We start from the raw sequence: 72,089 nt of genomic DNA on the forward strand, positions 1-72,089 counted from the left end.
TAGCCGATGCACCAACCCAAATGTCACAACAATACGCCATACAAATGGTAGCTTTGAAGAGGAATAGGATATTTTCAAGTGTAAGTAACTTTCTAGCAGGGTAGAAAGAGCCCAAATTCTTCGCAGCAGTCTTGGCAATGATCTCAATGTATCTATTCCAACTCATGTTCCCTGCCTTGACAGAGTTAACAGTAGACTTCCTAGCCTAGTGGGTGATGCCATTTTCTCTTCCCTGCAATGTCTTTCGCACAACCTGTCTCTGCTTTATCATTATTTTCATGGCAAGTGCTCGTCTGAGCTCTAATCCATAGTCCCCCCTCACCAAACTTTCACGAGAAACTCGTCTAGCTGAAAAAAAACTATCAATACTTTCCCCCACTATTTATCTAAACCTAAACATAAGCATAGTTTCCATGAACAAAGTTTTTTTCTTAGAATGCACACCTGTGGAACTCTTCCATTTGCCTGCTTTCCAGCTAATTATAATATCGTCATTTTCAACATAAACATCTTCTTAATGAGCCATTTCCCTTAAGTAATTCGATTTATCAAATTTCCACTAACAATTACGACGACAGTGTTCCATTGACACTGTATGCTTATTAACGCTCATCCTCGAGTGGTCTCTGGTCCTTGATAAACGGTGACTCTAATACTAATTAAAGAACTTCATAACTCTTACGTCTGCACTTTATAAACCACACACAAAATGGATAGTGCCAGCTCAGAAATGTTAGGTAAGCCTATCTATATAGCATTCCAATTCTTAACTTTGCTTACAAGATTCGAGTCTCGGTTTATCGTTATCTCATTTTCACTTATCTGATATAGCATGGTTCAATAAGTGAATAAGTACAAACTTAAAAGTATTCATATTGTATTATAAAATTATCATATTTTGTTAGCAATATGTTTTTATTATTAGCAGTAACAATGCTTATTGTTCCTACAAATTATTACTATATCATTGTTTATTTTTATTGTATTATTAGTATATTATTGTTTATTTTACTTTATTAATTGCATAATTACTTTATCTATTACAAAATACTATGAATAGTATTAAACATTTAAACAATATGAACGTGAATTAAGTGTTTATGTCTGTGATTTTAAATGTTTTATAAAGTTATGTTTCTTGTTTTGTTGGCATGATTAAAATAAACAATGATATTAAAATATTAAGACTAATTTATTTTTATTTGCAGATGTTCCTGCTTGAATGTTTTAATGAATATTAAGAGACAATCATTTTCCTTAAACAGTCTTCTGCACACAATTATTTCCTTACGTGGCAGACAACAAAAAACGTCTGTACACAACATTATCAGACATATACGCGTGAAGAGTTATTTTATTTCGATTGTTTAGCAAATAGTGATAAGAACATCATATTTAAACTTGTGAAATTTGTGATTAATCTTTTTATAAATCATAAGATATAGAATTTAAAATTAAAAAAAACTCTGCTTATTTACAAAAGAGAATATTTTAACTTTTACACAACGAAATATCTATTATCAAATAAAGTAAGTGATACAAATTGAAATTTCTTTAGCATAAATCCTACTTACATCCAGAACTCCCGATTAAAACTGAAACAGTCAGGATAAAATCTCATATTGTTTATAACTTGGTAGTGATAATCTTGCTGCAGGAGTAATTTAATTTAAATATGAATATACATATTGGGGAAAAGCAACATTCTTGTGAAGTGTGTGGATATTCTTGTTCTCAAAAATCAAAATTACTGATACATATGAGAACTCACATTGAGGAAAAGCCACATTCTTGTGAAGTATGTGGACATACTTTTAGTAAAAAATCAAATTTAGTGAGACATATAAGAACTCACACTGGGGAAAAGCCACATTCTTGTGAAGTGTGTGGAAATTCTTTTACGGAAAAATGCAAGTTGGTGAGACATATGAGAACTCACACTGGGGAAAAACCACATACTTGTGAAGTGTGCGGATACTCTTTTAGTGAAAAATCAACATTAGTGATACATATGAGAACTCATACTGGGGAAAAACCACATTCTTGTGAAGTGTGCGGATATTCTTTTACTGAAAAATCAAAATTAGTGAACCATATAAGAACTCACACTGGGGAAAAGCCACATTCTTGTGAAGTGTGCGGAAATTCTTTTACGGAAAAATGCAAGTTGGTGAGACATATGAGAACTCACACTGGGGAAAAGCCACATACTTGTGAAGTGTGTGGATATTCTTTTAGTGAAAAATTAACATTAGCGATACATATGAGAACTCACACTGGGGAAAAACCACATTCTTGTGAAGTTTGCGGATATTCTTTTACTGAAAAATCAAAATTAGTGAAACATATTAGAACTCACACTGGGGAAAAGCCATATTCTTGTGAAGTATGTGGATATTCTTGTACTGAAAAATCAACATTAGTGATACATATGAGAACTCACACTGGGGAAAAGCCGCATTCTTGTGAGGTATGTGGATATTCTTTTACTAAAAAATCAAAATTAGTGATACATATGAGAACTCACACTGGGGAAAAGCCATATTCTTGTGGAGTGTGTGGATATTCTTTTTCTCAACAATCAAATTTAATGGGACATATGAAAACTCACACTAGGACCTAAAAAAATAATTTTAAAACGACATGGTCTCTGAAAGAAACATTATACCGGTTATGGTATGAGCAACTGGCTTAATAAAAAAGAATCTTCGGAAATACTGAGAAGCAATCCCTGAAAGACCAAGCTGTACCGAAATACAAATAACAGCCATAAAGAGAACATTATGTATTCTTAAAAGATCCCTCGAATATAAATTTAAATCATAACAGAATCAAGTGTTAGTTCCGGGAGGGAGCCCCTTGATCTCTTAAAACTTACTGAAGTAAAATAAAAAAAAAGGAAAAGCCATATTCTTTTTAAGTATGTAGATATTCTTTTTACTGAAAATCAACGTTAGTGACACATACAAGAACTCACACTTGAGAGAACTTGAATGCCTACTAGGCATTGTCCTCGAGTGTCTAAGGTCTCTCTGTACAGGGGTTTGCCAGAACAACCTTGCATGAGAATTCTTTTTTATTGAAGTAAACCCTGACCAAATATTCAAAATAACATAGTATTCGCTGCCTAAATAAGAGCTCCTCACTATGGTTAACGCACATTAGCTTTTACGAGGAATGGTGGACCTTCTTCACGTAATGTTAACTCAAGTAATAGCATGAAGCTGGATACTCCACCAGACTAGATAAATTCTTGTCCTGGAATTCAGTAAGACCAAGAGACTAAAATAAAAGATATACTACAACGTATGAAAAGGATTAATTGGGGAGAGGAAAATTATGTTCTCAACTTTGTTACTAACTCAGTGTCTGAGATATAAAGAACTTAAATGGAACATTCGCATATCTATGTATCTCATATAGATTTCAAGTGTTAGCCCCAGGTTGTGGATCCCTTGATTTCTGAGAACTTACACTGAAGTGAAATAAAGCAAAAAGGGAAAAACCACATTCTTGTGAAGTTTGTGGATATTCTTGTTTTCAATATCAGCATTAGAGTTTGAATTGAATGCCTACTAGACACCCACCCAGGGTGTCTTCATTCTCTCTCTACAGACGTTTACCAGGTGCTCTGCTATGAGGATACTTTCAATATTCAATTTAAAGTAAACCCTGACCAAATATTCGAATTTTAATTAAAATGAAAAATAAAACAAAATCAACTGGCAGGATCCCGCCCAGGATAAGAAGATCCCTTCAGCATGGCTACGCACTGGATCATATGAAGAAAATAAGACTATTAGGAAAATACACTATAACCAGTCAAATTGTAGTCCTGTAATCCGGTAAGACCAAACAAGAACCACTAAGAAATAAAATGTTCACCCTTACCAAAAGAAAAAAAAACATCACTAACTACAACTAAGAACTTATTTCAACTGTATCTCAAGTACTCAAATATCTCCGGAAAGATGACAGAAAGTCAATTAAGAAGAAAGCTTTTAGTGAAGCAGTGATTGATTTCATCAAATCTAACACTGCTGAATTTGCCCAAACCCGGTGGAGTAGGGAGGAAAAATGGACATTGATTTGGTCAATGGAATACGCAAAAATAAATTATCAAAACTCACAGAAAGTTGTAAGCAATGACAAAAGATTTTAAAACATTACTGCCCAAACAAGGACATTAAGAAGGAAAAGTTAACATGTCCGAAATCTAATTTTCTGAATAACAATGTATTTTCAGTGGAGCAAATATCCCAGCTAAAAAAGATGTCCATGAAATGGTTAAAAACAAGATTTGCCCAATCAGCAATCCCCTCCCTATACCCATGGTTTGCCAAACGAAACAAGAAGACACTACAACACATTCTCACCTGACACAGCTCCCTGAGACAATGTCAACGAGTCCAAATCTTACATGCAAACTTTTAGCATCAGTTAGAGTGATCTAATCATTCTATGACGAAGTGCGCGTATTAGCTAAGTTAATTAACTTTATTACAACTATTAGCTAAGTTGACTAATTTTATTACAACTATTAGCAAAGTTAACTAACTTTATTATAACTGAAAGTGCTCAACGATAAGAAACAAGTTTCTTAAAAGGGCTGACATCATTATTTACTATAATGATTATTAAATACCTAAAGACACTAGTGTGTCATCTTTTCGGAAATCATCAGTGCAGGGTGGCACGATTACCACCAGTCACGAGACTCAAACCTCGGCAATAGCAATATAATACTAAGTACAGATAGAATCACCATGAAATACTAAGTACAGATAGAATCACCATGAAATACTAAGTACAGATAGAAGTCATGTCGATATGTTCAAATATCAACCAATAGAAGTCATGTCGATATGTTCGAATATCAACCAATAGAAGTCATGTCGATATGTTCGAATATCAACCAATAGAAGTCATGTCGATATGTTCGAATATCAACCAATAGAAGTCATGTCGTTAGTTCCCGAAATACGTTAAATTTTGAGGTGTGCCCCTTCGAGGGGTTTGTACCTTATTTAGTAAATTCTATGGTTTTACATTGTGAGGTTTATTTGTTTGGATCGCTATGCTAAGTATCTCTACAACTAATCTTAGTATTTCATGGTGATTCTATCTGTACTTAGTATTTCATGGTGATTCTATCTGTACTTAGTATTTCATGGTGATTCTATCTGTACTTAATATTTCATGGTGATTCTATCTGTACTTAGTATTTCATGGTGATTCTATCTGTACTTAGTATTTCATGGTGATTCTATCTGTACTTAGTATTTCATGGTGATTCTATCTGTACTTAGTATTTCATGGTGATTCTATCTGTACTTAGTATTTCATGGTGATTCTATCTGTACTGATCATCTGCCATACAAGCCTCTATTGATTCATCATATTTAAGACTTTTTTCTCGTGGAATTCTTGCCATGGGATCGTTAATACACATGAAATTATTTTTTTAATTGTCCGAGTAACACACTATATCTGGGCGTAATTGTGACTGGGCCATACTTTCCGGAAATGTTAATCTGCTGCCTAAATCAGCCTTTAGTACTCCACCTGTAGTTCCCGAAATACGTTAAATTTTGAGTTGTGTCCTTTCGGGGGGGGGTTGTACCTTATTTAGTAAATTCTATGGTTTACATTGTGAGATTGGTTTATTTGTTTGGATCGCTATGCTAAGTATCTCTACAACTTATATTAGTATTTCATGATGATTCTATCTGTACTTGGTATTTCATGATGATTCTATCTGTACTTAGTATTTCATGGTGATTCTATCTGTACTTAGTATTTCATGGTGATTCTATCTGTACTGAGTATTTCATGGTGATTCTATCTGTACTTAGTATTTCATGGTGATTCTATCTGTACTTAGTATTTCATGGTGATTCTATCTGCACTTAGTATTTCATGGTGATTCTATCTGTACTTAGTATTTCATGGTGATTCTATCTGTACTTAGTATTTCATGGTGATTCTATCTGTACTTAGTATTTCATGGTGATTCTATCTGTACTTAATATTTCATGGTGATTCTATCTGTACTTAGTATTTCATGGTGATTCTATCTGTACTTAGTATTTCATGGTGATTCTATCTGTACTTAGTATTTCATGGTGATTCTATCTGTACTTAGTATTTCATGGTGATTCTATCTGTACTTAATATTTCATGGTGATTCTATCTGTACTTAGTATTTCATGGTGATTCTATCTGTACTTAATATTTCATGGTGATTCTATCTGTACTTAGTATTTCATGGTGATTCTATCTGTACTTAGTATTTCATGGTGATTCTATCTGTACTTAGTATTTCATGGTGATTCTATCTGTACTTAGTATTTCATGGTGATTCTATCTGTACTTAGTATTTCATGGTGATTCTATCTGTACTTAGTATTTCATGGTGATTCTATCTGTACTTAGTATTTCATGATGATTCTATTGTAAATGTGAGAAATTACTGTAAGAAAAAAAATGTAGGGAAAAATTCAAGATGGCGCCCGACTCTCTCTTTAACACGGTATGATATCCTCAACACGGCACAAGAAGCAACAGCCACACGATTCCCCAGCCAACTCAATCGTCACTCCCCACGTCTTTCCCCTCACCCGCTTTTATCGTCGTTCTAGGTCGGCTAAATTTGCATATTCCGAGAATTCGTGTGACTTTGCGAGACATCATACTTTACAAAAGACGGCGGTCGCCATCTTGGTCCCTCTTTTCTATTTTTGGTCGGTAACGCTGAGCTGGTCTCGAGGTAAGTCTTTTTCCCCTCATCCGTCTCTCCCACGTACCCACACAACACGCAAACACGCGGGCGCTTATCTCCTGGATGCACGTTACACTCCCCCCTGATCTGATGATCACATAGAGAGCACTGGGGGGGTGGCCTTTTAGTGCGTGTGCTTCTGCGAAGAGGTACATTCACTGTTTCAGATTCGGGCTCTGGATCTGGTTCCGCCTCATCAGATGAAGTATCGCTATCAGTCTCTGGAAGGGGCTCACTGAATCCGTGCATCGGCAGCTCATCGCTAGACGCTTCACTGCTTTCTTCTGTAGTTGTATGACGCACCTCGGTAGCTGGGCGAAGATCTCGCACATGTCGTGGGGTTCCATCGACCAAAACAGACTGCTGGCTAATCACTCCAGATATGTGTCCTCGCTTAAACTTGTCGGTGCACCGATTTCCTGGAGGCCGCACCCACACTGGATCTCCCACTTCATATCTGTTATATGTTCCCTTGTCGGTTGGCTGCGTAGTGTTGATTCCCTTCACTCCGACTTGGTACGTGTAAATAGCATTCGCAGGTGCGGTTGAAGGGGACGTCCCGTCCTTTGGCGTAATGTTGTACCAATATGTTGCTTCCGCAATAGTACATCGCTTCCTGGCAGCAATTCTCTTGATGCTGCGATGGCTTCTTTCAGCAATGCCATTTCCTGATGGCACATGCGCACATCGCAACCGTAGACGGACGCCCCACTCATCTAACAACTGCCGGACTTGCTGGCTACAAAACGCTGCATCATTGTCAGTCAGGAGCTCTTCCGGCGCACCTCGCTCAAAAAAAATGGATGATAGGTGGCGAACAACATTTGCTGAATCCTGTCTGGTCATCTGCCGCCACACCGCAAATCTCGTAGGCCCGCAATCAATGAGAGTTAGAAAGGGCTTGCCACTGTAATGGGTAATATCCATGGCCAGCCGCTGCCACACACTCTCAACTTCCAAGCGACCCTTCTGCCATCGCTCTGGTGCAGGATCAATAGACTGGCAAGCCTCACAATTTCTGACGATCTGTCTGACATCCATCTTGGTCACTGCTGGGTATGCACGCCTCACAAAATAAAGGGTCCTCTTGATACCCGGATGTCCGCTCTGTGCATGAATTTTTTGTATTTGACATGGGTCGATTGCAACTGCACAAGATCGAGCAGTAATCTCCATTCCCATCTTCGCGGCTTCATACCATTTGTGAGGTACACGGGTCAGTTGGTCAGCACGATTACAATGTGATGGCACCAGAGTGACGCTCAGTGATAGCCCATACTCAGATACCAGGTTTTTTAGCGTGTCTAGCCTTCTCCGTATTAACATTTCGCTTGCTGCCTTGGTACGGATTCGTGTCCGTCCTGAAAGTGTGTCAGACACCCAGTGGTAGACACAGAGAGAATCTGTGTACAAGGTCAACTTCTTAGACTGCCATTGCAGGGCCAGATTTACCCCCTTTACAACAGCGTCCAGCTCTGCCAGGTTGATATGCTGAGAATCTGTTACGGGCCGCAGCCAACATGCATCCTCGAACACGTTTCCTCCTTGCTCCAACGATACTCCCAACGCCAAAGAACTGGCATCAACCCACACACCTACGTTGTCTCCGTTAACACACCACCGCCCACAGGCAGGGTCCTTCTTGTTCACTCTCTCCAGTGTCTCCTTAATCATCAGAGTTAGTAGGACATCATCGGATATGTCATCCCAACCCGTGGTTGTTAAATTTGCTCTGCGTTTAATCACACCAACAGCTGCGCGGAGCCAGCCACAGACTGGTAAGTGACCAACAAGTTTTCCACACCAAGAAAAAACGGTCCGCCTTGTAACGAGGTTGGGGATGCTTGGAATTTCACTGCCACGCCTCCATTGTAGGGTGCCATCCTCTTCATAAACATCCAATCCCAATACACGTGCTCCTTCCCTTAAACGTTCGGGATTCTTGCATTCCAGACCAAACTGAGCCAACTTTTCTTTGACACACGACGCAGACTGTACATCTTCATTGACGTATACGTCATCAATGTAAGCTGACGTTGAGTCCCTCATGGGCTTTTCTTGGGACAATACTGTGTTGACAATAGTCTTCATGATCTGTGGTGCCACATTTAGGCCGAAGCCAAGGCGTGTAAGGCAGTACCTCTGCCCCTGGAACCAAACTGTCTGGAACGGCCACAACGTCTCATCAACTCGCACCTGTAAATAGGCTTTTCGTAAATCCAATATTGAGACATTAGTGCCTTTCTGACGCCATTCCCTCAACTTACTGGCGCATACGTCAGCATCGGCAGTGTAGGCTTCAATATGCTTGTTAAGCTCCCTATAGTCCAGCACGGGCCGTACTTTCGACTTGTTATGCTGGACTACTGCCATCAAGGGTATTAGACCCTTCGGAGGCCCAAGCTTGTCCTCAGGGTAGGGGATTAACCAGCCATCTTGGATCCACGCCTTTAGTTCCCTTTCATATTCTGCTCGGGCCTCACTGGGTATAGGGTACTAAAGGCGTGGATCCAAGATGGCTGGTTAATCCCCTACCCTGAGGACAAGCTTGGGCCTCCGAAGGGTCTAATACCCTTGATGGCAGTAGTCCAGCATAACAAGTCGAAAGTACGGCCCGTGCTGGACTATAGGGAGCTTAACAAGCATATTGAAGCCTACACTGCCGATGCTGACGTATGCGCCAGTAAGTTGAGGGAATGGCGTCAGAAAGGCACTAATGTCTCAATATTGGATTTACGAAAAGCCTATTTACAGGTGCGAGTTGATGAGACGTTGTGGCCGTTCCAGACAGTTTGGTTCCAGGGGCAGAGGTACTGCCTTACACGCCTTTTTACACATTTACAAGCTATTCCGGCCATTTGGCCTCTAGGACTATGACCGAGTCGAAATTTGACTTAAAGCTCATACCCGAGTTTGACGGGTCCACGTCCATCGTCGACTGGGTTGAAAGGGTCGAGCTGACGTGCGACCTTTGTGAGGTGAAAAGGGTACACACTGTAATTCCCCTGAGATTGGCTGGCGGTGCCTTGAGTGTATATCAGCAACTCAGTGCTGCCGAAATAGCTTGTAAATGTGAGAAATTACTGTAAGAAAAAAAATGTAGGGAAAAATTCAAGATGGCGCCCGACTCTCTCTTTAACACGGTATGATATCCTCAACACGGCACAAGAAGCAACAGCCACACGATTCCCCAGCCAACTCAATCGTCACTCCCCACGTCTTTCCCCTCACCCGCTTTTATCGTCGTTCTAGGTCGGCTAAATTTGCATATTCCGAGAATTCGTGTGACTTTGCGAGACATCATACTTTACAAAAGACGGCGGTCGCCATCTTGGTCCCTCTTTTCTATTTTTGGTCGGTAACGCTGAGCTGGTCTCGAGGTAAGTCTTTTTCCCCTCATCCGTCTCTCCCACGTACCCACACAACACGCAAACACGCGGGCGCTTATCTCCTGGATGCACGTTACATCTATCTGTACTGATCATCTGCTAAAACTGATGGGCAACAACTAAGGATGCGTTTAACAACCTGGTTTTCCCACATAATTTGCATAAAGGCGAATCTGCTTTATTCCATTGCTTGGGATTAGCTGGGCTCGGGGGGGAGGGTGATACACTGCATTAAATTATGAAGCCAAATTAATATTTCTGTGAATGATGGACTTCCATTTTATCCGTGTTGACATATTCCTACCATCCTTGCAATTCTTATCTCTTCTTTGCAACTTCAGACGTCTTGCTTTGTCTAAACTAATTTCTGGGAAAACCCCCAACTCTGCGCGACTTTTCGCTATCGTGCTTAAGATAGCTTTTGTTTTACATCTTTCTTCTGCTATTGTTAATTAATTCTTGACGTTTCACTTTTTTTCGATTTAAGCTTCGATGGTGGCTCTTACCACCTTAGAGTCTTTCGAGAAGATATATTGTATGGATGATCTCAATTTAGTTACTTTATAATCTCCGACAAGTCTTGTAAATGTTAATTTTAGTGCATTGGAGTTTCCATAAAGAGCTATACAAGGTGCTAATCTCTGTAAACTCAACTACCTGCGTAACCTTGCTGTTATATTTCTCCCCATTTGTTCAACTCTCGAAACTGTAAAATAATATATATAGTCCATTTATTCAACTCTAGAAACTGTAAAATTATATATAGTCGATTTGTTCAACTCTAGAAATTGTAAAATTATATATAGTCCATTTTTAAACTCTAGAAATTGTAAAATTATATATACACCCCGTTATTATCCCCCGTTCTAGATCGCGTCATGCGAAAACTGAGGATTCTGCTATAGTTCTTATTTTAAATTTATTATGAAAATCTGAAATGAGTTCAGTAGTTTTAGTAGGGATATGGTTGCGTGTAAGTTCCGCGTTGACTAATTTATGTGCGATCGAACCATACGCGTTTTTAAGATTTAACCATATGGCAGCTATGTTGCCTTTTCTTTGTCTTTTAATAGCTGTAGTATCGACGCCCCTTGTGTTCAATGCAACCTGGTATTCCTTGCACCTCGCCTTTCTGTACTTTCTATACTTTCTGTTTTTGAAGCGTTAAAGCTCATTCTCATCAATTCTTTGTAGAAACGAACGTACACCAACAATCGACGTAGTAGGCCTTAAAACGTTTTTAAGGTTTAACGATATGCTGCTATGTTGCCTTTTCTTTGTCTTTTAAGTAGTATCGACCCCCCTTGTGTTCAATGCAACCTGGTATTCCTTGCACCTCGCCTTTCTGTACTTTCTATACTTTCTGCTTTTGAAGCGTTAAAGCTCATTCTCATCAATTCGTTGTAGAAACGAACGTACACCAACAATCGACGTAGTGTTATGATGTCCAGTAACGGATCCACTGCATTCAGTCTCTGCCGCTTTTATCAATGTTTATTGCTCAAGCAAAAATCATTAGTTTCCTCCCTTCCTGATAGTGCAATGCTGAAACTGGGGATTCTGGTATAGTTCTCATTTGAAATTTATTATAATAATCTGAAATGAGTTGGTAATTTTAGTAGCATTTTATGGTGTTACAAGATGAGATCTTGTCCTGATGCGAGAAACGGAAGTTGTCATTTCGAGTGCGGAGAAAAATATATTTTTGATCATCTGCGATGAGACTTCCGGAAAAAAGGAAAAAAAAGAAGAAAAGGTGCAGCACCATGACCGAAAATCGCAGCCGCTACGAGATAATCTATTCACAAGTGAACGGTATTTATTTGTGTGCTTTTGTGGTTATTCCATATTATATCACGCGTCATCTCAACAACATTACGATCAGACAAGCCACGCCTATACCCCGCATCATCACAACAGCCACGTCTAAACCCTGCTTTCGCCTCTAGACGACCCATAAAACCGGACAAGACTTTATTGTGACTATTACGGATGCTGGGAAATGATTCAAACAATAACTCATCTGATTTGTGATAAATAAATATATGTTAAACTTACTCAGTTATCGTATTCTTGTTTTTGCAACCATACGCGTTTTCTCGCCCACAATATATAGAATATAACAATGGTAGCGTTTAAGTGCATCTTTGAATAATTTAGTGGATCGAAGCAAACGCGTTTTTAAAATTAAACTGCATGACTATGTTGCCTTTGTATTTTGAGTCTTTTAATAGATGTGATATATCGCACCTGTGTGTTCAATTCAACCTGGTATTACTTGAATATATCCTTTCTGTACAGACGTATCGATATAGTTATTGCTTGTTAGTAATTTTGATAAACGTTCAACAGGTAGAAGTATGTGTAAATGTTTACAATGCTCAATTTAGTGCCTTAGTAAAAGTCAATCTATGCACGTTTGAAAACTTGTTTCTGAAATACACGTAACATTACAACGATTTCCAACTATATTCCAGAGATTGGAAATACACAAAACCTTGATGAGTAACCCAGGAATTGAACGACAACCGAAAGAAACGCTATCATGAAGTAGCTTCCTTAACCAAAAGGAAAGCTACGTTGGCCCCACTCATATTTTCAGAGTAAATATGACTGGCTTGTTGTGGATTCGTGAAATAGCTAAGAAAGGCCTGTTAGTCCTCGCCATTTAAACTCCATAATCAAGCGTAGTTATTCCCATTTTCTTTATATAATTTTACATCATAAACACCTCCATAAAAACAAATAGAAAACTAAATGTTTCGAAATTGTAAGCATGTTATTTTTTTTTTAAATTAAATTTCGGCATTTCACAGTTAAAATAATTAAAATTTTGACTTGATGTAGATTTTAAAAACATTTCTAATAGAAACATTTTTATCTTGTCGGGAGAGTGTTGGACTTTTATTTTTATCAATAAGTCGCCTTTAACAGTGCAAAGTGGGTGGTAGGTCAGCATTCTTTACTTTTTTTGTGATCCCTTCTTTCTCGTTCTTGGTCAGTAGTTGTAGTTGATGCCTTGACTTTCATGCGACCCTTCTCATTTCTCCTCTACCCCCGTTCGCCTAGAAGACGTGAGAACGGAATGGCCTTTCTCTGGGCGACTGTGTGTGTGTGTGTGTGTGTGTGTGTGTGTGTGTGTGTGTGTGTGTGTGTGTGTGTGTGTGTGTGTGTGTGTGTGTGTGTGCGCGTGTGTGTGTGTGTGTGCGTGCGTGTGTGTGAATGACACTCTTTCGCTCTCTCTCTCTCCCTCCTTTTTTGTCATTTAAGTTCTCACGGACATTTCTCTCACGCCCTCTCTCTCTCCCCTCCCTCCCTTTTACTCGCGAAATAGTTGCTATGTGCTGATCTCCGAAAATTGGAAGAAGCTTGTTAGTGATTAGCTGTTTGGGAAGCAGTCCAAGCAATTCCCTTTTTTGCGCGTCCTTCGAATCAGTTCCAGATAGGATTTCTTGAGAGCAAGACTTTTTTTTCCGGGACTCCGTCGTATCTGTGACCATACGGCGTAAACTTATTCAACCACTTTATTAAGGGTAGAGAGGCCTTATTGAAACGGTTTGAAATTGAGATGTTCTGAAATACACCATTCATTGAAAAGGATAAACGTTAACATTGCCTGTCAGCATTTTAATTCTTTCTCTTCCAAGCCTTGACAGAGAGACTCGTCAACATTAATTTAATTCTTCATCGCCTTTTAGAAGTTTATTAAAGAAGAAGAAGAAGAAGAAGAAGTTTGCAACCTTTTCAGAGAAAATTAATTTTAATTCGGACTCTAATCTTCGGGCGAGAGAGAGCCCAACTCTTGAATCTTTTGAAGGTTTCGTTTGGTTTGAAGAAAGGTCGATAAAAGGACAGAGAAAAGAAAAAAAATTAAAAAAAAACATTGAGAATTCTTCTTTGCATTTTTTTTTTGTTCCTTTTCAGAATCCCCCTTTTTAAGTAAGCCTTTCTTATTTATTTTAAAGGAGATGAGAATGTCCTTCTTTGGAAGTCTAATTTCGCCAACTTGAAAGGTTTTTGTGGTATGCTGAAAACGAATATCGCATCTAACTTTTATTCAAATAAGTCGTTTTTAGGATATTATGCAATAAAACAATTTATGTTTAAAAGCGGTGACCTAAATTAATTGTTTTAAACAGTTAATTATCTATTTAAATAATTTCATTTTTAATCGTGTTTTAAATTTGTTTGTTTTTTATATATTGATTTTTTCGTATTAATAATGAACAAAGTTAATGTAAACTTTATAGGAAAACAATTTGGCACGCTTCAAAAATGAACGGACATTTTTACACGAGGAACGAAATAATGATTACACCGTGTTAAGATGACCTTAATTCATTGTTCTTTAGCAGTTCATTTTCTCTTTAAAAAATTTCATGTTTAAATCGTGTTTTTAATGGTGTAATATTGATTCTTTTATATTTTCATATTTTCTATTTCTTAATGAATGGGGCAGTGGATGAAAGCACAAATAAAGGGTCAGAAAGTGGTAAAAGGCAATCGGATGACGGAGATGATGATTGATTCATATGAAGTGCAGAGCGAGGTATACAGGAATAATGGTCACAGATTAACTTCAATATGAAGGTGAAATAAAAGAAAGACGAAACCCGACACAACGCCCAATAATAATAAGCACAAGACAAACCAAGCCTGAAAAGAGTGCGGACAACACGGTCGGGAAGAATAGTAAGAGATACTGTGAGATTTTATGATTTCACAAAAAAAAGTGAAAAGGGCAGAATAATCCTTGTTATGCAGGAGGGTAGTCAGACCAATGAATACGTAGGTCACTTTTCTTTTTATATATATATTTTAGTTTAATTCTTATCAATTTTTTTTCTTGTCTTTGAGAAGAGGGAGAATGTTGCCTGAGGAACTATTCAGGATGTTCACCGTTTGGAGTTAAGCCCCTTGGGACGACTTATGTTTACAGAGGAGAATAAAGACGCACACATATCGGTCGGTGTGTTGTGTTTAATCCGTTGGCATCCTAAGAAATGACACACAAGCCTTCATGTATTTTGTATATTTTAATGAAATACAAAGAATAGGTTTACTAAAGAAATTAAATAGAAAAGAGAAATTTAATAAAGCATGGAGTATTGACAAGTTTTAATCTAAACTTGTTAGTAAAACATTTTGAACATTTAACTAATTAACAGATATTTTTTACACGAGGAACGAAATAATGATGACACCGTGTTACGATGACCTTTAAATTCAGTTGATTTTCTCTTTAAATAATTTCACGTTTAAATCCTGTTTTTCATCTTTTGTTTTTGATTCTTTTATATTTTCATATATTTCATTTCCTAATGAATTGGACACACGAAACAAAAGTTGTATGAATTTACTAAAGAAATCCTAACAAGGAAAAAAAATTCTGTTTTGAACACAAAGAACAAAACAAAAAACAAATTCATCCCGCCCTTTTTTTTCGTATTGAATTCATGGAATAAAAGGTGAGTATTTAGTATTTAGTACATTTTTAAATTAATCTGAAACATTAAAATAAGTTTACTTTTTTATTGTAATCCTATGAAAATATTGATTCTGTCTTGCTTTATAACAAACGTGAGTAAACTATATGAATTTCCGATTTGAAAAATCTCCTAAAAATATATTCTTGAATCTGTTGTCAAAAATGTGTTTATTTTAGTAAAACGTATGTGATTTTCTGTTTAAATAATAATGTTTACCATCAACACAATATTTTTTTTTTAATTGTCGTTAAAGAATTCCGTTTGAGTTTTTATGCTTTATCCAGTATTTTACATTTAAAAATAGAAATCACGATACGTGTGAATCTATGTTCCGTATTGAAACCATCATGCTCTTAACATCGGGAGGGGATGGTTTTATCTTCAACACACTATTTAAAATATCGCGCGGTAACAGATGCACAGGCAACAAAACATCACTTTCTTTTATAAAGTTGACATGAAATGAATACTCATTTATTGGCCATCACAAATTAACAGAAATTTAATGTAGAAAAACATTGTTGTAAAATATTTGCAACCGTAGTTTACTCCCACTAAGAATTTAAAATCTTTTTTTATTACGTTTCAAATGTCTCAAATATTTTCTGCAAAAGGGAAATAAAACCGTAATAAATATTTAAGATTTTAGAGTAGGGTATCACTTTCCATTATAAATTTAATGTAAACTGAACACCGATTTAATTGCTAGACAATTACCAACAAAACGTAATCATTCCCAGTTTCTAAATTTGTCATACGATGAGGAGGGGGCCTCCGATTGATTTTTGCTTTCTGGCGTCTTTCTTTTTTTGGGGGAGAAAATAGTTTACATTTTTAAAACTATTCTTTACTTTCACAATTAAATATACAAAGGAGTGTCACTGTTGCATTTTATTGGGTGGAATTATACTAGTATTGTGGTTAATTTTCAATTTTTTGAGAGATTAATGGGATTCCCGAGGTAACTGTTGCATGTCAGCTATTTTCTTCTTGTTCGAATGAAGACTCGGCACTAGTTTTTATTATTTATTTAAAAAAAAAACGCTTCAAAACATAAACAACATCTTATCCTGGTTGCCGGAAGAATCAATCACTTTAACAACATTTTAATGTATTTGTTCTTTGATCACGTTTATTTTTATTATTTAATTGTTAGGTAAAAATGCTAATTAACAAAGACACTTGGTCCATACTAAGAATGGCTTTCTAAATAATAACCTTATTAGTAATTAAAAGAGGTTGTGTTCATTTGAAACAGAACAAAAAAATAAAATGGGTGAGTAAAAACTGCCCCCATCCAAATCTATAATTAAAATTTAAGAATAATTGAACAACCCCCTCCATCTTGGATCATTTTGGTAAATTCAATTGTAATTTTCAGTTTATATATATATATATATATATATATATATATATTTTGTTATTGTTTTGTTATTTTTCAAGCGATACATACGGTTAATATTGGCTCCGCCTCGGAGCTCATTTTTTTATTTACTTAGAAAGTCGCCCTTTTTAATTTGGACGTATATAACATTTTTATTTATTTATTATTTTTTAAAACCGTAATAAATATATATATATATTCGAAATATGAGATAAAAAGGACAACCGCATGCGAATCTGTATTTTTTAAATAAACAAAATATTTGTTTAAAGTTTCACATTTTCGGCTTATAAAGCCTTCATCAGTAACATATATCTAAAGTAATGGCAGAAACACTAGAGGATGACCTCCAATCAGTAGTGGAATGGGGACAAAAATGGATGGTCACGTTCAATGCCGCTAAGACTAAACTTGTTTCATTCAATAATTACAAGAAACCTTCTCTATCACCTATAGCAATGGTCAACGACTCTTTATCTGAGAGTACGTCTTTCAAGCTCCTTGGCCTAACGTTCACAGGAAACATGAGTTGGAACAATTACATCGAGGGCATTACCAGGGCCGCTGCAAGGAAGGTCGGCTCTCTCTACCGTGCTAGAAAACTACTAACACCCGAAAGTATCCTGTACCTCTATAAGGCAACCATTCGCCCATGTATGGAGTATTGCTGTCATATTTGGGCTGGTGCATTGGCTACTAGTCTCTCGCCCCTTGACAGGGTTCAAAAAAGAGTCGCAAATCTGATAGACCCTAAACTGGCATCTAAGCTTCAGCCTCTGTCCCATGGACGAAACGTTGCATCTCTCTGCCCGTTCTACAAGTATTTTAATGGTGAATGCTCTGATGAACTGCAAGCACTTGTGCCCCCACGACGTGAACACCCTCGACAGACCCGACAAGCTGCAAAATCCTACCCCCACACTGTAGAAATCCCTGGATGTAAAAGATCTTTCTACTCCGGTAGTTTCTTCCCCAGAACCGCTAGACTCTGGAATTCCATTCCAGGTTACTGCTTCTCCAACTGTACTGACATGCAGAAGTTCAAGTGTAACGTGAACCAACATCTTGCTGCCCAAATCCCTACATAGTACCCCAGTAGTTGTTTCCCCTGATAGTAGCCCCCTAGACCAAAGTGGCAATGCGCCTTGTTTGGGGTGAAAATGTAATTTTAAAAAAAAATTTTCTTTTTAAACAATACAAGATATATATATATATATATATATATATATATATATATATATATATATATATATATATATATTGCTCTTACGTGCCATGGTGTCGTTTGGCAGAGTTTGTTGGTCGAAGTAGAGTGTGTATTGTCAGTCCAGTGGGTAGCGCCATCTAAGCGCAAATGGGTAATTTAGTAGTAATCCACTTTTTAGAAGCACGGGTAAACGGAATTCGAAATATCAGATTAAAAATACAACCGCGTGCGTATCAGTATTTTTTTAAATAAACAAAATATTTACTTAATGTTTCAAATTTTCGGCTGATAAAACCTTTATCAGGAATTTTCTTTTTAAACAATGCAATATATTTTTTTCCTCACGTGCCATGGTGTCGTTTGGCAGAGTTTGTTGGTTGAAGTAGAGAGTGTGTATTGTCAGATATGCACGCTGTTGTCTTTCTAATCTCATATTTCGAATTCCGTTTCCCCGTGCTTCTAAAAAGTGGATTACTACTGAACTACCCATTCGCGGTTAGACGGCGCTACCCACTGGACTGACAATACACACTCTCTACTCACAGCCCGTGACACCCCTAGTCTCCCAGACCTCTTCCAGCCACCAAGCACCTACTCCCCTTGAGGGCAGCTCTCCTACGCCCGAAGGGAAAGATGATGAAGACGGAGTTGCCCGTAGAACCCAAGCGCTTTTCAGGGACACTTTGGAATCGCTAAAGGCTCTCGGGGGGGAATATAAGGCACCACCGCCCAAAGCTCCCCAAAGCACTCCGACACTACCGAAAACCCCGAAAACCAACGCAACGACAATAAAGCCCAATGGGCGAAATCCTATGACTCAATCTCCGGGCAAAAGGAAGGAAACGGACCAGAGTTAGCCCCAAACAACAGGGCCAAGCAGCAGCAACAACAGAGCCAGCAGCAGAAGGAAAAGGCAGTGGCAGCCGATCCCCTCCCCAGTTCCGTCAAACACCAAACAGGACGAGACTACGGCATGGGGCCTTCCGGAGCTGGAGCAGATGACACCCGATGATTACAAGGATGTCACGAAGGGAACAACCATCATACCCCTTCCGGGACAGATTGAAAAATTGGAGAAGAGAGTTCTCTCCCTGATCACCTCTGACCTCAAGACCAGGAGTTTAATGGGTGTCAACAAAGACACCATGGTGGAAATCCTCATTGACTTGAACATTCCGGCAAGTTATATATGCAGGAGGAGTTTCACCATGTGGGACATTCTGCTCCCCAGACAGGAGGAGTCAAAAAGACTGGCCAGGACTGAACACAGAAGCAGGAACATTTGGCTCCAGTCAGTATACCTCGGCGGGAGGAACAGCAGTGTCTCAGTGCTGAAGGTCCCGTGCTACATGACTGGAAAACAAGTCGGGGCCATACTGAGTCAGTACGGTGAGGTGGAGGCAGTCGCCCCAGCCCGCGGTCGATGCAACGTTTTGACTGAGGACTACAAAGTTCGGATGGTCCTGGGCAAGGACAGTTTTGACAACATTCCAGCCATGCTCAAGTTTGGAGAGCAGACCATGACACTGATCGTGGAGAGGAGAAAACCTCACTGCTGGCACTGCCAGTTGAGGGGACACATGGCCAAGGACTGTCCTAAAAGGCAAACAGCGAACCCCCTGGGAAAAGTCCCCACCAAATTACCCGCTAAAAACCCAGCAGAGATACAAGCCACAACCCCAGCCGCAGCCGCAGGCAATTCCAACCCGGCAGCAGAAGCAGGTTGGGCAACGGTCACAAGGAAGGGCAGACCCAACAAAAATCTGCCCAAACCAATAACGACCAAAACCCAACCTGAAATCACCCCAATGGACACTCAAGCGCCCTCTTCCTCAAACAAGAGGAAGCTCCAAGACTGTGAGGAAGAGATCGCGTTGGAGGGTCTAGAGAGCCACAGACACAGAGGAGACAACATCAGAGGCAGCAGTCAGCAAGAGAACGACGAAGAGGAGGAAAAGCAGGAGATCCAAGGGAGACACCCTCACCCCCAAAGACAATATCCAACCAGCCGAGGCTGAGCCCCCCAAATCCCACCCCTCAAAACAGCCAGAAAAATGTCCCCCTCCCTCCCCGAACCCCCAAGAACACTACCTCGCAATCCATCCCCAGAAAGTCTGAGTAACGACCCCAAAAAACAACCTCCCCTGCCAACATACAGCCCAACACCCGATATCCCCTCCCCTACTCCCCCTGTACCCACTCCCCCTCCAGTCAAGGAAAAACACACCCCACCAATCTGCATGGAACGGACAAAGAGACTCCCCTTCCTTCCAGAAGGAAGGATATGTGAGACGGGCCCTCTGCAGCCAACAACAGAACTGAAAGGCCAGCAGAAGGTCTGTTATACACAGCTAAAAAACTTTCTTTATGTCAGTGGCGATACTGTCACCGACCCAACCAAGTTCAAGGACGCTCCCTTGTTGACCAAATTTATTAGGGTCAACAAGGATTCCAGGACTGAGGCCCTCTGGGCATGGATAGATGCCGCGAAGGATGCAATCCCAAGCCAGCAGCTGGTGGACACGGAGCATCCTTCGCTAAACAATTTAGTTTTTAAATGCGAGGGCAGAGTTCCTGTATATATTCACCCCTCCTTCTACAGGGCTTTAAAACTAATTTTTCACCTGGACGTGGGAGGTGTGGCCAAGAATGAAGTACCCTCTGCAGACTTACTGACCGGAAGCCTTGGACAGGCCTGCCACGTTCATACCCCCGATGATTTCAGGCCCGTGTGTGACACTGAATTAAGTAGGTGACCAAGACTTTAAACTTGGCTACTTATAATGTGAGGGGCCTCAGATGTCGAAGCAAGGCCGCGCGCGTGCTTAGAGATCTGGTGCCCCTAAAGGTAGATATTGCCGCTATACAGGAGACCCACATTCCACAAGAGTGTGTCAAGGTGCTCCTGTAAACTGAATCGTCGTTTTACAGGGAGAGGGAGTACAGACAGACGGTAAAGGATGAGCGGAAAGACATATGTAGCACACGCCTCCGCCCGACCCTTCAAGGACAATTTCCTTCGAACCCAACTCTTAACAGAGGATTTGACCTTGGCCTCTACTTCCGACCAGTTTTTCTTCAGCTGGAGACCCGGTCCGAACCACAAACCAAGGATCTGGACCAGGCCGTCGGTCCAACTGAAGATGCCCGAAGTGAATTTACTCCAGTCCAGGCACCCAACTGCAGACCCACCGACTTACTGCGATTGAAGACGGCCCCCGTAACTTCTTCATATCGAGCAGGCACCTCGGTGACCACTTGAATGTCCGTGGGGCAAGACACGAACACGGTGACGTCATCGGCCAACACGGAAACTCTGGCTCGTGTGCCTCCAAAGAGAGCTATCCCGTGCAGGACTGGTGTAGTCGCCTCGTCCCTTAACTTGCAAAGGAGGGGTTCCAACGCCAGGACATACAAGAGAGGCGACAGCGGACATCCCTGTCGTACCGACCAGAATACGGCAAAAGACTCCGACAGCCTACCGTTGATCTGCACTGCTACCGTCGGCCTGTCATACAGTACAGAGATCCACTTGCGGAAGTCCGGATTAAATCCGGCGGCCTCCAGCACAGATCCCAGGAACCTATGGTTCACCCTATCGAAACCCTTGGACTATCCAAACTGATCAGCACAGCCTCGGCGTCGTCTTCTGTCCCCTCTATGATCGTGCGTATCAGATGAAGATTGTCCTAAATTGATCTCCCCTTCACACATAGCTCTGGTCTGCTTCGATCAAGTCAGTGATGACAGCTTGCATCCGATTCGCAAGAACCTTGGCCAAAATCTTTAACTCTGTGTTTAGCAGAGTCAAAGGCCTGAAATCGTTTAAATCTTTCTCCTCACCATGCCGTTGACCTTTCCTCAGCAATGTGATCACTCCCTTGGTCACCTGGGATGGAGCCCTGAACAAACCAATGGTTGAACATATCCTTCAGAATAGGGACCAACATGGGTGACTGCCTCAAGTAGAATTCGTAGGGTAGACCATCAAGCCCCGGAGACTTGTTGCAGCCGACCTGCTTCAACGCAGTAATGATCTCATGTTCCACGACAAGACCATCACAGCTAGCCGCTCGAGCCGCCATTAGGCGGGGCGAGTCGGCCAAATAGCTGCCAAACTCTTCGACCCTGAGTCTGGGTAGTTGGGTGAAGCGCTCTGATAGATACTTTCGAAACCCCTCGCAAATCTCCCGCGTCGACACGAGGGCATGCCCTTCCAGGTCGTTTATATTTCGAATGTACCCGTCCGAGCCGTGCTTTAGAGCAGCCTTATGCTCAACAGCGTCTACATTAATAGCCTCGTTCGAGACTTTCATTAGCCTAGCCCTAACTATCTGGCCCTCGTACCGCTCGTTAGCCAAGCGGCTGAGGTCTTGTTTAGCTAGTGCTATCTCTAGGGGGTCCCCACCCTCCAATGCCTGGGTCAGCCTATTCTCTGTACGCTTCTTGGCCTTAGCCTTATCTAGTGCAAGGCGTTGGCTGTACTTGACCGAGAAACGTCTAATCTTAGCCTTGAGGCTAACCCACCACTTACTCCCGGTAACCGCCCCCACTAATGCCCGTTGGATTATCTCTGTAACCTTCAACTGGTAGTCCTCCAGCTCCAACAAGGTGCTGTTGAACTTCCAGTATCCAACCAGTATAGACCTAGGGCTCAAGTTCAGATGGGCCATAACTAGTTTATGGTCCGAGTGTCCTAAAAAGTGGAACGTGGGGCAAGATAGGAAATCTACATCGCCTCTTCTAACTAACATCCGATCCAAGTAAGTACTTGGATAGGAAGGTGTATTAGGATGCCACGTCCATATCTCCCGCCCCAGGTGATCCAGGCGAAATCTGTCGACCAGGTCGCACGAAGCCATCAGGTCAGACAGACTGCTGTCACACCACGCCGACCCGCTAGTCCTCCCGACCTTATCTATCCTGGGATCAAGGATGGCATTCCAATCACCCATTAAGACTACCCTCTCCGGATCATCTACAAAGCCCTCCACCCGTCGAAAAAGGAAGCCCTCTCCACAGTTATCATTAGTTAGCTTTGGATTCCACAGAGTGAATGAGGTATTGTGGTAAATGTTGCCAGTCAAGAGTAAAGTCGCCACAGACTCCATTTTTACTTTAGTTACAAAGACCCTGCAATACTCCCCTCCCCAGATCTTTTCGGGCCTTGTGCCTAAATTTGTTTTGTCTTTTGGAGATTTTACTTTTTTAAATGTTTTAATTTTATATTGGAATTTTTTTAATTGTAATTTTTTCTTTAAACGAAATAAATTAAATATAAAGATCAAAATGTGGTATCTGTTCTTACTACATGCTGTACTTACGTTTGTAACTTTTCCTTGGCCACATAGCTAAGATCAAAGTGTAGTATCTGTTCTTAATAGATGCTGTACTTATGTTTGTAACTTTTCTTTGGCCACATGGCTAAAATTAAAGTGTAGTATCTGTTCTTAATAGATGCTGCACTTACATTTCTAACTTTTCCTTAGCATGGAAGGGGAAACCCTTCCATGCTAAGGCATTTTTAGTCACATGCAAGTCACTCAATTGGTCGGTCTATAACACATTTACATTTTATTTTATTTTTTTAAGCAAGTGGTATGGAGTAACATTTTTGTCCCCCGATTTATCAAAGAGGGACCAATGTTTTCACTGGGTCCATAGTCTGGATGATTGACGGATAACCGTCCATTAGTTTTTCCTGAAATTTTTATTTACTGAAGTCATTTCAGCCCTTTATTCGGTCATTTTAGTTTATCTTTAAGAATTTCATGTCAATCCTACATTCACACATTCATTCATTTCACGAGAGCATGCGACTAGTGGCTATTGGCCTTGTTAAATTCAGCTCAACGTATGACCTTAAACAACTTTATTTTATTATACTTACTGGCACAGCATTGACTTTCAAACAAATGCTGACCGATAGCAAAGGTTTGAGGCGAAGGTGAAGGGGGACTGCAAATCCTTTTTAATTTTAAATGTATTGTTTTGCTTTATACAACTCTCTAAATGCATGAAAGTACGCCCCACATAATCAGCATCTCATTGGAATTTAAACTTATAAACAACATTACCGTAGTTGATATAAAGCACACTCTCTTTGCTCAAAAGACAGGTAGATCTCATAGTATATATCAAACTTAACGGATGCAATTCTCTATCTATATAAGAGATAGGTACGTCCAAGGATGGAATGCTGTTGCCACATCTGGGCAGGAGCTGCTAGAAAGGACTTATCCTGCCTTGATAGAGTTCAAAATAGACTTCGTAGCCTTGTAGATGTCCTTTTCTCTTCCCTGCAACCTCTATCTCAGAAGAGATGTGGCGAGTTTGTCTCTGATGTATCGTTATTTTCATGGAAAATGTTCGACTTCAGTCTATTGTCCCCCCCCTCGCCAAACTTTCACAAGAAACACTCGTCTAGCTGAAAACACTATCAATAATTCCCCCACTCTTTATCTGTGCCCAAACCTAAACGTAGATTCCATGAACAAAGCCTCTTTCTTAGAACTGCACGCCTGTGGAATTGTCTTCCGTTTTCCTGCTTTCCGGCTGACTTCAATATGGTTGTGTTCAAGTCTAACGTAAATAAGTTCTTGATGAGCCGTTCCATATAAGTTATCAAATTTACCGAATTTTCATTACTATCGATTACTATATTGTCCAATTTCTACTGTACATTCTTTAACCCTTATCCTTGAGTTGCCTCTTGGCCTTGATAATGTTGTGATGCCTGTGTAAAAACAAAATGGAAACCAGTTATGATAATACTTACAATCTGTCTTTCAATTATACACTTTTCTCAAAAATGTAATTTGAAATAAAGTATACATTTTAAAAGCATATTTATTTTCATAATTTAAAACCTCCCTTTTTTTAATAAGATCTTGATAACAATTTTAATGAATATTTTCCTGGTCCTATCTATTTTAGAGTACAGTCCGCTAGGTGTATCACTCCTGAGAGCTCTACGTATCAAAGTATAAGTGAACCAGTCTTTCGTTATTTGGATAGAAAACGTTCACTAACAAAAGTCAATTTCATGTAAATGATAACGACAGTCAAAAGAATGAATCAAATCTCAGTTTGAAATTCTCATTCAATGTAAAACATATTAACGTGCGATAACGAATACCATGTAAACGGAGACAGTTTTTATTTGAATAATTAAAACATAAAAAATGAATTAATTTAAAGTCTGAAAGTTTAGAAATATTTTACAATTTAAAATAAAACAAACTAATGTAAATACAAAAAAAATTAATTTAATTTATTTTTATTTGCAGATATTCATGGTTGAAGAATTTTGCTGACGTTGAACATTTTATAAACATTTACTGGTGAAAAGATTATTTGAACTGATCATTATTATTCTAAACATTTACTGGTGTTGTATTTAAACTGATCATTATTTTTCTAAACATATACTGGCCAACAAATGTATTTGAACTAATTATTTTTCTAAACATTTACTGGTAAACAGATGCATTTGAACTAATTATTTTTATAAATATTTACTGGTGAAAAGATGTATTTGAACTGATCATTATTATTCTAAACATTTACTGGTGAAAATATTTATTTGAACTGATTATTATTCTAAACATTTACTGATGAAAAGAGGTATTTGAACTAATCATTATTTTTCTAAACATTTACTGATGAAAAGACGTATTTGAACTAATCATTATTTTTATAAACGTTTACTGGTCAACAGATGGATTTGAACTGATCATTATGTTTATAAACATTTACTGGTGAAAAGATGCATTTGAACTGATCATTTTTATAAACATTTACTGGTTAACAGATGTATTTTAACTGATCATTATTTTTCTAAACATTAACTGATGAAAAGAGATATTTGAACTGATCATTATTTTTCTAAACATTAACTGACGAAAAGATGTATTTGAACTGATCATTATTTTTCTAAACATTTACTGGTGAAAAGACGTATTTGAACTGATCATTATTTTTCTAAACATTTACTGGTGAAAAGACGTATTTGAACTGATCATTATTTTTATAAACATTTACTGGTGCTAAGATGCATTCTTGTGAAATATGTGATGAATCAGATTTCATAACGCATATGGAAACTCACAGTGCAGAAAATTCATATTCTTGTGAAATATGTGAATATACTTGTTCAAATAAAACAAATTTAGTAATACATATAATAACTCACGGTGCAGAAGGTGCATATTCTCGTGAAATATGTGAATATATTTCTTCTGATGAGTCAAATTCAATAACATATATGGAAACTCACAGTGCAGAAAATTCATATTCTTGTGAAATATGTGAATATACTTGTTCTGATGAATCAGATTTCATAACACATATGGAAACTCACAGTGCAGAAAATTCATATTCTCGTGAAATATGTGAATATATTTCTTCTGATGAGTCAAATTCAATAACATATATGGAAACTCACAGTGCAGAAAATGCATATTCTTGTGAAATATGTGAATATACTTGTTCTGATGAATCAGATTTCATAACACATATGGAAACTCACAGTGCAGAAAATTCATATTCTCGTGAAATATGTGAATATATTTGTTCTGATGAGTCAAATTCAATAACACTTATAGAAACTCACAGTGCAGAAAATTCATATTCTTGTGAAAAATGTGAATATACTTGTTCCGATGAAATAAATTTAATAACACATATGAAAACTCACACAGAGAAAAAGACATATTTATGTGAAGTGTGTGATTATTCATGTTCTAGAAAATCATATTTTAAGTCACATATGAAAATTCACACTGGGGAGAAACCATATTCTTGTGGAGTGTGTGGATATTCTTTTACTAGGAAACACGATTTAGTGAGGCATAAGAAAATTCACACTGGCGAAAAACCATATACTTGTAATATGTGTGAATATTCTTGTTTATGGAAATCACATTTAGTGAAACATATTAGAACTCACACTGGGGAAAAGCCATATTCTTGTAGAATGTGTGCATATTCTTGTTCTGCGAAATCAAGTTTAGTGAAACATATTAGAACTCATACTGGGGAAAAGCCATATTCTTGTGATATTTGTGAATATTCTTGTTCTGTTAAATCAAATTTACTAACCCATATGAGAATTCACAGTGGTGAAAAACCATATGCTTGTAAAATATGTGAATATTCTGCTATTCAAAAAACAAATTTACTGAAACATATGAAAACTCACACTGAGAACTTGAATGCCTACTAGACACTATCTTCGAGTGTCTCAGATCTCTCTGTACAGGGGTTTGTCAGAACAACCTGGTATGAGGATACATTTCCATAGAAGTAAACCCTGACCAAATATTCAAAATCACATAGTATTCTCTGCCCAAATAAGATCTCCTCACTATGGCTAATCACCATTAGCTTATACAGGGAATGGTGCACTTTCTCCAAGTGATGTTACCTCAAGTAACAGCACAAAGCTGGGTACTCCACCAGACTAGATAAATTCTTGTTCTGGAATCCAGTAAGACCAAGAGACCAAAATGAAAAATATACTACAATGTATAAAAATGGTTAATTGGGAGAGGAAAATTATGTTCTCAATTCATTTACTAACTCAGTGTTTGAGAGATAAAGAACTTTAATGGAATATTCGAATATTTATGACTCTTTGTGAACATTAATGGAACATCAGCATTCATTTTGAAGGAGGAAATAATGTATGGAATAATGCAACTCATGAGACACAGACAAACTATACTTCATTCCCACAAGCAAAACATGCATTTAACTTGCAATAATAATAATAATAATAATAATAATAATGATAATTTTAAACATAATAATAATAATAATAATAATAATGATAATAATAATAATAATAATAATAATAATAATGATAATAATAATAATAATAATGATAATAATAATAATAATGATAATAATGATAATAATAATAATAATGATAATAATAATAATGATAATAATAATAATAATGATAATAATAATAATGATAATAATAATAATGATAATAATAATAATGATAATAATAATAATAATGCTACAATTCTGCGAAGATTTAACACGTTTTATATGGAAAAAAAACTACTTAATGGAGGGGGCACTCATATAAAAAATCATCGAGAAAGACACGTTGACAATACTTATTTCAATGGAGAAGTAAATGCATGGGAGAATGCACTTCATGACAAGTAACGACTGCGTTTTCTCGCCAGAATAATGATAACCCGAATCATGGCACACACAAGACCTCAAAACAGGAACAGATACTACACGTTAGTTGTTGTTCTCTGGGTCCTGTTTATACGCCTAACAGGATTACGTTTGAAACTATGAGGTCACGTAAGTTTACTCTAATCAAGTTAGATAATTTGCAACTTTCATAATGTATTTTTGTCACTTAACTGAACTTCTGCTCTGATGCTACCTTCTTTGGTGTTTGGTATTTTAAAGCCCATCATCTGCCTGGCAACCATATAGTTTAAATAATCCATAATTAATAAAATTTGTCTTGGCCACACTCTCGATAAGACATTAGTTACTGATTCATGGAGTGGAATTTCTGTCGATTGACTTCTTCCAATTTGCATACCTCTTTGTATCAAGCTCAGGTGTCCATAAATAATATTGGGACGACTGCAAACAATCTATTTCCTTAATTCGAAGTTTTCTTTCTGACGCTCGACAAGTTGCTTCCATAAAAGCATCCTTTCTTGTTCCAGGTTATTTTGATGGTGAATATTTCCAATATGACCAATGTTATTTTCACAAATTGTTAAATTGTTTAAAGTTCGTAGTGGATTATAATGGTAGTGTGCATTAAGAAAAGTTATTCTTCCAGCTGCAAATGTCTGCGATATATATATATATATATATATATATATATATATATATATGTAATCAACTTTTTCTTCACCATATTCCCTCTGCTTCACTTTTTTTGTGATAAGTAAGATCTTTGCCTTACTTGTTGTTTCATCAAATACTTTTGCATGCAAAATCCGATCCCGTATTTTGCTAATTCCTACCCTCTGATGAGAAGGAAAGTATTTCTTCGAAACTCCACGGATTAAGGACTATCCACTTATCTAGTGTTTCCTTTTCAGATTAAATATGTTTTTAACTCTTTCAAAGTATTTTTAACATGTTTTATTTACTGTTTGCTCGTATATATATATATATATATATATATATATATATATATATATATATACATATATATATACATATATATATATATATATATATATATATAATTTAAAGGAGATTAGAATTCAATAAAATAAAAAGCTATAGCAAACATCTAAATGACTACTTTAAATACAGTTCCTGATTTCAAAAAAAGAAAAACCAAAAGATTCATCTGCCTTACTTTTAATGCTAGGTTTATTTTTGGTGTCTTTTCAATTCAATAGAAATCCTCCTAAATTTGCTGATGAGGAGACCGTGCTTAACAAAAAAAACTATGTATAATTGTTCTACGTGACTTCATGTATACCACAAATAAAAAGCACGGATTTCCGAAACGATCGTACAGATAATTGACTTTGTTGTTGTTCCTTCTTATGAAACTGATTTTTAATTTAATTAAATTTTGATTTTTAAATTTAAAAAATTTTTAAAATTTTTAAATTATAAATCACATTACTTAATATATATATATATATATATATATATATATATATATATATATATATATCGCTGATACTTTATACATCAGGGGAGTTCGCCACTAATTACTTCCTGTTAGGCTCATGTTGTCATTGACAGACACCTCATAAGAATACAATTACTGTTCTCATCTTAACATGATAGGAAAACAATTTATTAAACGTCGATTGAAACTGTGTAGTGATGCCAGCGTCTTCAACCAAAAATTACGTAGGGAGTTTATGCAGAGATTGTGTCATATTGGAAATCAGTTCAACGTTAAGAAACGTTATTCCTGGCTCTGGCTTTTTTACCTTGTTTTCATCATATAAAAATATTCAATATATACTTATTTTTTTGTTTATTTTGTATTTTCAACCTTGTTTTCATTACATAAGGATATTCAATATATACTTATTTTTGTTTATTTATTTTTGTTTTCAACTTCGTTTTCCTCACATAAAGATATTCAATATATACTTTGGTTTTGGTTTATTTATGTTCAACCTTTGTTTTTATCACATAAAGATATAGAATATATACTTTGGTTTTGGTGTATTTACTTTCAACCTTTGTTTTTATCACATAAATATATTCAATATATACTTAGTTTGTATTTATTTTTATTTTCAACCTTGTTTTCATTACATAAAGATATTCAATATATACTTAGTTTGTATTTATTTTTTCAACCTTGTGTGTTTGTGTGTGTGTGTGTGTGTGTGTGTGTGTGCATTTTTGTGTATGTCTACAAAAGGCTTTTTTTCCGGCGGGTTCTTACAACTTTTTTATATCACGTTGAAATCATAATATCTACGAGTTAATAACGGGGGCCGCCTGTCTATTTAATTTGCCCAACTTTGAAAATCTAAATATTTGGACCGCCGCATGTGAATTCGGCTTTTTCGTATAATAAAAGCTAAACTAATTTTGAGCTTGCGTTTAAATGGGGAGCTGGTTTCCCCCATCATCTTGGGGAAGTCAAAACTGCTCCGCATTGAAACAAAGTAAACAAACACCAAAAAGCTGTCCTGCAGTAAATAAAAAACGGCCACGTCATCGTAATGCTCCCGCGATGACCACCTGTCAATCAAACCTCTTTGACTCACTTTTAACCCTTAACTTAACACGCTTATCCAATCCTTTCCCCTCGTGGCCGATATAATTACGTGGCTGGCTTTTTCCCCTTTCGTTTCAATTTCGCGTCAAAGCTTCGGGGTTCAACCCTACCTTCCTACTAAAACTTTTTCTCTTTCGCAACGTTTTTTTTTAACACACACACACCTCCAAACACCTGGGCAACGCTGGGTAACCCCCGCTAGTAATGTATAAATATGAAAATGCATAAATTTAGATTTGCTTTATTATGAAAATCGATTATAAGCGTTGTAAACTATACCAAGTAAAATATTCTTACTGGAACATTAGAATAAAACTTAAATGAATTCGATATAACACAGCTTACTTTGGAATGCCCATAGCCCACGTCGGAATGCTTATCACGCGGTGATTATGGTAGAAATCACTTTAAACTCTCAACACAAAGCTGAAGAGACATTACTCAAAACGGCAAAGTAAAAAGTTGATTGGAAAGCCATCGGGTAAAAATCTGTTCTCTTCTTGCAGATCAATGATCCCACACGGAAGTTCTATAGCAAACTCTACATCTCCAATGAAATACTTTAGCTTGGGCATCTGCCATTGCTTAGGCAGCATGCATGCCACAGATTTAAAGCGGCAATTGAAGCACACAGAAGTTCTATAGCAAACCCCTCTCTTTACTTCTACTTGCGTAGCTGCCATTGCTTAAGCGTCATGCATGCCACAGATTTATCTGACACAAGTCCAGGACACACAGACAAAAGTTTATAGAAATATTTGCAAAAAAGAAATAGCGACAGCTAAGAGAAATCATCAGAAAAGGCATTGAAGGATAGAAATAAGGAAGTCGAGATTTCTGAAAAAAATATTAAGCAACATCCAACAATCAAAAGCATTTGCACCTGATCTCATTTCGGCTTTACTTCTCAAGAAATGATCCGCTGAGATTGCTTTAGTTCTCTTCAAACTCTTTAACAAATGCCTTAACAAATTTTGCTTTTTCTGACTGCAGGAAACCTGCTTCTGTGGTACCAGTTCACAAGAATTCTGACGAAAGAACTGGCCCAATAAATTATTGCCACATTCATCCCCTCCCTCTTTTCGCCAAAATATGAGTCCACAATTGATCAAGCCCTTGCCCACCACTTTAGAGTGAGACGAACAATATGGATTTAGGCAAGCCTGTTTTACTGCTGATATCTTAACTGTAATCTCTGAACGTATTTACCATGCACTAGATAAAGCAGGGAAGGTAGGGTGGTATCCCTAGATATATCTAAGTCTTTTGACAGAGTATGGCACAAGGCTCTCCTCAGGAAAATCTGATCATATGGAATCATTGGACGAATACTTAACATAATTAAATCCTTTTTACATAAGAGAGGAATCGAGGTCGTCCGAACAATATGATGCAAATGGGGCTGTACCTCAAGGGTCGATCTTTATTATTCGTGGTAATCATAAAGGACATCCATGATAAAATTGTTTTTGGAATGCGTATATAACACCACGCTCTATAATGGCACGTAGGGAAAATGTACGAACACATATCTACGTCAATGTCGAAAATCCTAGAGGAAGACCTCCAGACTGTAGTGGGGACAAAAATGGATAGTAACATTCAATGCTTGCAAGACTAAGCTTCTTTTCTTTTATGATTACAAGAAGCCTTTTCACCCATTAATAGTTGTGACTGATGAGACATTGCCTGAAAGTAATTTGTTCGAACTCTTCGGCTTAACGTTCAAAGGGAACCTGAGCTCGAACAGATACATCAAGGGTATTGCCGCAGCTGCTCCAAGGAAGCTAGGCTCTCTTTACCATGCTATAAATATACTTAAACCTAAATGTATCCTGTAAATCTACACGGTCACAATTCGTCCATGTATGGAGTATTTGGGGTGGTGAATCTACTACTAGTTTCTTACTCCTAGAAGGGTTCAAAGGAGAGCCGCCAACCTAATAGGTTCCTACGTTTCAGCTAGATTCAGCCTCTATCCCACCGAGGAAATGCTGCATCCCTCTGCGCGTGTAAGAAGTATCTTAATGGTATATGCTTTGACGAACTGCAAGCCCTTGTACCCTCGACGTAAATATCCCCGTCAAACAGCAAAATCCCACCCTTTCACAGTAGAGCTCCCCATATATCAGAAATACTTCTACTCTAATGGTTTCGTCCCCAGAACTGCCAGACTTTGGAATTCCTTCCCGGGTGCATGCCATCCTTACTGTACTGACATACAGACGTACAAGTGTTATGTTAACAAACATATTGCTGCTCAACTCCCTACACAGTATCCCTGCAATTATGTCACAGATAGTAGCCCCCTACATCGAATGGTCCTCGATATGACCTTAAAATATATCCGATGGTGAGGCCCCAGTTTGCGGGCTTTGGGGAGTGTGGAGCCACCCCTTAATTGCCATTGCTCCCAGATCCACTCTGACCCGGAGTGGTAGTACCTGTTATGGTCCCAACTTTGGGTTAAATAAAAACCGACTTGAAAAAAAATATATTTTATTAAAAAAAATTTCTGAATTACTGGATTCGGCATTAAATAACCTGAAAAAGGGTTGATACCGTAAAACAAAAACAACCAACCAACCTACATGAAAGTGGAACTGAGCCCTACATCAAAATTGGTTTGTTTGGGGTAAAAACGCAATAAAAAAGGAAACTGGTTAGTAGTTAAAAGTGTTACTGTGTAGAAACATTAATGAAAAGTGTTCAGTGGATACATCTTCTGTTGAAGTTCGTAGTTGGAGCGCGCGTCCATGTATGGATGAGGTAAAAATGTGTATCACATGTGGAGACAGCCATCTTGGATGGTTTATCACGTCGTTCCAATGACGGGGGAAGTGCTGTCAGCAGGAACTATGAAGAAAGGGAGAGTGTGTTGCCGGTTTAACCTTTTTTGTCGTCATGTGATTGGGAGCTGGCTTCTGATTTTATTTCACGCGATTATTGTTATTTATTCATGTGCTTGAGTATATTGTTGGTGTTTTTAACACACACACACACACACACACGCGCACACAGTTTCGCTTCAAATATTTATTATAGTCTGGCAACCCAATTACGATCAGCTATTTGCGACATTTACCCTTTCTTTATATTCTTATCTCGTGCTGGACAAGTTGACTGTTGAAAATTATCCGTAATATTGGCAAGTAAGATGTTCGCCATCTTTTTTGTCTACCACATGTACGGGTATTTGAGGATTAATGGCAGCTATTTTTCTGTCGACATCTACAGCAGTTTTCTTTACCACAGCTATTGATATTTTTATGGTATTCTTGGGGTGCGGCAGTTGTTATCATCGCTACTGTGTGTCAGAAACCGACATTAAAAATGCATGAAAAAAATGAATAATTCGACCTCCTATCTTTCCAAGCTTATAACTACTTGAAAAATGTAAGTCAACCCCTTGTTTTCAATTAAAGAGCAAAGACCAGATTTTTACAAAATAACGGGTTTAATAGCAAATTATGCAATATTTGTGTTTTTAAAATCGGTTTTCTTTAAAAAATATTTAAAGAAAATAAACGTATTTTAACTTGCCTCGATAAATATATGTATATATAAATTCAAAAAAATAACTTACTGATAAAAATACTATTCAATGGGTACTTCCATTCTTCATTGTTAAAAATTTATTCATATTTATATTTTAAAATCCATGTATTTTTTAAATAAAAGATTTTTTTAACAACTATTTGAAAACCCCGCTATTACGTAAGCATTGTTACGTTGTAAGCGAAACGCCAAAAGTGATGTATGTTCTTGTTTGGAAAGACGGATTGACAGAATGACATAAACACCGCACCTTCGCATTAGTCCTCTAGGGGTGTGCGCGAATAAATATGTGCCACCATAGGTAAAAACTAATCACATTTTACTTATGTGTGTTTGCCTTTTAAAAAAAACGAGTCGAGGATTTTTTTCTTTTCTCAAAGAAATACATGAGTTTTGATTTAAGACATTTTATTTCTCCTTTATGGAGTGAATTGTATTTTTTTAACCTCTAAAAAAATTGAATGAAATAGAAATAATTATCGTAATTAAACGAAACTTTCTGTGGAGTATAGGTTTCACATAAAAAAATTTCAACGTGGTTAAAAAAAGTTTTAAACTTTGGACTTTACATGTAAATTTGAAAATAACTGTGTTTTTGTTTTGTTTTAAATTAGCTTATTTTATTTATTGATCTTTTATCTTAAATTTGTGATATATAAATTTGAGGTGAGAAAATTAATTATTTTCATTTTAATAGACATTTCAAAATGGGGGGGTTGAATAAAAAACGCTTGTCTAGAATATTATATTCGGTTTATTGGAAAGAGCATAACATTTCACATTTAACCTGAAAATATCCTTAAAATTGAGCAAATAGAAAATGTTTGATAGATTTTTAAAGAGAAAAAAATTGAAAAAAAATTAACTCGTAAAATTCAATTGATTTTATGACGTAAACAAAATGGCGCACAGGCACTCTGTAAACACTGTTTTTGAAAATAAAATATAATATTTCTATTATTTTTTAAACGACTTTAAGAGTTTATTGTAGAAGTATATTTCATAAAGAAAATAAACAACCCACTTTATAAAAAGAAATTGCGAGTTTTTTTTAATATTTTATTCGCAGTTTTTTGTTAGGGGTGTCAAAAATTCACCCCCAATTCTGAAACACCTATCGCTACCGTTAAGCGTTTTTAGTTCTTTTTGTTTCATGTCTATGGTACGTCGCCCGTACTGAACTTAGGTTCAATGTTAAGTTTTTCCTGTAAGTATTTATTGTAACTTCAGAAGATAAACATATCTCTGTTGAGACTGACGAATTTGGGCTAGAATCTCACTCTCGGTATTTTTAACATCGCACGTGGTAGCTTAGTGTAGTCCGTGTGTAAACTGACGTCCGGGCTTTGCAGTTGAACTTCGGCATTTTCGGATGAAGTGGTTTTTTTTTGGGGGGGGGGATGGGTTCTGGGGAAATGATAGGTAAACGACTTTTTTTTTTATTTGTATTCGTTTGATATAAGCAATTTAATTTCTGTAATAGTCGTCGCGCCTATTCGTTTCAGTAAAATTGTAAAAAAAATGTCTACAACTTTAGTGCATAATGAAGAAAAGTAGCCTTCCTTTTTGTTGTCGTTAATGTCTGAAGCAATTAATAGATTTTCGAGTTTGTCCATTTTTCCAACGAATGTGGTCATCTTCTGGTGAGCATGCGCACTCACTGAATGGTGAGAAAATTAGGAAACCACAGCTGTAGCAGTGTCAGAAACCGATCTTAAGAATGCGTGAAAAAATTGAATAATTCGACCTCCCATCATTACCAGCTTATAACTACTTAAAAAATGTAACTCAAACCCTATTTTTTTTTCAATTAAAGGAGCAAAGACCAAATTTAAAAGAAATAACAGATTTAATAGCAAATTATACAATATTTATTTTTTTTAATCGTTTTTTTTTAAGATTTGAAGAAAATCAACGGAATGTTACTTACTTCGATTATAAAAAATCGATATAAATTCCAAAAAATCACTACCTATAAAAAATACTATTAGTAAATCCCTTGTTCTGACACCCTGTTTTGTTACGTTTCTATCATTAACAACAGGACAAGACAAATCATCGTTGAGACCTAAAATGACCCGACCGACCAAGTCTCGTTTATTCACGTTTATGTTCGAGAGTTAACATTTTACCCATTGAACAAAGACGGTTACTCCTACCGATGCAAGTTATATAACAGCAGTGCCCCAACTAATCTTAGGCCACTGGTCAAATAGAACGAAAGATATGCTACAAGTATAAATATATCATTCGTTGCAATAAAAGGGACATAACTCCCAGAAGAGTTACCTTCCCCTTTCTCGTATCTGCGGTGACCAATGTTTGCAATTAAAGGGATATAACTCCCAGAACCGTTACCTTCCCCTGAAACAATATACAATGTAAATAAAAGAGCGTTTGATCAAGTTACACGGTGAGCAGTAGATTGTAAAGTATTGATTTGTGTCCTTTTCTAGTCTCTATCATATTCACATCCGGAAACCGGTGCATCGTTTTACAACATTAAACTACTTCTCTATCAAAGAAGGCGTTAATGGATGGGGGGGGGGAAACAAAGCTAAGTAAAATTCCTAACTGTTTCGCATGTAATTAAAGCAACTACTATTTACATTTCCAGGCATATTGTAACCGATAATTTTTCTCCACTTAAATAGACCATTTCGCAGTTTACAATGCCATCTCACTTAAATAATAATATAGTAAAGACAAACTCGGTAAAAAAAGAAATTATGCTAATTTATTTAGAGGACATGAAAGCTTTATTTAAGTACGATACTTAATATAATCAGCCATCGAAAGGCAAATTTGTTTTAAGAAAAAAAAAGTAAAATAATGTTAATAAGATATTAGTAACCCCCCCTCCTTGTACACTGCCATTTCCTTTCCGGACACCTGTTTCGAACTTATGCTCTTGATCCATCACTTCATCAAAATACGAAGATGAGGGGCTCCTATGTCTTACACAACAATTTATCAGTCTGTACTATTGTCTATAAACTGATATCATCAACAATTAGATAAGCTGTTTTTAAATTTCCTCTCTTGACAAAATTGCCAACCGAAATACAAACGGATTTTCCTTTACGATAGAGGATAAAACTGAAGCAGTATACTTAATATGTAAAATACGTGCGTACTAAACTAAACCACCTTTGCTACCTATATACAGTCGCCTATACTGAATCCTCATCAGCTCAAAACTCTCTGTATCCCCAGACTCTTAATTTCTCAAATCTTATATCACCAAGACATCCTTAATAGATACAAAAATTCTTCTGAGCAGTTCAACATCCAGTGATCATATATCTAATCCTCATGAAATTGCTTATATCACTCTGAATATTACCTTAAATTTTCATTCTATCCCTAAGTAGAACACCTAATAATACTCTATTCAACAACTTTTAAAATAAGATAAACCCAGTTGCAATATTAGAAGTGCTTCGTCCCTCACCTAGACTACGGACTTGTACAAATAAACCATGAATCTATTGTACCTAAAACTCCTCTCGAAACTGCAAAATACTGCTGCTTGTATACTAAGTACCTCCTATAGATACTTTACCTCCAAGATGACTGCCTTGTCTGTTTTGCATGACAAATCTTTTTATTTTTTACTTAAATTCTCTTTCTCCTGATCACTAACAAATCATACTGCTCTATTTCCTAAGTTGCTACTAAACCTAATCCGTCTCACGTAACTTAGAGGGGCCCTTGCTCTCCGCCCTTGACCCTAATAGACTCGTAAATCGATACCCATTAACACCTAAAATTTTCTAGGCATGCTCCTGATTATAACTCCTAACCCATAACCAAGCTTCTAAGTAAATACTTACTAGCCATAGTCCTATACATTGACTTAAAATAATCTATAATGAACAGCAACCATTAATATCTCTTTGTTAAGAGATAGTATTGCAATAATTATTACACAAACTAAACCGGTACTCATTGAAATAAAAACTTCCGGATATTAAGAGAAAGGCGAAGTCATTCTCCTTCGTTGTAGTCTAAAGGCAACTTACTCAAATTACTCAAATTGTCTAAAATTCCATGCATTCGTATACAATACTACTTATCCATCCATCTATATTTAACTATACTTACAGAATATGCAATAACCTATATCTATCAGGTATAACTGTACTCCATATCAAATGTTCTATTGTATCTAAACTGAGCATATCTTATCCAGTCTTACTAAATATCCGGTTTGGGCACCAAATCAGAATTTCTAATAGCAAGTAAATCATACTCTAACACTTTATCCTAATCCTAAACCTACTAAACCATATCTAACCATACATTCCTAAACCTACTAAACCATATCTAACCATACATTCCTAAACTTACAAAACTATATCAAACCATACATAAACTCGTCTCTCTCGATCCAATACTGTAGCAAATTTAACTGCTTCCACTGCATGAATTTTTACCTATACCCTCTCCCAGTAAAAATGGAAATGGAAAGCATAAAAATGCCCTTTTTTAACCACGTTTGAGGAATGAAAATCTTCTGTAGAGGCTAACCTAAATGCCCGATTTTTTTCAGGAGATATTAACCTAAATAACCAATAAATATTAACTACCCATGCGGGGTCGCAGAAATACCTGGATTAGGACCCAGGCACGGGGCGAACCCCCTCGGAGCTGATGGACCCGTAGGTCTTCCCAGGTCATCCGTCTAGGAGAAGGAAAACTCTGAAACTAAACCTAGGGGAGGGAGGCTTCTTCAGTCCTGGACGACAACCTTCCTAGAGCTAGTGACTCAAACAAATCACCGGTTGGCAAACCTAAACTGCTTAAGAAGGAGATAGACTCTGTCTATCGGCCGGCTTTAATACTCCTTCTTTACCTATTGGCCAGGCGTAGAGGTACTATCACAGGGACTCGTCTGAATTACCCAGTGGTTGAATTTGTTTCCTGACTAGGGCAATGAACGCCGCTTTTCCCTACTCCCGCCACATCCCATCCCCCTAAACTGGACACAGTGGGGTGCTTCAGTGCCATATATGTCGGTGCAGTTGGACTGGGCTGGCTTTTCCTAATGGATTGAGGGTACCGGATTGACAGTTCCTGGCTGCTGTTTCCGACTGATAGTACAGGAGCTCTACCTCTTTGTTAGCGCTTAGAGCGGCTGCTCCATCAACAGTTGTAAAATATCGGGATGTTTGTAGTGCCATGTCGCGCATGGAAAGCGACCCTGCACTCATCCCCGGTGGGCTTTCCTGAGGCCACAATCCTGTGGGAGAGGACAGCTGATGGTCTTCTTGTATTGCATGTCTGGTATTCTGCACAACTACTTGTGTAGCACCCCCTCACTCACCCACCCTAACTGAAACTTTTAAATAAAATAAAATGAAATGACAGCTCAAGCAAAAGTTACGTTTAAACCAGGACCAAACTCAAAGAAAACCAACCTGCCTCCTCCCTTGAGGCTTGAATTTACTAATATCCGCGGGCTTAGAACTAACTTAGATGATGTTGAGTCATTTCTCCTTGTAAACACCCCGGATATCTTAGCATTAAGTGAAACTAACCTTCACTCCTCCATTCTCTCTAACCACTTTACATGCCTGGTTATCTCCCACTCTACCGTAAGGACTCGGACAGACATATGCATGGACTTGGAGTCTATATTCGAAACACCCTCCCCCTAACTAGAGAAATAAAACTAGAATCAGAGGACCAGGCCTTTATGTGCTTCAGAATTAATATGCAACACAATATTAGCTAGTTGTATTTTCTCTACCGCTCTCCCTCAAACCAAGACTGTACCCTAATAAACAAAGTCTCAGACAGCAGAGATATAGCACTCTCCCTCGATACTAGCGCACAAATACATGTATTTGGTGACTTCAATGTCCACCACAGTAACTGGCTAGGATTCTCAAATCACACAGACGTAGTTGGTAGCGCAACACATAGCTTCTCTATATCCCATTCCCTATCTCAGTTGGTTACATTTCCGACACGTTTCCCAGACCAGCACGATCAACCTGCCTCACTTCTAGATCTCTTTCTGACAACGGTTCCCAATGACTGTACAACAAATGCTCACAGCCCACTCGGGAATGCTGATAATGCTGTGATAATGGTAGAAATCAGCCTAAATTCTCGCCCTAAAACTGAAGACCCACTACTCAAAACAACGAGGTATTACAAAAAGGCTGATTGGGAAGCCATCAGGGAGCTCATCAGAGATGCCCCATGGCAAAATATCTTTACTCTTCCAGCGGAACAGTGTGCAAATGAGACAACTGAATGGTTCAAAACTGCTATTGAAGCACATGTTCCCGCACGGAAATTCTATAGCAAGCCCCACTCTCCCCAATGGTTTACTTCTGCTTGTGCAGCTGTCATATGTCAAAGGCAGCATGCGTTCCGCAGATTCAACCGACATAAGTCCAGCTCAAATAAACAGAAGTTTATAGAAGCTAGAAATAATTGTAAGAGAGTGATAGAGACAGCTAAGACAGATTACTCTGAAACCACCAGAAAGCGCATCGAAGCACAGAAATTAGGAACCCGGGATTTTTGGAAAATCTACAACAGCGTAGTTAATAATGGACAGTCAACTATTCCCCCACTAACAAACAATCATGAGGTTGCTTGCACGGCAACTGACAAGGCTAATCTGCTTGCCAGTCGGTTTGCCTCAAACTCCACACTGAACTCGGTACACCACTCACTCCCTGATTTTCCTCTGCGAACAGACGCCACACTAGACGATTTGAAAATCACCCCTTCTCAGGTACATGCTGTTATAAAACACCTAGACACCTCAAAAGCATGTGGACCAGATCTCATCCCGGCTGTGCTATTAAAAAAATGCTCTGCCGAGGTTGCTCCAGTTCTGTCCAAACTTTACAATAAATGCCTTAACGAATCTTGTTTTCCTGACTGCTGGAAAACCGCCTCTGTGGTACCAGTCTTCAAGAATTCTGGTGAAAGAACTGACCCACTAAATTATCGCCCCATTAGCCTCCTCCCGCTTTTCGCCAAAATATATGAGTCCTTAGTTAATCAAGCCCTAGTCCAGCACCTAACAGCTGCTAAACTCCTGACTGACAAACAATATGGATTCAGGCAAGCCCGTTCAACAGCAGATATCTTAACTGTAGTTTCTGAACGTATATACCGTTCATGGGATAAAACAGGGGAGGGTAGAGCAGTGGCTCTTAATATATCTAAGGCTTTTTACAGGGTATGGCACGATGGTCTTCTAAGGAAAATTACATCATATGGAATCACTGGAAGAATTCATAATGTAATTAAATCATTCTTAACTAATAGAAAAATCAAAGTTGTCCTCGACAGTCGTACATCCAAACAATATGACATAAATGCGGGAGTACCTCAGGGGTCTATCCTTGGACCTCTATTATTCCTGATATTCATAAACGACCTCCCTGATAAAATTGTTTCGGAGATGGGTATATTTGCCGATGACACCACTCTCTATAACAGATATGAGGGAAAAACAAATGAACACATATCCAAGGAAATGGCAGAAACACTAGAGGATGACCTCCAATTTGTAGTAGAAATGGGGACAAAAATGGTTGGTCACATTCAATGCTGCTAAGACTAAGCTTGTTTCCTTCAATAACTACACGAAACCTTCTCTACCACCAATAGCAGTGGCCAAGAACACATTGCCTGAAAGTACTTCTTTTAAACTCCTCGGCCTAACGTTTACAGGGAATATGAACTGGAATAGATACATTGAGAGCATTGCCAAGGCTGCTGCAATGAAGGTTGGCTCCCTCTGTTACAGAGAGAGAGAGAGAGAAAGAAAGAGAAAGAGAGAGAGAGAGAGGAGAGTAAACGTGGAGGTAGACACGTTTACCAGAACCGAAGGTCAGCTGACCAAATTACGTATGTATGACGTGATCAGCAGATCGGTGAGATTTGATTTGAGCTTAGAAGAAGACGGACGTTTTTTCGCCATACATTTTGATAAAAAAGGGGAAGGAATGTTACAGAGAGAGAGAGAGAGAGAGAGAGAGAGAGAGAGAGAGATGAGTAAACGTGGAGGTAGACACGTTTACCAGAACCGGAGGTCAGCTGACAAGATTACGTATATGTGACGTGGTCAGGCAGGTTGGCTAGATCTGGAGATTTGATTTGAGCTTTGAAGAAGATGGACGTTTTTCCGTGGTCTCCCCCTCTTAACTGGGGAGGGGGGAGACGAACGCTGACGTGTGTGAAGAAGAACCCACACAAGCAGATTTCACTTCCACCTGCTCCAGGACCTCTGGAGAAAGTGAAATAAAAGACTATAAAACACATTCATCGTCTTGGAGTGATAAATCTTCGTCAAAAAGGTATCAAGTCTCCCTCCAGGATGAGAAATTTCCAGATGGTCCGTTTTGAAGAAGCAGAGGTAGGTTCAGAAATTACATGTCACACACACGATTCCCTTTATGATAATCAAACACACAACCATTTATAAATAGAGACAATCATACGCACACAGAATCTTTGATATTATACAGTGTATACACCCAAACGTAAAAAGTGCCCCTCAAGGATAACCTCGATGATAACGAATATATAACATATTCAATCTGATGCCGTAATTGACGAGACCACCTAGCAAGCGTGGGTTTAAAAGGAAAAAAAGTAGAAAAAAAAGGAATACAGTTGCCACGGGGAAAAAAAGAAGAACAAAAAGAGGACAAGAAAAACAATAAAATGTATGGAAAAAAAAGAAAAAGAAAGAACAGTAGAAAAAAATACAAATCAACACACACACAACATAGGGTCCATTAAAACATTAGGCGAATTAGAAAAATAATAAGAAAAAAAAAGAAAAAAAAAGAAAAGCAATACACACGTACAACCTTTTCACGAAGAAAGAAAAGGAAGACATACAGACACACAGATGTAAAACTTTATATATAGAAAATAGTTAAAAAAAATGTTTATCGTATTAGGAATTAGCTCGTTATGAACGAAGAAAAATATCACTTAATGTAAAAGTTAGAAGGGAAAAACAAAAAATGAGCCTTTCAGCTTACCAAAAAGATAAACACGTCAATCACAAAGATGTGTTATGAATATTTTTGTGTCATTTTTAAACTGTGAACAAAGCGTAACTTTTAAGGAAAAACAATATGTACTTTTGATGAAAAACAATGGATAGGTTCTGAAATGTGATTTTTATTTCCTTTTTTCACTAATTGTACGATTTTTTTTCTAAGGAATTTTTTTCTGACATGGACAATTTTAGTTCGATCGAGTGTTAGGATTGTCTGAGACTTTATAAGTGAGTCGTTTTATTTTATTTTAGAAACGACTGTATTTTAATTGTAAATGTCTAGGTATTTTTTGTAAACGACTGTGATTTTTCTTTAATTTGCAATTCTGTGGAATGGTAAAAGATGATGCACTATGCAGCCGACCTAGTTGATGACGTGGTCAAATGGGTTTCCACGAATCTGTGTTTTGTTATTTGGAATTTTGTTGTTAGTGAGATGGGACTTTGTGATTACTTATAGGATATTTTTGTATTTTTTAATTTATTATTTTTATGTAATTGATGTGTTGTCAAACGGTATTGGCAGAATTTTCTTGTTCTTTGACATGTATTTTTTTTCGCAGAATGGGGAGGTGAAATCTTTGCTTGTGGAGTATATTGAAAGAATGATTAATAAAAGAAAGAACGTGTTAATTAATTAATTAATAATCATAATAGTAATAATAAAATAGGGGAAAAGAGAAAGAAATAAGATTTAAACAGTGTAATACATAATTAAAAAAAACGTTTCAGAAGAGTCAAAGGTTCAGTCGGTATTAATTTCAATTTTCGAAATGTAGAATAAATGTTCTATTCGACATGAGTGACGTTTTGACCACATAAGTAAGGGAGAAAAAAAGGATAAATATAGGGTTAAATAAACTATATGAAGAAATGAAAGAAAAAAGTGGGGCGTGAATGGAATTTTATTTTTGTGCCAAGCATGTTAGAATTTTGGAGAGGTGTTGAATTACATGGGTAGTTATTAATTTCATTATTCTCGAGAAATGATTCGAATTTTATTTTTTTATCGTGATTTCTACTGATTTCAAGTAGAATCAACATGGAGCAAGTTTGAGTACTTCATGTGTGGAAATCCGATGTTTTCCGTGAAGCTATGTGTCTTAAAGGCAGGTTGCGCTTACCGACTTTGGAAAAAAAAAAGTTTTTTCTGACATAGCAGTAAACGGAATGTATTCTGTCCAGCGTGAGCGGATCTAGTTGTAATCAACTTCAGGGAACAAATGAAATGCCCTCTGACATGGTGTAAGGGGCAGAGGGGGTGCAATGGCTGACGTGGCCATTATGTTACGAATCGCTCAAGAGAAGATGAATGAAATATGTATGCAAGTACTTAGGAAAATAGAAGGCTACCCACCATAACGAATGTTTAGAGGTTTTTTTGTTTTCCACAAAATACTAGTGATAAGAGTAGGCTTATGATGAATAGGATAAGGCTTGGGATGGAAAATTTTTTTGTGTGCTACCTATGGAAAGAAAAGCTGATCTGTAAAGCCAAGGACGATGATAGTCCGTTTTGAAGAGACAGATGGACCTCGATTTTATTATTCGGTTGATTGCCGAGAATTTATCGATCACGCGTAGTGTCGACGGGAGTAAAGGATGCTCCTGAAATTCTGATTTAAATTATGAAGAGACCATGGGGTCACAGGGAGTTGTTGACCTTCGAGGGCGCAAGGATTAGCGCCACATGGTATTATTTGTTGATATTATTTTACTTAGTATATTGAATAAAGGTATGACAGTTTTCTTTGCCAGTGGGGTGAGCATATATATCCCATTCTTAGTAAATGTGGGAAGTAGAAAATGTATGCCTTCGCCATACATTTTGATAAAAAAGGGGAAGGAATGTTACAGAGAGAGAGAGAGAGAGAGAGAGAGAGAGAGAGAGAGAGAGATGAGTAAACGTGGAGGTAGACACGTTTACCAGAACCGGAGGTCAGCTGACCAGATTACGTATATGTGACGTGGTCAGGCAGGTTGGCTAGATCTGGAGATTTGATTTGAGCTTTGAATAAGATGGACGTTTTTCCGTGGTCTCCCCCTCTTAACTGGGGAGGGGGGAGACGAACGCTGACGTGTGTGAAGAAGAACCCACACAAGCAGATTTCACTTCCACCTGCTGCAGGACCTCTGGGGAAAGTGAAATAAAAAACTATAAAACACATTCATCGTCTTGGAGTGATAAATCTTCGTCAAACAGGTATCAAGTCTCCCTCCAGGATGAGAAATTTCCAGATGGTCCGTTTTGAAGAAGCAGAGGTAGGTTCAGAAATTACATGTCACACACACGATTCCCTTTATGATAATCAAACACACAACCATTTATATTAGAGACAATCATATGCACACTGAATCTTCTTATGTTATATAGAAAACGTAAATGATGCTCCTCAATGAATTGAATATATAACATATCGGTAATTTGGTGCCGTAAAATACCAGACCACCTAGCAAGGGTGGGTTTAAAAGGAAAAAAAGAAGAAAAAAGGGACTACGGTTTTCCACGGGAAAAAAAAAGAAAAAAAGAGAACAAGAAAAACAATAAAATGTATGGAAAAAAAAGAAAAAGAAAGAACAGTAGAAAAAAATACAAATCAACACACACACACAACGTAGGGTCCATTAAAACATAAGGCGAATTAGAAAAATAATTAAGAAAAAAAAAGAAAAGCAATACACACGTACAACCTGTTCACGAAGAAAGAAAAGGAAGACATACAGACACACAGATGTAAAACTTTATATATAGAAAATAGTTTTAAAAAAATGTTTATCGTATTGGGAATTAGCTCGTTATGAACGAAGAAAAATATAACTTAATGTCAAAATTAGAAGGGAAAAACAAAGAATGGCCTTATTCTGTAAATTTTTAACAACAGCCAGTGAGCAAACCAGAAAGAAAAAAAGAAATAGAACATATGACTGTAATGAGCCTTTACCAAAAAGATAAACACGTCAATCACAAATATGTGTTATGAATATTTTGTGTCATTTTTAAACTGTGAACTAAGTGTAACTTTTAATGAAAAACAATATGTACTTTTGATGAAAAACAATGGATAGGTTCTGAAATGTGATTTTTCCCCTTTTTTCACTAATTGTACGATTTTATTTCTTAGGAATTTTTTTTTCTGACATGGACAATTTTAGTTCCATCGAGTGTTAGGATTATCTGAGACTTTATAAGTGAGTCGTTTTATTTTATTTTAGAAACGACTGTATTTTAATTATAAATGTCTAGGTATTTTTTTTTCTTTAATTTTGAATTCTGTGGAATGGTAAAAGATGATGCACAATGCAGCCGCCCTAGTTGATGACGTGGTCAAATGGGTTTCTACGAATCTGTGTTTTGTTAATTGGAATTTTGTTATTAGTAAGATGGGACTTTGTGATTGCTTATGGAATATTTTTGTATTTTTTAATTTATTATTTTTATGTAATTGATGTGTTGTCAAACGGTATTGGCAGAATTTTCTTGTTCTTTGACATGTATTTTTTTTTTTTTTTTTGCAGAATGGGGAGGTGGAATCTTTGCTCGTGGGGTCTATTGAAAGAATGGTTAATAAAAGAAAGAACGTGTTAATTAATTAATTAATAATCATAATAGTAATAATAAAATAGGGGAAAAGAGAAAGAAATAAGATTTAAACAGTGTAATACATAATCAAAAAAAAACGTTTCGGAAGAGTCAAAGGTTCAGTCGGTATTAATTTCAATTTTCGAAATGTAGAATAAATGTTCTATTCGACATGAGTGACGTTTTGACCACATAAGTAAGGGAGAAAAAAAAGGATAAATATAGGGTTAAATAAACTATATGAAGAAATGAAAGAAAAAAGTGGGGCGTGAATGGAATTTTATTTCTGTGCCAAGCATGTTAGAATTTTGGAGAGGTGTTGAATTACATGGGTAGTTATTAATTTCATTATTCTCGAGAAATGATTCGAATTTTATTTTTTTATCGTGATTTCTACTGATTTCAAGTAGAATCAACATGGAGCAAGTTTGAGTACTTCATGTGTGGAAATCCGATGTTTTCCGTGAAGCTATGTGTCTTAAAGACAGGTTGCGCTTACCGACTTTGGAAAAAAAAGTTTTTTCTGACATAGCAGTAAACGGAATGTATTCTGTCCAGCGTGAGCGGATCTAGTTGTAATCAACTTCAGGGAACAAATGAAATGCCCTCTGACATGGTGTAAGGGGCAGAGGGGGTGCAATGGCTGACGTGGCCATTATGTTACGAATCGCTCAAGAGAAGATGAATGAAATATGTATGCAAGTACTTAGGAAAATAGAAGGTTACCCACCATATGGAATGTTTAGAGGTTTTTTTGTTTTCCACAAAATACTAGTGATAAGAGTAGGCTTATGATGAATAGGATAAGGCTTGGGATGGAAAATTTTTTTGTGTGCTACCTATGGGAAGAAAAGCTGATCTGTAAAGCCAAGGACGATGATAGTCCGTTTTGAAGAGACAGATGGACCTCGATTTTATTATTCGGTTGATTGCCGAGAATTTATCGATCACGCGTAGTGTCGACGGGAGTAAAGGATGCTCCTGAAATTCTGATTTAAATTATGAAGAGACCATGGGGTCACAGGGAGTTGTTGACCTTCGAGGGCGCAAGGATTAGCGCCACATGGTATTATTTGTTGATATTATTTTACTTAGTATATTGAATAAAGGTATGACAGTTTTCTTTGCCAGTGGGGTGAGCATATATATCCCATTCTTAGTAAATGTGGGAAGTAGAAAATGTATGCCTTCGCCATACATTTTGATAAAAAAGGGGAAGGAATGTTACAGAGAGAGAGAGAGAGAGAGAGAGAGAGAGAGAGAGAGATGAGTAAACGTGGAGGTAGACACGTTTACCAGAACCGGAGGTCAGCTGACCAGATTACGTATATGTGACGTGGTCAGGCAGGTTGGCTAGATCTGGAGATTTGATTTGAGCTTTGAATAAGATGGACGTTTTTCCGTGGTCTCCCCCTCTTAACTGGGGAGGGGGGAGACGAACGCTGACGTGTGTGAAGAAGAACCCACACAAGCAGATTTCACTTCCACCTGCTGCAGGACCTTTGGGGAAAGTGAAATAAAAAACTATAAAACACATTCATCGTCTTGGAGTGATAAATCTTCGTCAAACAGGTATCAAGTCTCCCTCCAGGATGAGAAATTTCCAGATGGTCCGTTTTGAAGAAGCAGAGGTAGGTTCAGAAATTACATGTCACACACACGATTCCCTTTATGATAATCAAACACACAACCATTTATATTAGAGACAATCATATGCACACGGAATCTTCTTATGTTATATAGAAAACGTAAATGATGCTCCTCAATGAATTGAATATATAACATATCGGTAATTTGGTGCCGTAAAATACCAGGCCACCTAGCAAGGGTGGGTTTAAAAGGAAAAAAAGAAGAAAAAAGGGACTACGGTTTTCCACGGGAAAAAAAAAGAAAAAAAGAGAACAAGAAAAACAATAAAATGTATGGAAAAAAAAGAAAAAGAAAGAACAGTAGAAAAAAATACAAATCAACACACACACACAACGTAGGGTCCATTAAAACATAAGGCGAATTAGAAAAATAATTAAGAAAAAAAAAGAAAAGCAATACACACGTACAACCTGTTCACGAAGAAAGAAAAGGAAGACATACAGACACACAGATGTAAAACTTTATATATAGAAAATAGTTTTAAAAAAATGTTTATCGTATTGGGAATTAGCTCGTTATGAACGAAGAAAAATATCACTTAATGTCAAAATTAGAAGGGAAAAACAAAGAATGGCCTTATTCTGTAAATTTTTAACAACAGCCAGTGAGCAAACCAGAAACAAAAAAAGAAATAGAACATATGACTGTAATGAGCCTTTACCAAAAAGATAAACACGTCAATCACAAATATGTGTTATGAATATTTTGTGTCATTTTTAAACTGTGAACTAAGTGTAACTTTTAATGAAAAACAATATGTACTTTTGATGAAAAACAATGGATAGGTTCTGAAATGTGATTTTTCCCCTTTTTTTCACTAATTGTACGATTTTATTTCTTAGGAATTTTTTTTTTCTGACATGGACAATTTTAGTTCCATCGAGTGTTAGGATTATCTGAGACTTTATAAGTGAGTCGTTTTATTTTATTTTAGAAACGACTGTATTTTAATTATAAATGTCTAGGTATTTTTTTTCTTTAATTTTGAATTCTGTGGAATGGTAAAAGATGATGCACAATGCAGCCGCCCTAGTTGATGACGTGGTCAAATGGGTTTCTACGAATCTGTGTTTTGTTAATTGGAATTTTGTTATTAGTAAGATGGGACTTTGTGATTGCTTATGGAATATTTTTGTATTTTTTAATTTATTATTTTTATGCAATTGATGTGTTGTCAAACGGTATTGGCAGAATTCTCTTGTTCTTTGACATGTATTTTTTTTTTTTTTTGCAGAATGGGGAGGTGGAATCTTTGCTTGTGGGGTCTATTGAAAGAATGATTAATAAAAGAAAGAACGTGTTAATTAATTAATTAATAATCATAATAGTAATAATAAAATAGGGGAAAAGAGAAAGAAATAAGATTTAAACAGTGTAATACATAATTAAAAAAAACGTTTCGGAAGAGTCAAAGGTTCAGTCGGTATTAATTTCAATTTTCGAAATGTAGAATAAATGTTCTATTCGACATGAGTGACGTTTTGACCACATAAGTAAGGGAGAAAAAAAGGATAAATATAGGGTTAAATAAACTATATGAAGAAATGAAAGAAAAAAGTGGGGCGTGAATGGAATTTTATTTCTGTGCCAAGCATGTTAGAATTTTGGAGAGGTGTTGAATTACATGGGTAGTTATTAATTTCATTATTCTCGAGAAATGATTCGAATTTTATTTTTTTATCGTGATTTCTACTGATTTCAAGTAGAATCAACATGGAGCAAGTTTGAGTACTTCATGTGTGGAAATCCGATGTTTTTCGTGAAGCTATGTGTCTTCAAGGCAGGTTGCGCTTACCGACTTTGGAAAAAAAAGTTTTTTTCTGACATAGCAGTAAACGGAATGTATTCTGTCCAGCGTGAGCGGATCTAGTTGTAATCAACTTCAGGGAACAAATGAAATGCCCTCTGACATGGTGTAAGGGGCAGAGGGGGTGCAATGACTGACGTGGCCATTATGTTACGAATCGCTCAAGAGAAGATGAATGAAATATGTATGCAAGTACTTAGGAAAATAGAAGGCTACCCACCATATGGAATGTTTAGAGGTTTTTGTTTCCCACAAAATACTAGTGATAAGAGTAGGCTTATGATGAATAGGATAAGGCTTGGGATGGAAAATTTTTTTGTGTGCTACCTATGGGAAGAAAAGCTGATCTGTAAAGCCAAGGACGATGATAGTCCGTTTTGAAGAGACAGATGGACCTCGATTTTATTATTCGGTTGATTGCCGAGAATTTATCGATCACACGTAGTGTCGACGGGAGTAAAGGATGCTCCTGAAATTCTGATTTAAATTATGAAGAGACCATGGGGTCACAGGGAGTTGTTGACCTTCGAGGGCGCAAGGATTAGCGCCACATGGTATTATTTGTTGATATTATTTTACTTAGTATATTGAATAAAGGTATGACAGTTTTCTTTGCCAGTGGGGTGAGCATATATATCCCATTCTTAGTAAATGTGGGAAGTAGAAAATGTATGCCTTCACCATGCATTTTGATAAAAAAAGGGGAAGGAATGTTACAGAGAGAGAGAGAGAGAGAGAGAGAGAGAGAGAGAGAGAGAGAGAGAGATGAGTAAACGTGGAGGTAGACACGTTTACCAGAACCGGAGGTCAGCTGACCAGATTACGTATATGTGACGTGGTCAGGCAGGTTGGCTAGATCTGGAGATTCGATTTGAGCTTTGAAGAAGACGGACGTTTTTCCGTGGTCTCCCCCTCTTAACTGGGGAGGGGGGAGACGAACGCTGACGTGTGTGAAGAAGAACCAACACAAGCAGATTTCACTTCCACCTGCTACAGGACCTCTGGGGAAAGTGAAATAAAAAACTATAAAACACATTCATCGTCTTGGAGTGATAAATCTTCGTCAAACAGGTATCAAGTCTCCCTCCAGGATGAGAAATTTCCAGATGGTCCGTTTTGAAGAAGCAGAGGTAGGTTCAGAAATTACATGTCACACACACGATTCCCTTTATGATAATCAAACACACAACCATTTATATTAGAGACAATCATATGCACACGGAATCTTCTTATGTTATATAGAAAACGTAAATGATGCTCCTCAATGAATTGAATATGTAACATATCGGTAATTTGGTGCCGTAAAATACCAGACCACCTAGCAAGGGTGGGTTTAAAAGGAAAAAAAGAAGAAAAAAGGGACTACGGTTTTCCACGGGAAAAAAAAAGAAAAAAAGAGGACAAGAAAAACAATAAAATGTATGGAAAAAAAAGAAAAAGAAAGAACAGTAGAAAAAAATAAAAATCAACACACACACACAACGTAGGGTCCATTAAAACATAAGGCGAATTAGAAAAATAATTAAGAAAAAAAAAGAACAGCAATACACACGTACAACCTGTTCACGAAGAAAGAAAAGGAAGACATACAGACACACAGATGTAAAACTTTATATATAGAAAATAGTTTTAAAAAAATGTTTATCGTATTGGGAATTAGCTCGTTATGAACGAAGAAAAATATCACTTAATGTCAAAATTAGAAGGGAAAAACAAAGAATGGCCTTATTCTGTAAATTTTTAACAACAGCCAGTGAGCAAACCAGAAACAAAAAAAGAAATAGAACATATGACTGTAATGAGCCTTTACCAAAAAGATAAACACGTCAATCACAAATATGTGTTATGAATATTTTGTGTCATTTTTAAACTGTGAACTAAGTGTAACTTTTAATGAAAAACAATATGTACTTTTGATGAAAAACAATGGATAGGTTCTGAAATGTGATTTTTCCCCTTTTTTTCACTAATTGTACGATTTTATTTCTTAGGAATTTTTTTTTCTGACATGGACAATTTTAGTTCCATCGAGTGTTAGGATTATCTGAGACTTTATAAGTGAGTCGTTTTATTTTATTTTAGAAACGACTGTATTTTAATTATAAATGTCTAGGTATTTTTTTTCTTTAATTTTGAATTCTGTGGAATGGTAAAAGATGATGCACAATGCAGCCGCCCTAGTTGATGACGTGGTCAAATGGGTTTCTACGAATCTGTGTTTTGTTAATTGGAATTTTGTTATTAGTAAGATGGGACTTTGTGATTGCTTATGGAATATTTTTGTATTTTTTAATTTATTATTTTTATGTAATTGATGTGTTGTCAAACGGTATTGGCAGAATTCTCTTGTTCTTTGACATGTATTTTTTTTTTTTTTTTGCAGAATGGGGAGGTGGAATCTTTGCTTGTGGGGTCTATTGAAAGAATGATTAATAAAAGAAAGAACGTGTTAATTAATTAATTAATAATCATAATAGTAATAATAAAATAGGGGAAAAGAGAAAGAAATAAGATTTAAACAGTGTAATACATAATTAAAAAAAACGTTTCGGAAGAGTCAAAGGTTCAGTCGGTATTAATTTCAATTTTCGAAATGTAGAATAAATGTTCTATTCGACATGAGTGACGTTTTGACCACATAAGTAAGGGAGAAAAAAAGGATAAATATAGGGTTAAATAAACTATATGAAGAAATGAAAGAAAAAAGTGGGGCGTGAATGGAATTTTATTTCTGTGCCAAGCATGTTAGAATTTTGGAGAGGTGTTGAATTACATGGGTAGTTATTAATTTCATTATTCTCGAGAAATGATTCGAATTTTATTTTTTTATCGTGATTTCTACTGATTTCAAGTAGAATCAACATGGAGCAAGTTTGAGTACTTCATGTGTGGAAATCCGATGTTTTTCGTGAAGCTATGTGTCTTCAAGGCAGGTTGCGCTTACCGACTTTGGAAAAAAAAGTTTTTTTCTGACATAGCAGTAAACGGAATGTATTCTGTCCAGCGTGAGCGGATCTAGTTGTAATCAACTTCAGGGAACAAATGAAATGCCCTCTGACATGGTGTAAGGGGCAGAGGGGGTGCAATGACTGACGTGGCCATTATGTTACGAATCGCTCAAGAGAAGATGAATGAAATATGTATGCAAGTACTTAGGAAAATAGAAGGCTACCCACCATATGGAATGTTTAGAGGTTTTTGTTTCCCACAAAATACTAGTGATAAGAGTAGGCTTATGATGAATAGGATAAGGCTTGGGATGGAAAATTTTTTTGTGTGCTACCTATGGGAAGAAAAGCTGATCTGTAAAGCCAAGGACGATGATAGTCCGTTTTGAAGAGACAGATGGACTTCGATTTTATTATTCGGTTGATTGCCGAGAATTTATCGATCACACGTAGTGTCGACGGGAGTAAAGGATGCTCCTGAAATTCTGATTTAAATTATGAAGAGACCATGGGGTCACATGGAGTTGTTGACCTTCTAGGGCGCAAGGATTAGCGCCACATGGTATTATTTGTTGATATTATTTTACTTAGTATATTGAATAAAGGTATGACAGTTTTCTTTGCCAGTGGGGTGAGCATATATATCCCATTCTTAGTAAATGTGGGAAGTAGAAAATGTATGCCTTCGCCATGCATTTTGATAAAAAAGGGGAAGGAATGTTACAGAGAGAGAGAGAGAGAGAGAGAGAGAGAGAGAGAGAGAGAGAGAGAGATGAGTAAACGTGGAGGTAGACACGTTTACCAGAACCGGAGGTCAGCTGACCAGATTACGTATATGTGACGTGGTCAGGCAGGTTGGCTAGATCTTGAGATTCGATTTGAGCTTTGAAGAAGACGGACGTTTTTCCGTGGTCTCCCCCTCTTAACTGGGGAGGGGGGAGACGAACGCTGACGTGTGTGAAGAAGAACCAACACAAGCAGATTTCACTTCCACCTGCTACAGGACCTCTGGGGAAAGTGAAATAAAAAACTATAAAACACATTCATCGTCTTGGAGTGATAAATCTTCGTCAAACAGGTATCAAGTCTCCCTCCAGGATGAGAAATTTCCAGATGGTCCGTTTTGAAGAAGCAGAGGTAGGTTCAGAAATTACATGTCACACACACGATTCCCTTTATGATAATCAAACACACAACCATTTATATTAGAGACAATCATATGCACACGGAATCTTCTTATGTTATATAGAAAACGTAAATGATGCTCCTCAATGAATTGAATATATAACATATCGGTAATTTGGTGCCGTAAAATACCAGACCACCTAGCAAGGGTGGGTTTAAAAGGAAAAAAAGAAGAAAAAAGGGACTACGGTTTTCCACGGGAAAAAAAAAGAAAAAAAGAGGACAAGAAAAACAATAAAATGTATGGAAAAAAAAAGAAAAAGAAAGAACAGTAGAAAAAAATACAAATCAACACACACACACAACGTAGGGTCCATTAAAACATAAGGCGAATTAGAAAAATAATTAAGAAAAAAAAAAGAAAAGCAATACACACGTACAACCTGTTCACGAAGAAAGAAAAGGAAGACATACAGACACACAGATGTAAAACTTTATATATAGAAAATAGTTTTAAAAAAATGTTTATCGTATTGGGAATTAGCTCGTTATGAACGAAGAAAAATATCACTTAATGTCAAAATTAGAAGGGAAAAACAAAGAATGGCCTTATTCTGTAAATTTTTAACAACAGCCAGTGAGCAAACCAGAAAGAAAAAAAGAAATAGAACATATGACTGTAATGAGCCTTTACCAAAAAGATAAACACGTCAATCACAAATATGTGTTATGAATATTTTGTGTCATTTTTAAACTGTGAACTAAGTGTAACTTTTAATGAAAAACAATATGTACTTTTGATGAAAAACAATGGATAGGTTCTGAAATGTGATTTTTCCCCTTTTTTTCACTAATTGTACGATTTTATTTCTTAGGAATTTTTTTTTCTGACATGGACAATTTTAGTTCCATCGAGTGTTAGGATTATCTGAGACTTTATAAGTGAGTCGTTTTATTTTATTTTAGAAACGACTGTATTTTAATTATAAATGTCTAGGTATTTTTTTTCTTTAATTTTGAATTCTGTGGAATGGTAAAAGATGATGCACAATGCAGCCGACCTAGTTGATGACGTGGTCAAATGGGTTTCTACGAATCTGTGTTTTGTTAATTGGAATTTTGTTATTAGTAAGATGGGACTTTGTGATTGCTTATGGAATATATTTGTATTTTTTAATTTATTATTTTTATGTAATTGATGTGTTGTCAAACGGTATTGGCAGAATTTTCTTGTTCTTTGACATGTATTTTTTTTTGCAGAATGGGGAGGTGGAATCTTTGCTCGTGGGGTCTATTGAAAGAATGGTTAATAAAAGAAAGAACGTGTTAATTAATTAATTAATAATCATAATAGTAATAATAAAATAGGGGAAAAGAGAAAGAAATAAGATTTAAACAGTGTAATAAATAATTAAAAAAAAAGTTTCGGAAGAGTCAAAGGTTCAGTCGGTATTAATTTCAATTTTCGAAATGTAGAATAAATGTTCTATTCGACATGAGTGACGTTTTGACCACATAAGTAAGGGAGAAACAAAGGATAAATATAGGGTTAAATAAACTATATGAAGAAATGAAAGAAAAAAGTGGGGCGTGAATGGAATTTTATTTCTGTGCCAAGCATGTTAGAATTTTGGAGAGGTGTTGAATTACATGGGTAGTTATTAATTTCATTATTCTCGAGAAATGATTCGAATTTTATTTTTTTATCGTGATTTCTACTGATTTCAAGTAGAATCAACATGGAGCAAGTTTGAGTACTTCATGTGTGGAAATCCGATGTTTTCCGTGAAGCTATGTGTCTTAAAGACAGGTTGCGCTTACCGACTTTGGAAAAAAAAAGTATTTTTCTGACATAGCAGTAAACGGAATGTATTCTGTCCAGCGTGAGCGGATCTAGTTGTAATCAACTTCAGGGAACAAATGAAATGCCCTCTGACATGGTGTAAGGGGCAGAGGGGGTGCAATGGCTGACGTGGCCATTATGTTACGAATCGCTCAAGAGAAGATGAATGAAATATGTATGCAAGTACTTAGGAAAATAGAAGGCTACCCACCATATGGAATGTTTAGAGGTTTTTTTGTTTTCCACAAAATACTAGTGATAAGAGTAGGCTTATGATGAATAGGATAAGGCTTGGGATGGAAAATTTTTTTGTGTGCTACCTATGGGAAGAAAAGCTGATCTGTAAAGCCAAGGACGATGATAGTCCGTTTTGAAGAGGCAGATGGACTTCGATTTTATTATTCGGTTGATTGCCGAGAATTTATCGATCACGCGTAGTGTCGACGGGAGTAAAGGATGCTCCTGAAATTCTGATTTAAATTATGAAGAGACCATGGGGTCACAGGGAGTTGTTGACCTTCGAGGGCGCAAGGATTAGCGCCACATGGTATTATTTGTTGATATTATTTTACTTAGTATATTGAATAAAGGTATGACAGTTTTCTTTGCCAGTGGGGTGAGCATATATATCCCATTCTTAGTAAATGTGGGAAGTAGAAAATGTATGCCTTCGCCATACATTTTGATAAAAAAGGGGAAGGAATGTTACAGAGAGAGAGAGAGAGAGAGAGAGAGATGAGTAAACGTGGAGGTAGACACGTTTACCAGAACCGGAGGTCAGCTGACCAGATTACGTATATGTGACGTGGTCAGGCAGGTTTGCTAGATCTGGAGATTTGATTTGAGCTTTGAAGAAGATGGACGTTTTTCCGTGGTCTCCCCCTCTTAACTGGGGAGGGGGGAGACGAACGCTGACGTGTGTGAAGAAGAACCCACGCAAGCAGATTTCACTTCCACCTGCTGCAGGACCTCTGGGGAAAGTGAAATAAAAAACTATAAAACACATTCATCGTCTTGGAGTGATAAATCTTCGTCAAACAGGTATCAAGTCTCCCTCCAGGATGAGAAATTTCCAGATGGTCCGTTTTGAAGAAGCAGAGGTAGGTTCAGAAATTACATGTCACACACACGATTCCCTTTATGATAATCAAACACACAACCATTTATATTAGAGACAATCATATGCACACGGAATCTTCTTATGTTATATAGAAAACGTAAATGATGCTCCTCAATGAATTGAATATATAACATATCGGTAATTTGGTGCCGTAAAATACCAGACCACCTAGCAAGGGTGGGTTTAAAAGGAAAAAAAGAAGAAAAAAAGGACTACGGTTTGCCACGGGGGAAAAAAAAGAAAAAAGAGGACAAGAAAAACAATAAAATGTATGGAAAAAAAAGAAAAAGAAAGAACAGTAGAAAAAAATACAAATCAACACACACACAACGTAGGGTCCATTAAAACACTAGGCGAATTAGAAAAATAATTAAGAAAAAAAAAAGAAAAGCAATACACACGTACAACCTGTTCACGAAGAAAGAAAAGGAAGACATACAGACACACAGATGTAAAACTTTATATATAGAAAATAGTTTTAAAAAAATGTTTATCGTATTGGGAATTAGCTCGTTACGAACGAAGAAAAATATCACTTAATGTCAAAATTAGAAGGGAAAAACAAAGAATGGCCTTATTCTGTAAATTTTTAACAACAGCCAGTGAGAAAACCAGAAAGAAAAAAAAAGAAATAGAACATATGGCTGTAATGAGCCTTTACCAAAATGATAAACACGTCAATCACAAATATGTGTTATGAATATTTTGTGTCATTTTTAAACTGTGAACTAAGTGTAACTTTTAATGAAAAACAATATGTACTTTTGATGAAAAACAATGGATAGGTTCTGAAATGTGATTTTTTCCCCTTTTTTTCACTAATTGTACGATTTTATTTCTTAGGAATTTTTTTTTCTGACATGGACAATTTTAGTTCCATCGAGTGTTAGGATTATCTGAGACTTTATAAGTGAGTCGTTTTATTTTATTTTAGAAGCGACTGTATTTTAATTATAAATGTCTAGGTATTTTTTTTTCTTTAATTTTGAATTCTGTGGAATGGTAAAAGATGATGCACAATGCAGCCGACCTAGTTGATGACGTGGTCAAATGGGTTTCTACGAATCTGTGTTTTGTTAATTGGAATTTTGTTATTAGTAAGATGGGACTTTGTGATTGCTTATGGAATATTTTTGTATTTTTTAATTTATTATTTTTATGTAATTGATGTGTTGTCAAACGGTATTGGCAGAATTTTCTTGTTCTTTGACATGTATTTTTTTTTTGCAGAATGGGGAGGTGGAATCTTTGCTTGTGGGGTCTATTGAAAGAATGATTAATAAAAGAAAGAACGTGTTGTTAATTAATTAATTAATAATCATAATAGTAATAATAAAATAGGGGAAAAGAGAAAGAAATAAGATTTAAACAGTGTAATAAATAATTTAAAAAAAAAGTTTCGGAAGAGTCAAAGGTTCAGTCGGTATTAATTTCAATTTTCGAAATGTAGAATAAATGTTCTATTCGACATGAGTGACGTTTTGACCACATAAGTAAGGTAGAAACAAAGGATAAATATAGGGTTAAATAAACTATATGAAGAAATGAAAGAAAAAGTGGGGCGTGAATGGAATTTTATTTCTGTGCCAAGCATGTTAGAATTTTGGAGAGGTGTTGAATTACATGGGTAGTTATTAATTTCATTATTCTCGAGAAATGATTCGAATTTTATTTTTTTATCGTGATTTCTACTGATTTCAAGTAGAATCAACATGGAGCAAGTTTGAGTACTTCATGTGTGGAAATCCGATGTTTTCCGTGAAGCTATGTGTCTTCAAGGCAGGTTGCGCTTACTGACTTTGGAAAAAAAAAAGTTTTTTTCTGACATAGCAGTAAACGGAATGTATTCTGTCCAGCGTGAGCGGATCTAGTTGTAATCAACTTCAGGGAACAAATGAAATGCCCTCTGACATGGTGTAAGGGGCAGAGGGGGTGCAATGACTGACGTGGCCATTATGTTACGAATCGCTCAAGAGAAGATGAATGAAATATGTATGCAAGTACTTAGGAAAATAGAAGGCTACCCACCATATTGAATGTTTAGAGGTTTTTGTTTCCCACAAAATACTAGTGATAACAGTAGGCTTATGATGAATAGGATAAGGCTTGGGATGGAAAATTTTTTTGTGTGCTACCTATGGGAAGAAAAGCTGATCTGTAAAGCCAAGGACGATGATAGTCCGTTTTGAAGAGACAGATGGACCTCGATTTTATTATTCGGTTGATTGCCGAGAATTTATCGATCACGCGTAGTGTCGACGGGAGTAAAGGATGCTCCTGAAATTCTGATTTAAATTATGAAGAGACCATGGGGTCACAGGGAGTTGTTGACATTCGAGGGCGCAAGGATTAGCGCCACATGGTATTATTTGTTGATATTATGTTACTTAGTATATTGAATAAAGGTATGACAGTTTTCTTTGCCAGTGGGGTGAGCATATATATCCCATTCTTAGTAAATGTGGGAAGTAGAAAATGTATGCCTTCGCCATGCATTTTGATAAAAAAAGGGGAAGGAATGTTACAGAGAGAGAGAAAGAGAGAGAGAGAGAGAGAGAGAGATGAGTAGACGTGGAGGTAGACACGTTTACCAGAACCGGAGGTCAGCTGACCAGATTACGTATATGTGACGTGGTCAGGCAGGTTGGCTAGATCTGGAGATTCGATTTGAGCTTTGAAGAAGACGAACGTTTTTCCGTGGTCTCCCCCTTTTAACTGGGGAGGGGGGAGACAAACCCTGGCGTGTGTGAAGAAGAACCCACACAAGCAGATTTCACTTCCACCTGCTGCAGGACCTCTGGGGAAAGTTAAATAAAAAAAACTATAAAACACATTCATCGTCTTGGAGTGATAAATCTTCGTCAAACAGGTATCAAGTCTCCCTCCAGGATGAGAAATTTCCAGATGGTCCGTTTTGAAGAAGCAGAGGTAGGTTCAGAAATTACATGTCACACACATGATTCCCTTTATGATAATCGAACACACAACCATTTATATTAGAGACAATCATACGCACACGGAATCTTTTTATGTTATATAGAAAACGTAAATGATGCTCCTCAATGAATTGAATATATAACATATCGGTAATTTGGTGCCGTAAAATACCAGACCACCCAGCAAGGGTTGGTTTAAAGAAAAAAGAAACCGAACCTGGGGTCGATACCACGAAAAAAAAAATTAAAAACACAACGTTTTAAAAGAGTCCAACATAATTTAAAAAAAAGTAAATTAAATAAATAATACCACGGAAAAAGAAAAAAAATTACACGATCACAGAAATGCGAAGAAAGAAAAGAAAAAAAATTGAACACACACGCACACAGAACAAAAGATACAAGAAATATTAAAAAGAAAAAGAAGAAAAGGCCGATATGCCGTAAAAAAGAAATTCGTAGTAATGGAAAAAATAGTAAACAAGTCACCATGCGTAATTCATTGATAAATGTATTGGTCTGTTAAAAAAAAACACACACACATACATACACGCAAAGGCAGAGATTGTGTCACCGATTATTGTTTGGAAATTTGTAGAAGTGTTATTAGAAAATGTGTGTCAATATGAAATCGTTTGGACGAATTGTTGAATTTAAACTGTCAATCAAAACAGGAATTTTTCAAAGGTCGCATGTACCCTCTGAAACAGCGTGTAAATTGTTTGGAAATGCATTTTGTTCATAGTTGAACTTTTCGGCTTTTGCGTGTTCATTTATTTTGTTTTTGAAAAAAAAGGGACAATTGTTTTGGACAGACTGTTGAATAGTTGTTTGTTACAGATGATTTTTTTGTTGTTGAAAAAAAATTATAACTGTTGCAAAATGTTTAAATGTATTAAGGTATTTTTTTTTTAAATGTTTTTAATGATGTTGAACAAATATTGTAAATTGTCTTATGTATCTAAATGTATTGATTTTCACAGCAAGAATTTAAAGTCAGCAGTAAATATAAATTAGATTAAAATGATTTAGTAGAAAATAAGATTAAGACGTATGGTTGGCTTACAGATTCAGTTAGAATTTTAGAAGGGGGACAAGAATTAAAATTACGTAAACGGGTATTTAGAGAGTTTTTAGATGTGATAAGCCGTAAGAAAGATGTTTTGTTTTAGCATTTGGTTTTGTTGTTTTTTTTAGAGATCCTAAAAATTTTTCTCCAAGAAAAGTGACTTGGTAGGGATTGATAAGCACAAGAAGTGCCCCTATACGAAAAATTTGGGAACCTGGTTAAATAAGCTGGTTGCATGTAACGACTCCAAGCAAAGTAGTAAGTAAGTCTTGGCTTAATTAATAAACAGGCGTTGGAAAGAATACGAAAATTCTTAAGGGGACCAGTAAACCGATGAGAGGTAGTCCCGAGGCAATCACATATAGCTTAATGAAGTAAGAGACAGGCAAAAATATGCCGTAGATTACGTAAGAAAGATATAACCTTGTACTTTTTTTTTAGAGAAGCATGAATGTGGGATATATCTACTGGATCTTGGAAGCCCTGGTGAGAGAAAAGAAAAATGACAAAAAAAATCGAGCAATTAGATAGAATTTAGGCGCAATTAAGTTGTTGGGCGCAGGAAAGGTGTTAGTTAGTTAGGGGTGATATTTCTAAATCCTCGTCGAAGTTTCAAGAATCCAAGCAAGGAAACCGAGTGAATCCGTATGAGAGAAAAAAGGGTATATCTTAAACTTCTGAAGCCAACCACAAAGATTTAAGTATATGAACTTTGGTATGTCCCGTATAAGATAGTTATAGAATAAAAAACAAAGCCATACTTGATAAGACTAACCATGCGGAAAGAGAGATCAGAACACTTTTGAGACGAAGGAAGTCGTCCATTTCGAGAAAGGTGAAAACCTCTAGTCTGCGGCATATGGGTGGCTGGAAAATAGCTGATGTGAATCATAGGTAAATACCCTACACCCAAAAAGTAAATGCCACAAAGATCAGAAAGGTTCTGATCTTATAAAAAAATAAAGAATTGGGAAGTCGGCCGTGAAGGGCTGACTGAAAGAGATTTTTTTTGTGTTTTTTTAGCCTGATCTTTCTAGCCGTGTGGTTGTGTAGATGTAAAAATAAAAAAATGTACTAAAGTTAAAAATGCATACATTTTTTTTGTGAAATATGGAAGGGAGGGATGTTACATGATAAGGGCTCTCCCCTGTTCATGTAAGTATAAAAATAGAGAGATTAGTTAAAATGAAAATAAGAGAAAGCAGAAATCGAACCCTGGACATAAGTTTTAAAGAACAATAGGTTTAAATGGAATGTCCAGTAAATTGTTAATTCGGATGAAATAAATAATAAATAGACTATTCAATTGTTAAAAGAATGTGGATAATAAAATATGGGTTAAATAAATTAGATATGTAGGTTGAATTCCTTTGTGGAAACAATGCAAGAAAAAATAGGTTATTGGGAAATCAATGTCGGAAACGTGCAAAGTCGCGCATGTTGAAACACGTGAATTTTGCTCACGTGGCCGGGATGCATGGATTTCTCAATATAGGAAGTGAGAGTTAGTTGGTCGGGGAGACAGTCAGGGGAGACGGTCAGTGAGAAAACTCAGAGACAGGCGGACGTCTGAAGCGAGACGTCACTTCAGAAACTAAAATGTGAAACTTGGAATTCTTAATGAGGAAATCACGACCGGTCGTAAAGAAATAAATTCATCATGTGTTTTGTGATGAAGCTCATCTTTGTGTTTGTGATTTCTACAAAAAGGTAAATTGTATTGTTATTATATGTCTGTGTTATAAAATGTCATTACATACACATCTCATATCCACAATGTGAATCTACATCATATCTACACTAAGACTGTCTGAACACTATCTCATCATTCTAAGAGCTTTCTTCATATCTACACGTCTAAGTAATGAACATTTAAAATATAGGAATAGTTATAAACGAACAATCTCTCTTACAACAACATCTCTCTCTCTCTCTCTCTCTAAGATACAACATCATATGTAATAAGACAAGAACTCTCACTAAGACTCATATCTTTACTAATAAGAACTCACGTAACATACGCGCACAAGTGGTATCGTCTAATACTAATAATAATGAACATCCTTATACATTATCATTTTTGAAATGAATATATATATATATATATTTATATATATATATATATATATATATATATATATATATATATATATATATATATATATAAAAGAGAGTTCACTTAATAGACGTCCAATATTCAGAGTTAAAATTAAATCCCTTTTAAGTTTGTTTTTGGGAGATTTATTTGTGTTCATAAAAGTATCCTCATTTCAGAGACGTTTAAATCGTAAGAATTTTTAGGGTAATCCGGCTTTCCTTTTTTAAGCAAGCTTATAATGATGAACTTAGAAGATAATTTGCTGAGTAATGAGCTTAGAAAGGTTTATCTTTAATGATGTAGAAATGTTTATGCTTAAAGGTGTATGTTTAATGAACGTAGAAATGTTTATGCTGAGTAATGAACTTTGAAAAGTTTCTGTGGAGTAATGGATTATACTTAATGGATTAACATGGATTATATCAGATGAACAAACTACAATTTGGTGTGCACATTGCCACCAGAATATTTTAAAAGGGAAATAGACAAGAGGTTGAAAGCATCCGATTTTGCAAAGTGTGTGTGGATGAAATCTTATTCTAAGGAGTGTTTTGACTGTTATGGATAGAAATTAAAGATGAATTAAAATCCTAACTTTATCTCACAGTCATTTATCGACAATAATAGAATAATTTCACTGTTTAATCAGGAAAGCTGCCCCGTTTGTCTGGGCTGCTGGACAAACGAAGCGATTTAAGAAACAGCACTTTTATTAACTCATTTTGATCCATCTACGCATATTCCATATAGAATAGGAGCTGTGATATCTTATAAACGATGAGGAAATTTTTATCCACTTCTTCCCGTGGAAGGTAATTCTTCGTAGCTAAATACAAGTTAGGTATAACACAATTAAGGAAGAAACAACAAAAAAGGAGAAATGATAAATCTATTTTATTAAATGTAATGACAGAAAGAAAAGTTTGTCACCTGATAGGGCTGCCAAAAAATGTCCATCTGGCTTACAAGGTTTCTTTTAGTAGTAACTGTTGAAAGGAGAGTATGAAGGGAAAGAAAAAGGAAGAGAGATAGGGAGAGAGCGAGAGAGAGAAAGGGGTGCACTTATTGGAAGCTTCTACGTGTTTTATCCGAAATGAAACAATATGAGTTTTTTTTTTTAATAATAACCGTCCTTATTTTAATAGTTATCAGTCACTGTAGCCTGTAGGCTCGTTCCGTGTTCCTTTTTTCACGAAGGTTAAAATTCAATGAAGGCAGAATATTTTAGTTTTTACGTTTCTTTGAAAACCTTCTCGAGACAATTTTTTTTCTTAATCCTGAATTATATTTTTCTCGATAATTGAATTCACGTTTCTCTGTCTTGTTCTACCTGTTCGTTGTTTTTTTCAACTGATGATATTAATTCAAAGTCCTGCACGTGCTCCAATTTGACGCAGAAAACGTCCGTTCCAATCGACGGGCATAAGGCAGTCACGTGACGTAAAAAGGGGGAAAAGAGCATAAAAGCTAGGGAAGGGGCAGGAAGGGAGGAAACAAAAAAGTAAGAGGAAAAGAAGAAAGAAAGGAAGATGATTGAAATAATTTCCACAACTGAAGGTTTCGATAGAGAAAACAGTATGATACATGTTATGAACTCTTTCTGGGGCAGAATGGTGTGGCCCAGTTTTTTGCGATCAAAATTACATTCATATTTATATGAGAACGACTTTTCCTTGCCCAGTTTTTTGCGATCAAAATAACATTTATATTTATAAGAACGACTTTATCTTGTTTACAGACCAGAAGTCATTATTGTTTGCTGAACACTGATCGATTCCTTCTTTCGCTGCAGTCAGGGGTCAACTTTATGCAATATTACTAGTATTCGACAATTATAAGTTAGAGTATCGTAAATGATCTCAATATAAATGCAGATTGTTTTAGTCATCATCAGGAGGAGGATGCCAGACACCATTAACAGAATACATTTGAATTTTATTCACGCTTCACTAACCTTTGCGGTTGTAACAACGAAAATAGAGAAATTACTTTGAGTCGAGTTCAGCAATACATCATGAGTGTCTAGAACAACTACATCACAATGAAGCTGTATTTTAAGAACGGAATGCAGTTGACACAAAGTAACTACATTAAATACGTACAACGATCGTACGGATATAGGCTTGCAGCTATGTGTGGTGGTCAAATTTAGCAGTTGATATTGAAAAAAGTTGACTGAAGATATCCAAAGCTTGCGAAACGTGCATGCTTTTTCAAAATAACTCAGCAAGTCTCCCATCCATGGCTGGAGGTATTTTAATACACTATGGCAAAGAATTTATACAGGTTTTGTGGGTCTTCTTGTATTTGATATTAGTAGATGTCAATTTAATTTTATTGAAGTAAATACAAAGATTTTTGTATATTTTCTTACTGTTTAAATAAATATTTGCTTATTTTAACACTAATTTCTATTAATTTTTGTTTTCTTTTAATTTTATTTAAGTAAATATATATTTTCTTAATGTTGAAATAAATATTTCCTTATTTTTACTCTGATTTTTAGTGTTTTCCTTTTAATTTGTTACTCGTTAATATTCATGACAGACACATAACAAATTTGTGAATTCTTCATACAAAGAATAAACCTATAACAAATTTATCAGTTTTCATTTTTTTCATAAAAATAAATAAAAAAAATTATTGTTCTTATTGGTCTCGGCTTCGATGATAATGGCTTTTGCTTGCTGCGATGTGTGGTGGCCAAATTTAACCGCTGATATTGAGAAACTTGGCAAAACTTGTGAAACCTGTATGCTTAATCAAAGTAACACAATAAACCCCCAATTTATGGCTGACGATATCCTAATACATTATGGCAGAGGATTTACATATGTTTTGTGGGTCTTCTTTTGATACACATGTATTTGATATTAGTAGATGTTCATTTAAAGTTAACTTCGATATCCATATTGAAAACAACTACTGAGAATAGTGACTGCCAGTATTGCTGATGAGTAGAAACAGTTGATGCTTTACAAGTCAAGAATTATAAACATTCATGAATGTCACTCATAGTTTTTACTATCTTTAAAGGAACAGTCTGAGTGCAATGTATGCACATTCAATGAAACACTTAAAACAATAGAAAACACCCAAAGGCAAATCTCGAAACAAAGATGAACAGATTTTTTGTTGACAGTATACCATTAAATAGAGAATGCTTTGACGATTACCAAAAAGCAAAAAATAAATTAAAACTCTTCATTGTTTCTGCAATGTAGAAAAAAAAAGCAGATCTTCCAATTCGGACAATGAAAACCTGAATTATGAATGTTTAATTTTCCACTTTTTCCGTTTTAAATTATGAAATTCGTTTAATGAATTCCGTAAAGAAAACAATAAATTTTTCCGACAAATATTTAACAAAATTGGCAAAAACAAAAATAAGCAATAGAAGATTATTTCATGACATTAGAAATAAATCCATTAAGAAAATAATAGAATTTATTCATAATACAATAAGAATAAAAAATATCCTGCGGAAAGTATAATTAAAAAAATTGAAAATAATATAATATTAATGTTAAAAGTTCGACAACTCGTGTTGAAATTCTAATAACAAATCTTATGATTATCTGCCTTTGATTGTGAAAATCCCACAATCCCCTTTTCTTTGTGCCTCAATAAAGATTTCTTCTATCTATCTGTCCACACGTATTTGCGGAAAGTATAATTAAAAAAAAAATGAAAATAATATAATATCAATGTTAAAAGTTCGACAACTCGTGTTGAAATTCTAATAACAAATCTTATGATTATCTGCCTTTGATTGTGAAAATCCCAAAATCCCCTTTTCTTTGTGCCTCGATAAAGATTTCTTCTATCTATCTGTCCACACGTGTTTGCATTTCATCTTTATGTGGTTTCCTTTTACCCGTAGTGATGATCTTGCTAATCAGAAACTTGTTGGTACGAAACCAATTTATCCTGCATTCTGCTTTTTATGTTACACTCCAGACAGTATATTTCATTGAATAAAGGGTTTTTATATTGCAGGAAGAGAGAAGATTCGGTTGTTATTGTTAAGAAGTATTGTTGCATATTGGGGTTATATTAAAATTGTTATACTTACATGAAAAGGGGACAGCCCTTATCATGTAACAGTATTATCTCACTGTTATGGCGATGAGGTCTGTGTCACCTTTTATGAGACATGTTTGCCTCCAATCGACAAATTGATGAAAAACCGATTCAATGTCTATGAAATGATGCCAGTTACTTCATCCAGGAATTTATATGTATTTTATGCATCTAGTTTTTTTTTTGTATTTTATTCTATGCATCGATTTTTATACTGTAAATCGTAACGTAAATTGTAAATGTGAACCGTATCATCAACCGTTGTCATTTCATACAATTATAAATTATACATCGATTTTTTATACTGTAAATCAATCCAACGATATAATCAAGATTTTATTATTATCTTATACATTCCAAACGAAATATTTTAAAGTTTCTAGGGAATAGACCCTCGCTGTTATGGAGATGAGGCTTGTGTTGCCTTTTATGAGCCATACTTATGTCGCTTGCATCCCTGCTTGGACATTCCAACTCGCTTATGCTATTTCCATTCTTGTCTTTTGTCTATATCGATTTCTGTCTTTTTGGTTGGCAATTCCCTCTAAAAATAAAATAAGTAAACTTATAAGTTAAACGCCTAATAATTTTAACGTTTAGAGGAATTAAGAAAGAACAAATATTTTAAGAAAAACATTCCAACATCATTTTCTAACTGATTCCGCCTCAAACAGTAGAAGCCTTACAAGCATCAACAGATGAGAATTGCTGAATTTGTCCGATTTTTTCGGGAGTCTGTACGTTGATGGGGATACAACTTGCTATGAGTTCATCAGAGAACATGCCATTAAATAACTTGTTAGGATGCAACATGGTCGATCTTTGACGTTTATGTAGATCTTATATTTTAGTCTCTTTTTGGAGTGTGTCTAAGACAAAGATGGTCTTGGTAGTTGCACGAAGCCATATTTGACAATACACAATGCATATAGTAATCTTGGCTTTGTAGACATATAGAGTACTCTAATGTCAAAGGAATTTTCTAGCATGGTTGAGAAACCGTTCCTTCTTTAAAGCATGCTCTGTAAAGTCCTTACTATGTGTATATAGTGTATTTCATAATTAGTAAATTACAATTTTGTTCTAACCGATCACGATTGAATATTAACTCGCTGATAATTTAAACACGTGTAGTAACAACAATTTCTATGTTCTGATGAGTTAAAGATAAACAGATAAAACTCATAAAAATAGACGAAATAAAAATTATTTGGTAAAAATGCCTCCCACGCCACACAAGAAATGTTAACGTTATACAAAAATGCAAAATAAAAATAATATATTTTGTAAATCCTTAAAATCGAAATCAGTGTAGATCATCCCCCCCCCCTTAATTTTTTTTACCATTACGTTTAAACAATTATTAAAAAAATATAAAGGAATTCTAAATAGTAAATAGCTACCCTGTTGTTCTTGGCCTTCGGGCCGGGATCAAATTGTAGTATCTGTTCTGCAGATGCTGCACTTAAGGTAATTTGTCCCAGTCAATGGAGGGGAAACCTTCTATACTGGAGCAATTACCATTTTTGGACCCAACCAGAGTACCCATTTTGCCTTTTTTTCGGGGAGCTGGTTTTACCCCACATAAAAAAACGACCTTGTGTCACATTTTGGTTTGGGGGAAAGCAAATAAATACTAATAGTAAATAGCTAGGATCCCAGTCAATGGGACAATTACTATTTTTGGACTACTACTACTACTACTACTACTACTACTACTACTAATAATAATAATAATAATGTAAATAGCTAGGATTTTAAAAATTGGGGATCACTTTTCGATATAAATTTAACGTAGAATGAATAGATTACAGTTTTTAATTAGTGTGGTTGAATAGGTGAATGAGTGACTTATATCGGTTTTTGCTTAATGGTTATTTAAAAACGTATCGGCTATACTCCCCCTCGAAAAAGAAAGAAAACAAAATGTGACACAAGCATTCTCTCCTCTTTTCCTATGCCACAAAATTTAGAAACTACGAACGATTACATGGCTTGTTGATCACTAACTGGCCACGATGTGGATGCGCATTTTACATTAAATTCATCTTGTTAAATGATCACACACTCTAAAATTTTAATTATTTATTTTTTATCAATTATTTCGTTGCAGATATTTTTAGTCTTTTGAAATATAACAAAAAAATAAAGTAGATTTTGAATTCGTAGATCATAAACTATGCTGTGTAGATTGTAAAAATGTATCGATTTTTGTTCAACATTAAGTTTCTGCTAAATGGTGATCAAACATTATCCTCCAGATACGTATAGACGGAAAAAGAATTGTATAAAATGTTCAAACAAATAAATATCGAAAACCAGTTTTTGACCAACTTTGAATTTGTTTTTATGGTAAATTATTTAGTTTGTGGTAAACATTATTTTCTCAGAAATCACAAAATTATTACTTAAGTTAACAAATTTTGACAGAAATCCAAATGTCAGATGAACATTTTACTTAAAATAAATACATTTGCAAGTAAACACAAACATCGGACTGAATATAGAATAGAATTTTTTAAATCTAAACTTCATAAATTTTATTCACATTTATTATAAAACATGATGGAATCAATAGATTTTTTATTAGATTCCAAGAAATAAAAATATTTTTTTTAATATTTAGGATTATTTTACAACATATAGAATGGTATTGTTTAAATGTCTAAAAAACAAACAAACTTACATTTCATTACAAGAATTTAATAAAAAAAGTGAAATTTGTTTTGTTTTTAGTAAATCAATACAACTTTTGTTTTGTGTGTCCAATTCATTAAGAAATAAAATATATGAAAATATAAAAGAATGGAAAGTTGTCAATTCTAGTTTTTTTCGTACTTTTAATCCGTGTTCTAGTTTTTTCTTAATTTGTTATTCTGGAACTTATCCACATTTTTTCAATTCCAGATGTTAGATTTGATTCTAGATGTTATCAGAATTTTCTGGCTTGTTTTTTATTTCTTCTAGGATCAAATTGGTCTCTAAGTCACCAGATCCCTTATCTTCAAACAGGGGCTTCCAATACCCTTCCAGGTCTTGCTTTTTTAGTAACTTTTCCACAGTGATTTTCTCTCTTATAAGGTTTCTGTAGAAAAGCATTGCATTACTTCTGAAGAGATTATTGTTTGTTCTCCTTTGCTTGGATCCTTTGGGCAAGTGCTTGTATCTTGCCTTCTATTTTGTCCTCTAGTTCTTTTGCAACTTTTTCCATCTCTTCTATTTTACATTGGAAACTGAGGCCACATATGATATTCTTTAATCGCCATGGTGATGTAATATTTTTTTGCATCGGACTTGCATTGTTTTTGGAATTGAGGACACCTTTTTTCTGTAGACTCCTGCAGAATATGTGATTTGATTCAGCTCATCCGTGATTTGATGTTTGAAGCTCGGATTTTTGGCAGTTTCATGACCATCAATGGTGATCTAAGTTCTTCATCCGATGTCATTTCTTCATCATCTAGTAATAGTGGTGGGAAACATGACGGGTCGCCACTTCGTTTAGTGAAGATTTGTGAGTTGCTTCAATGGGTTCAGTGCGAGTTCTCATGTGTCACTAAATGTGATTTTACAGAACAAGAATATACACACACTTAACAAACATGGGGATTTGACCCAGTGCCAGTTCTCAAGTGTCAACGTTGATTTTGCAGAACAATAATATCCACACACGGGACAGACTATTCAGTTTGATCCACTAAGATTGGTGGTGTGGTTCTGGAAATTATTCAAAAACTTCACAAGAATATGGTTTTTCCCTTTTTTGTTTTATTTTACTTCGTTGGAAGTTCTCAAAAATCAAGGGGCCAACTACCTGGAGCTAACACTTGAAGTCTATATGAGATACATAGATATTAGAATGTTCCATTTCAGTGCTAGTGCATTCTCGTACATCTAACTAACTGATTTTGCAGAACAAGAATATCTACAAACTTCACAAAAATGTGTTTTTGCCAGTGTGCGTTCGCATATGTATCGCTAATGTTGTTTAATCGAACAAGAATATCGCTAACGTTGATTTAATAGAAAAAAGAATATCCATACACCTCACAATATTATGGCTTTTCGCTTTATTTTACTTCAGTCAAACTTCTCAGAAATCAAGGGCCCCACAGCTTGAAGTTTTGTCAGTGTGAGTTCGCATGTTTCACTGTGAGTTTGTAGAATATCCACAAATTTCACAAGAATGTGGTTTTTAGCTTTTTTTTGTTTTATT

This window comes from Euprymna scolopes, chromosome 46 (genome assembly GCF_053919585.1).
Source record: "Euprymna scolopes isolate OS-2025 chromosome 46, ASM5391958v1, whole genome shotgun sequence".
Classification (NCBI taxonomy): Eukaryota; Metazoa; Mollusca; class Cephalopoda; order Sepiida; family Sepiolidae; genus Euprymna; species Euprymna scolopes.